Source organism: Saccostrea cucullata, unplaced genomic scaffold (assembly GCF_032062105.1).
Source record: "Saccostrea cucullata isolate Sc308-1 unplaced genomic scaffold, CSIRO_AGI_Scuc_v1 ctg3269, whole genome shotgun sequence".
NCBI lineage: Eukaryota > Metazoa > Mollusca > Bivalvia > Ostreida > Ostreidae > Saccostrea > Saccostrea cuccullata.
This window is the reverse complement of record NW_026933359.1, coordinates 1-56,690: the sequence shown is the minus strand read 5'-3', so window position 1 is coordinate 56,690 and position 56,690 is coordinate 1. Positions and strand designations below refer to the sequence as shown.

The window sequence follows — 56,690 nt, the reverse complement described above, 5'->3', positions numbered from 1 at the left end:
TATTATGAGTATTTTCTTGCATGTATTATCAATTCTTTTTAAGGATTTATCATGATTAAAGAACTTGCAATCATTTTCTTTATGCAGTTTTAATTGCATAAATGTCAAAAACATCTTTAATTCACTCCTCCTATATTATTGAAATGAAGACCAAATTATAATACATAATAGGTTATATGTTTAGTATGCAGATAAAGTTTACTAAAACACAAAAAAATATACGCACTGCACGGCCACTAATGGCACAATACTGTATATTCCGAAGACAGCCGTAAGTTCAGGGTTGGCAAATGAGAACTTTTCTCTGATAATTTGTAAATGCTTGATTTTAGCAGATAGCATTTAAATGTTATTACTTACTTATGCTTAAAAGCATGTGAACGTTGGGTAGGGGCCCAAAGCCACACAAAAAATGATTTAATTAAATATTATGTATATTTTGGGGAAAAAAACTGTGGGTCTGGGCACCCTCTAAATCCACCAGTGCTGTTAAAAGTCGATTTTGAATAGTTAACTTTTTGATGTAAGTTTAGTTCATCTCCCCCTTTAAAACCAAAGGGGTTTGACGACCATATCACTTTAAGGAATGGGAATTAGTTAACGTGAAATCTTTGGAAAGGTTTAGAGTTGATTAAGTTAGCGCTTCAATCTGATTAAAATACAGATCTCTACATAGCGCAAAGAGGTCTGTATTTTAATCAGATTGTTAGCGCTTCTGTCCCCTGTCAGAGTACATAGAGTAAGAAGCTGCGAAATACATGCAATATGTAACGTCAAAAGGAAGGCTAAGATTTTACCCGAGTAATTCTTGTGATTTTTTTTATACAAATTTTACAAATACTGCGTTACGGGGCAAAATTGCACAAAAAACTCTTCCATTTGACAAATTTATAAAGGGATAATGGGCACTTTTGTCATAAAGAGTTATCTCTATCATGGATTTAGCTTACTTTGTGAAAGTGCTAGGATATATGTCAATGAAACTTGTCTCAAAGTTTGTAGTTTTGATAATTTACAGATAAAAGAGACTTTGAAACATTAATATTTTAGTATATTTCATGCAGTGTAAAATGCCATAGCAACATATAAATCGTGATATTATTTAAACAATTTTAGAAAATCAGATCTACAAATCTGTGTACCAGCTCTTTTAACTTTTTATTGCTGTAATTGTTCAATGCCAGCCCCTCCCTTATCCACACTTTTTGTTCGAGTATAGTCATGTACTTAACAAAATGAATTTGTTTTTCGAAAAAAAAAATCAAAATATTCCCTTCTCATCCACAGCATAAGATTTTGATCACTGTCCTTTTTCCTAATCTAAAATTGTTCAGGTAAGCTGCCACCCCCCTTCCCCAGAAGAATAGAAAAATCTGTAATAGTTAAGAAAAAATTACACTTTACTGTTTATTCTGTGACATTAATGAAGCCAAAGAGATGACATTTCAGGCTTTCTGGAAAGCCAAACTTGTCCTCTGTTATATTTGTCCAGTTCAGTGGCCAGTAATTACTAAATATAGTATGGTGACGTAGGCGGAGACTTGCCAAAGTTTTTGAGTCCCGGGCAACAGGAAAGATAACTCCAAAGAGGAACTTTGATACCAAAGATTTTGAAAATGTTTTTTCTACATCAGTGCATTTAATTTTAATTCAATTTTTTTATGTAATCTAATTCATTAATGTTTCTTCTCCACAAAAGGAGTCCTTATTGATTTTTCTCGAAATGTATTTCAGAGAAAATGAGTTTTGTGTACTTTTTATAAATAAGATAAATTTCTGTAAAAAATATGTTGATGTATAAAAATAAATTTTTATGGTTATTCTGTGAGCTTAAAAATATACGAAAGGATAAGACAAAGTTTGTTGTGCTAGGTATGAAAATGCTCTGGGAATAATTTCTTATAAATTGTGAAATAATTATTTTAAAAAATCAGTATAAATTACATTTTAATCCCTGGGTAGTTTTTAAAGGTTGATATGCTTGTTAAAAGTAATGCTTTATAATATGACAGCATAACCTGTGGGTGTGAGGAGGACCCTTAATTTTTGAAACTCAAATGGGACAGCCATGCTAACAATATGTACACACAATGCTAACCATCCAGGTAATCAAACACCAGAATACATTGGAATGGTTGTAATGTGCATGTGCAATTTCCATTTAGAAATGCGATTATTAAATAAGACTTACCAGTGCAAGGGCCACTGCTGATAAAAATATCATCAAGTATCGCGAAATTCTTAGTATAATTGTAAAACTGAGATTGGAAAACAATCTAAAACAAAGAATAAGTATAATTCATTGCAAAAAGCTCTATTTTTCAAAATTACATGGGTATGTAACAAAAATTAATTTTTTAAATGAAATTATACCTATAACATAGATTCTTAATTGTTACCTTATGATTCAACTTAATTGGGAGATCGATCGAGGTCTTTTGGAGGTAGTTTTGTATCGAATGCTTCTTCCTGAGGATCACATCCTCATTCCCCGAGTATGCATTCAGTAATTTATGTACATGTATATGACTCTGTTTGGGCACATACGCCACCGTTAATGTTGTCACACCAATCAGCATGTAGGAATAATGAAGACATTGAATTGTTTCTGACAGGGGCAAAGCTCCAATCAGCAGGTAAAACGGCTGCTCTATATGCTTGTGTTTATAATAAAAAGGAAGATCGGCCATATTTGAAGCTGATATAAGTGATGTGCTCTTCAGGAGGAGATCTAAAATTTGAGAAGAGAGCGCCTAAAGAAAGCACATCTTTTTTAATGCATTCATCAGGGGTCCAATACCCCCCCACCCCCACCCCCCCCCCCCCCCCCCCCCCCCCCACCCCCCCCCCCCAAAAAAAACCGAAATAAATAAATAATAATAAAAAATCGATTAACTAATTTTTCAAATTTCTATTGTTAATAACATTTTTGGTCTTGGTGAAAAGTCCTTTTGTAAAACGGGCCCTAGAATTCAATAAATAACAAATATTACAGCCAAAGTTTTGCAAGCTTCAATTTTCGATTTACATGTATTTTAACTGTGGGATTTACCTTCTTTGTCTATAAAACGCTTTCCTTCTTTAGGATTCATTCTGGTCCATGGAGTGTTTATAGTCGAATCAATCTTTAAATGACGAAGCAACAGTTGACAACTTTCCAATGGATTGTACCTTACCAAGCATACAAACAATTCGATATTCAATACATCGTACGATGGTTTGTATATTTCCCAACTGCAGTAGTTGTTTTCGAAGTCACAATTAGCTGTGGAATCAAAATATTCTACAGGTAAAGGTCACAGCGAGATAAGAAAATAATGCAATAAAGGGTCTGAATTTTATATTAAAAAATACCCCAGAGTGTAATTCATTGAATTAAAAAAAATCAACCATTTATTAATTTTGTAATTTTCGTTCTTATGAATTGTGAAATAAATGGACAAATATTTAACATAAAGATGCAAATATTTTCTTGCACACAAGAATCAACTGAGGCATAGGCAAAGCTAAAACTTTTTAAAGAGGTTTTAAAACAGAAAAAAATATTGCAATTCGTAAACTTTCATCGACATCACAACACGTCCCTGAAACTTGGGAATTTGTTGCGTTATTTTTAAGCTTTAGAGTCTCTCGAACACTTCCACTTATACGGTATAAAAATGAAAATGATTGAAATACCTGGATGTTTGTCAATTCCATACACAATAGCGTATTGCTGAAATAGGACCAACACCCACGATGTACTCGTCATTTTGATTAAATACTTCATGATCCGTTTAAAGTCTGAAAGCATCAAATGTTATTATGGTGTTATATTGTGGAATTTTTGACACATTGCTGCAGAAAGGACATGGAATTTTATGTAGGGTAGACTTGTTGTAGCTCAGTTAGGAATATGTTTACATTAAAACTTTGTAATTAGACATTTCAAGTAACTTGGATAACGATTTTCCCCTTAAATCTGTGTAGCTGTATATCTGAAACATTGGGCTAAGTTCTGTGCAGGACTTGTGAAAAATTGCCAATATCGTAGAATATCATTTTAAGCGCACACGTTTTTCTTAGTTTTACAAATGTAGGCAAATTGCCATGCATAAAATGGCCTAGGACTTATATCAATTAATTTACTTTCACCCTCTTTTCTTTTTCATATATCAAAATGAAGTAGACATTATATGGTTAAATTTCCTAGAATAAAATTTCTTTTTGAGAATCCAGATAGCGGAAAACAGGCTTCGAGAAATTGCAATGTTCTAGAAATTTGCAGAAAACATGCGTATATGACTACGTTAAGCAAAGAAGAAGAATATGAGCACAGCCCACGTACTAAAAAAACAACATGTTTTTGATCTACAGAAACAGATTTTTCATTATCTTTCATTATTAATATGCATATTACGCATTACGCTTTTTATGACGTCATAATGCCTTGACTAGAGGGAAAATTAAATCATGATTAAAAGATACATGGCCACCAACACACCAAGTGATAATTACTGCATTTGTAATTTTAACTGAGCGGTGTCGATTTTTTTTTTTAGATATTTGCAGGGCCAAATAAAGCTCAAAGTGGCTCTTGCTCTTTTTAATAATTTTTAAACTTCCAAAGTTCAATAATTAAAAAAGTGCTCAAAAATGGATAGCAATACTGTTATGAATTTATGAAGCTACTACAAAGAAAAGTGTTGATGATAATCAACGCCTTATGATAACTGCAAACCACTAAATTTCATGAATAAAACACACTTTTAATAATATCTTTTACATGACAACAAATATAAATCCACATACCTTTTTTCATTTACCACCGTACACCAATGAAAGAAAAACGTTGGTATGTTCTCTGTATATTATGTTTGTCTCCACAGGTTGTCATTTGATCAAGCCGAGGAAATTAAGACTCCCGAATAGCTAACGGCATTTTATCTTAAAGTTCACTACCAATATTAATGTGTTTAGATATTCAACAGACACGATAGAAAACGTTGATGAACTTTTTAATGATTTCGAATTTGTTTTTGCAATTTCCAGATAGAATATTTCAAAAGGTACTTCTAAATTTAAAGTGAGATATATCACGTTTATATCTCACTTTAAATTTAGAAGTACCTTTTGAAATATTCTATCTGGAAATTGCAAAAACAAATTCGAAATCATTAAAAAGTTCATCAACGTTTTTTATCGTGTCTGTTGAATATCTAAACACATTAATATTGGTAGTGAACTTTAAGATAAAATGCCGTTAGCTATTCGGGAGTCTTAATTTCCTCGGCTTGATCAAATGACAACCTGTGGAGACAAACATAATATACAGAGAACATACCAACGTTTTTCTTTCATTGGTGTACGGTGGTAAATGAAAAAAGGTATGTGGATTTATATTTGTTGTCATGTAAAAGATATTATTAAAAGTGTGTTTTATTCATGAAATTTAGTGGTTTGCAGTTATCATAAGGCGTTGATTATCATCAACACTTTTCTTTGTAGTAGCTTCATAAATTCATAACAGTATTGCTATCCATTTTTGAGCACTTTTTTAATTATTGAACTTTGGAAGTTTAAAAATTATTAAAAAGAGCAAGAGCCACTTTGAGCTTTATTTGGCCCTGCAAATATCTAAAAAAAAAATCGACACCGCTCAGTTAAAATTACAAATGCAGTAATTATCACTTGGTGTGTTGGTGGCCATGTATCTTTTAATCATGATTTAATTTTCCCTCTAGTCAAGGCATTATGACGTCATAAAAAGCGTAATGCGTAATATGCATATTAATAATGAAAGATAATGAAAAATCTGTTTCTGTAGATCAAAAACATGTTGTTTTTTTAGTACGTGGGCTGTGCTCATATTCTTCTTCTTTGCTTAACGTAGTCATATACGCATGTTTTCTGCAAATTTCTAGAACATTGCAATTTCTCGAAGCCTGTTTTCCGCTATCTGGATTCTCAAAAAGAAATTTTATTCTAGGAAATTTAACCATATAATGTCTACTTCATTTTGATATATGAAAAAGAAAAGAGGGTGAAAGTAAATTAATTGATATAAGTCCTAGGCCATTTTATGCATGGCAATTTGCCTACATTTGTAAAACTAAGAAAAACGTGTGCGCTTAAAATGATATTCTACGATATTGGCAATTTTTCACAAGTCCTGCACAGAACTTAGCCCAATGTTTCAGATATACAGCTACACAGATTTAAGGGGAAAATCGTTATCCAAGTTACTTGAAATGTCTAATTACAAAGTTTTAATGTAAACATATTCCTAACTGAGCTACAACAAGTCTACCCTACATAAAATTCCATGTCCTTTCTGCAGCAATGTGTCAAAAATTCCACAATATAACACCATAATAACATTTGATGCTTTCAGACTTTAAACGGATCATGAAGTATTTAATCAAAATGACGAGTACATCGTGGGTGTTGGTCCTATTTCAGCAATACGCTATTGTGTATGGAATTGACAAACATCCAGGTATTTCAATCATTTTCATTTTTATACCGTATAAGTGGAAGTGTTCGAGAGACTCTAAAGCTTAAAAATAACGCAACAAATTCCCAAGTTTCAGGGACGTGTTGTGATGTCGATGAAAGTTTACGAATTGCAATATTTTTTTCTGTTTTAAAACCTCTTTAAAAAGTTTTAGCTTTGCCTATGCCTCAGTTGATTCTTGTGTGCAAGAAAATATTTGCATCTTTATGTTAAATATTTGTCCATTTATTTCACAATTCATAAGAACGAAAATTACAAAATTAATAAATGGTTGATTTTTTTTTTATTCAATGAATTACACTCTGGGGTATTTTTTAATATAAAATTCAGACCCTTTATTGCATTATTTTCTTATCTCGCTGTGACCTTTACCTGTAGAATATTTTGATTCCACAGCTAATTGTGACTTCGAAAACAACTACTGCAGTTGGGAAATATACAAACCATCGTACGATGTATTGAATATCGAATTGTTTGTATGCTTGGTAAGGTACAATCCATTAGAAAGTTGTCAACTGTTGCTTCGTCATTTAAAGATTGATTCGACTATAAACACTCCATGGACCAGAATGAATCCTAAAGAAGGAAAGCGTTTTATAGACAAAGAAGGTAAATCCCACAGTTAAAATACATGTAAATCGAAAATTGAAGCTTGCAAAACTTTGGCTGTAATATTTCTTATTTATTGAATTCTAGGGCCCGTTTTACAAAAGGACTTTTCACCAAGACCAAAAATGTTATTAACAATAGAAATTTGAAAAATTAGTTAATCGATTTTTTATTATTATTTATTTATTTCGGTTTTTTTTGGGGGGGGGGGGGGTGGGGGGGGGGGGGGGGGGGGGGGGGGGGGGGGGGGGGGGGGTGGGGGGGGTATTGGACCCCTGATGAATGCATTAAAAAAGATGTGCTTTCTTTAGGCGCTCTCTTCTCAAATTTTAGATCTCCTCCTGAAGAGCACATCACTTATATCAGCTTCAAATATGGCCGATCTTCCTTTTTATTATAAACACAAGCATATAGAGCAGCCGTTTTACCTGCTGATTGGAGCTTTGCCCCTGTCAGAAACAATTCAATGTCTTCATTATTCCTACATGCTGATTGGTGTGACAACATTAACGGTGGCGTATGTGCCCAAACAGAGTCATATACATGTACATAAATTACTGAATGCATACTCGGGGAATGAGGATGTGATCCTCAGGAAGAAGCATTCGATACAAAACTACCTCCAAAAGACCTCGATTGATCTCCCAATTAAGTTGAATCATAAGGTAACAATTAAGAACCTATGTTATAGGTATAATTTCATTTAAAAAATTAATTTTTGTTACATACCAATGTAATTTTGAAAAATAGAGCTTTTTGCAATGAATTATACTTAATATTCTTTGTTTTAGATTGTTTTCCAATCTCAGTTTTACAATTATACTAAGAATTTCGCGATACTTGATGATATTTTTATCAGCAGTGGCCCTTGCACTGGTAAGTCTTATTTTATAATCGCATTTCTAAATGGAAATTGCACATGCACATTACAACCATTCCAATGTATTCTGGTGTTTGATTACCTGGATGGTTAGCATTGTGTGTACATATTGTTAGCATGGCTGTTCCATTTGAGTTTCAAAAATTAAGGGTCCTCCTCACACCCACAGGTTATGCTGTCATATTATAAAGCATTACTTTTAACAAGCATATCAACCTTTAAAAACTACCCAGGGATTAAAATGTAATTTATACTGATTTTTTAAAATAATTATTTCACAATTTATAAGAAATTATTCCCAGAGCATTTTCATACCTAGCACAACAAACTTTGTCTTATCCTTTCGTATATTTTTAAGCTCACAGAATAACCATAAAAATTTATTTTTATACATCAACATATTTTTTACAGAAATTTATCTTATTTATAAAAAGTACACAAAACTCATTTTCTCTGAAATACATTTCGAGAAAAATCAATAAGGACTCCTTTTGTGGAGAAGAAACATTAATGAATTAGATTACATAAAAAAATTGAATTAAAATTAAATGCACTGATGTAGAAAAAACATTTTCAAAATCTTTGGTATCAAAGTTCCTCTTTGGAGTTATCTTTCCTGTTGCCCGGGACTCAAAAACTTTGGCAAGTCTCCGCCTACGTCACCATACTATATTTAGTAATTACTGGCCACTGAACTGGACAAATATAACAGAGGACAAGTTTGGCTTTCCAGAAAGCCTGAAATGTCATCTCTTTGGCTTCATTAATGTCACAGAATAAACAGTAAAGTGTAATTTTTTCTTAACTATTACAGATTTTTCTATTCTTCTGGGGAAGGGGAGTGGTAGCTTACCTGAACAATTTTAGATTAGGAAAAAGGACAGTGATCAAAATCTTATGCTGTGGATGAGAAGGGAATATTTTGATTTTTTTTTTCGAAAAACAAATTCATTTTGTTAAGTACATGACTATACTCGAACAAAAAGTGTGGATAAGGGAGGGGCTGGCATTGAACAATTACAGCAATAAAAAGTTAAAAGAGCTGGTACACAGATTTGTAGATCTGATTTTCTAAAATTGTTTAAATAATATCACGATTTATATGTTGCTATGGCATTTTACACTGCATGAAATATACTAAAATATTAATGTTTCAAAGTCTCTTTTATCTGTAAATTATCAAAACTACAAACTTTGAGACAAGTTTCATTGACATATATCCTAGCACTTTCACAAAGTAAGCTAAATCCATGATAGAGATAACTCTTTATGACAAAAGTGCCCATTATCCCTTTATAAATTTGTCAAATGGAAGAGTTTTTTGTGCAATTTTGCCCCGTAACGCAGTATTTGTAAAATTTGTATAAAAAAAATCACAAGAATTACTCGGGTAAAATCTTAGCCTTCCTTTTGACGTTACATATTGCATGTATTTCGCAGCTTCTTACTCTATGTACTCTGACAGGGGACAGAAGCGCTAACAATCTGATTAAAATACAGACCTCTTTGCGCTATGTAGAGATCTGTATTTTAATCAGATTGAAGCGCTAACTTAATCAACTCCAAACCTCCAAAGATTTCACGTTAACTAAGTTCCCATTCCTTAAAGTGATATGGTCGTCAAACCCCTTTGGTTTTAAAGGGGGAGATGAACTAAACTTACATCAAAAAGTTAACTATTCAAAATCGACTTTTAACAGCACTGGTGGATTTAGAGGGTGCCCAGACTCACAGTTTTTTTCCCCAAAATATACATAATATTTAATTAAATCATTTTTTGTGTGGCTTTGGGCCCCTACCCAACGTTCACATGCTTTTAAGCATAAGTAAGTAATAACATTTAAATGCTATCTGCTAAAATCAAGCATTTACAAATTATCAGAGAAAAGTTCTCATTTGCCAACCCTGAACTTACGGCTGTCTTCGGAATATACAGTATTGTGCCATTAGTGGCCGTGCAGTGCGTATATTTTTTTGTGTTTTAGTAAACTTTATCTGCATACTAAACATATAACCTATTATGTATTATAATTTGGTCTTCATTTCAATAATATAGGAGGAGTGAATTAAAGATGTTTTTGACATTTATGCAATTAAAACTGCATAAAGAAAATGATTGCAAGTTCTTTAATCATGATAAATCCTTAAAAAGAATTGATAATACATGCAAGAAAATACTCATAATAATTCTTTGTGATCTTTCATTCAATGTCTGTAGTTTTTTTTATAGACATTAATGTATCCGCTTATAAGTTGTGCTTTTAATTTCTCAATGCATTTGATTCTATAATCAGACTTGTATTACTTTTTTAAAAAAATGACACCGCGTTATAGAATGACTAATGTACCAAAAAAGTGAAGTTTTCACCATCAATTCCTATTAGTCAGTAATGCAATTACTTATGTGAATGTTTTTATTTGATGTTGTTTTTCTGTGAATTCTTGGATCCACGCCTCGGCTGCAGAGGATCTTTACACACGCGCTGACCTAGTTAGAAGATTCTATCGAGTTCTGGTCATCATTTAGGTAATAGCCAAGAAGACTTTCATATAAGAACATACAGTGTATATTTTGAAAAACTCCATTATTTAGGCGATTGTGTGTGTTGTTCTCTGTATGATTTCTTTGCAGCTTGTTTTCTTTATCAATAATAAGGCAGATCGCTCGTTGTTTACATCTCTATATTTAGAAAATCGCATCATCGCGTCAAACTGAGCAGTCGGTGATTTTCGGGTGGCCTCGCACTTTTTGAATGTAGCGTAGTGGAGTCAGCCGAGGATTGCAGACTGAAAAATAGCTGCTTACACTGGGACTTCACATCAGGAAATCAAACGTAATGTGTCATCTCTCGTGAGAGATGACAATAAGCATCGTACTGCTTTTCTAAATTTTCCTTGGCTTTCAAATAGGCCTAAACCGAAAGTAGATATCACACTTCTAAGCTAGTTCTTCTAAAAGAAAACCAGTTTACAGGCTACTTGGAACTCCTTGTGTAGATTCTCACTTGAGATATTGTAAAACATCGAGGATTCCCGAAGAATTAATGGAGGCTTACACTAGGACTTCACTTCCGGCATACAATCTTAATGTGTCATCTCCCGAGGGAGATGACAAAAACTAGAAACACACACTATTTTATTAATATTTATAAACAAAAATGAGATAATGTATTATTGAAACGCACAAATTAGTAGCCGAAATTTCAACTATCAAAACAGACTCGGTTGATTAGCCTGAAAGGATAAATAACCTTAACGTTTTTCGTCATTTCCACCGGTACCTGTAGTTTACGGATTATTATGTAACATAATCCAAGACGTCTGTTGTTCTTTTATTTAACAAAAACCGCACGTCCTTTTCCATCGGTCACTCCGTGATCATGCCATGTGTTCATTGTTTACAAACGGTGTTGGGTTAAATCGTTCTTACAGACACTCGATCGAACCGGAAGTAAAAGTATTTTTCCCTCTATATACGTCACAAGTCACATGGTGTGGAGGACCCTTAAGTTAAGGTTTGAATGTTAATCCTTGTTCTAGCTACATGTACACATAAAATTCCACTGAAGAATTCTAGGACGATATTGATTTCATCGTATTTCATCGTTTCAGTATTAGCCAAAAGCTCAAATATCAAACCCTTATCAAATATTTACTTTGTCCTTGAGACAGTTGGCAGATATTGCCTGGTAACGAGAATTGAAACAAAGATATTGGAAAGGCTTATTCCTTTTCAAAGGGTACATGTATGATGACTTGCAAAAGTGTACATTCTTCCAAAGTAAAAAAAAAAGTATATAGTGAATAAGCTTTTTCTTATATTATTTAAATAAGAAATAGGAATTTTGTTCATTGTATTAAGAGATAGATCCACGTCTCAGCAAGATACATTTTATTGCAAAAGATTATCAAACTGTTATCAGATCAATATACACATAAATTTCAGTGACTGAGCCATGTCCGAACGAAAAATTCCGTTGTCTTAGAAGTAAAGACTGTATACCAAGAACACGGTTTTGTGACAGGAAAATGGACTGTTTTGATGGAAGTGACGAAGAAAATTGTAATTATACACATCTTATGATATTTATTTATCCATATCTGTACTTTTTGATGGTTTAAAAAGTTCATGCCCATCTATATGTTTGAATAAATTCCTGTGATAAAATCATACACACATCACACCCTATTACCGGCAACTGGGACGACAGATGCAACTGTGACAACAGACACGAAAGTTGTAGATCGCATCACAGGTTGGTGATTTGTAACTAAATTTGTGGCAATTTGAAACATCCATTTAATCAATACTTAATATATTTAATATGTATTAAGCCAAATAAATAAGCAAATTTAAAGAACTTAGTTTTAGTATTCCTTTAGTAAGGAGACCTATCAGCCCGCATTCGATAGTCAACATTTTTTGTGATGAGAACACCGAAAACTGACTGAAAACCAAGTTGTTACCAATTGCCATTATCCATATGATTATCTGTCGTCAGTGTTTGCCATAGAAATCATCCATCTGTTGTACACGATAGCCCAAAAATGTTAATCCACCAAAATCAAACGTTTGCAGCACGCTTCTTAAACAAGTAAGACTATTCACATTTTGTACTTTGATCGTAAAGAGCCTTAATTTTTTATATACAAAAAGAAATCTGACATTGAAGTAACAGTTTAAATGAATTAAGCTCCGTTTGACCAAATTTCGGTGGACGACGGTTAATTTTTAATTTTCCTCTTTTCTTTTTCCATTTCAATGAGTAAATTATGGTTTTGTATTCTAAGAAGAAGAAGTTAATGGTTTGACCAAATCAGTAAATGGATGTTTTAAATTGCCACAAATTTAGTTACAAATCACCAACCTGTGATGCGATCTACAACTTTCGTGTCTGTTGTCGCAGTTGCATCTGTCGTCCCAGTTGCCGGTCATAGGGTGTGACATTATTTTCCTCATCAATGAAGAATCCAATCCCTTTGTCTTTCCAGGTGACTTCAAATCTATACATAAAATTCCATCAAAGCGTAACCAAACTTCAAAAGTCATTAAATGCAAAACCTTCACAGATGAACACAATGTCTTGAAAAGCACCATAGATGGAGAAAATCAAACGGAAACTGACTGTATACCGTTCTTACACAGCAATATATCGGATGTTGATTTTTACAAATCGAACCAATCCTCTGACAGCTTTTACGATTTGAAGGCATTACAAAAACGCAGTGGATTGCTTAACCAGTCAAAAAATAGTTTGTCTGGTAAATGTGTGTTATCTTCGGGTTTATGGAAATGTGTTCAAGAATGTCCATTGTCTTGTACATCTTCAAAACCAAAAATGAAATGTTTTAGCTACAATGCGCACATTTTTCCATTTTTGGAATGGGAAAATCTTATCTGTGGCAAAGTTTCTGTCTCAAATCGTTTCGCCTTTCCTGCTTATTCCTTAGATATAATGCAATCAGATATTGATTTTCTGTTATTAGATCAATCGAACGCTAGTACATTTCAGCATGTTAAGTTATTCAATAGTTCCATTAATAATCTTACAATTTATCAAAGTTATAAACCTTCAAAACAATTACAAATGCTACAATTTTTTAATTGTTCAGTTAAATATTTACGAATATATTCTTCTACTACAACATCACGTTTTTCCCTTGAAATAGACTCAAATAGACCCAATCAAATGCCTAGAGCTAAAGATCTTTTTGCTTCTTTTTCATTTCATGAAAACTATCTCGACATTAAAATTAAAACCTCTAAGAACACTCGTATAAAAATATCCTTTAAAACATCTTGGTACAATAACGCCATAAAAGACTACGTTACTGTTTTTAATGTAAAAGAAATGGATGCTTCGGTCTCCATCAGAGAAAAATATCCTGTAGTATATAGAAAACTCTATACAAGCTACAATGATATGATAACCCAGAAGCACATTTCCTTCCACAGGGGGTATTATTTTAGTTTGCAGAATAGTGCAATAAGAAACATATTTAAGTCTATTATTTTTCCGACCGAAATAAAACAGATTGATCTCTCCTTTAATGAAATACTAAACGTACAAAACAAAGATTTAAGATTTAAATTAAATTTAGAAATACTTAAGCTACAAGGGAATCAAATTCAGGAAGTTGAACAAAATGCTTTTGAAGATTTAATATCTCTATGCCTCTTAGATCTTTCAAATAATTCGCTAAAGATAATTACGAATAATCACTTCAAACCATTAAAACAGCTCATTTTTCTTTATCTTAACTCCAATAGGATCGATGTAATATATGAAAAGGCCTTCTACAATTTGAAAAATTTAGTAACTTTAGATATATCCAACAATAAAATCGCATATTTCGGTACAGAATTGTTTATAAACTTGGAAAATCTAGAAAATCTCTATATACAGAATAATAGAATTACACCTGTTAAAGAAATGTTCCTTGGATTATTTCATCTTAAATTGCTAAAAGTGGATTTATTTTCAATATGTTGCGCAAAACCACGAAGTATCTATGATGTTCAGTGCATTGCTCCTAGAAATGAAATATCCTCTTGTGAACAATTGATAAGTGTCCCTATCTTAAATGTTCTGATCTGGTATATAGCGCTACTTGCAACATTTGGCAATGCTATCTCTTTTGTTTGCAGTTTTACCATGTTCAAAAAAGGTCATCCTTTTCATACTTTATTTTATGTATAAATCTTGGTATCGCTGATTTTCTGATGGGGATATATTTATTCATCATTGCCATCATGAATTTAATTTATACTGGGTATTATGGATTTATGGATTATAAATGGCGACATAGTGACCTTTGTACTTTTGCTGGTATTTTGGCTACATTGTCAAGTGAGGCGTCTGCCCTGTTTGTTCTCTTGATAACAGTTGACAGAGTTGTCGCAACCAAAAACCCCTTTTCAAAAAGAAAGAAATCTTGGATTTTAGGATTTTCAATATTTTGCTGGTCTATCGCCATTGGTCTCTCGATTTTACCCATTTTACCTACTGGACTGGAAATGTTTGACGGCTTTTATGCCCAGTCTTCCATTTGCATATCCTTACCATTATCCGTTCATAGACAAAAGGGTTGGCAATATTCCATGATAATTTTCATTGGCTTTAATTTCATGATTTTCCTCGGTATCACTGTTGGGCAGTTGTTGATATTTTATGAGGTCATTAAATCTGGAAGAATTTGGAATGATTCAAACGTACACCGGAGAGAGGTGACTCTTGCGAAATCAGTGATTGCTGTTGTTCTGAGCGACCTATTCTGTTGGATACCGATAGGAATCATTGGTAAGTGTGTATTAATGAAATGTAATATTGTCAATTGAATAATCATCGGTCGTTGATATATCTAAATGTTGAGCTGATGGCCACAAAAAGACCTCGTAGCGGCCGAGGTCAGGGCAGGTCATCGAGTGGGACAGGTCGAGGGTCCTTATTTCACCATGTTGAACTCACAAGGGGTAATTAATTGTTTTATTATACCGATATATATTGAAAAGTATGAATTTCTAACCGTTATCAATTCTTTCTTTGATCGGGATCGGGATTCGCTACAGACCGGATAGCGAAGTTGTTTACATTGACGTCTGCAAGTCGTGTAAGTTTTTGCATCATGATTTACTGATTAAAACAATATTTAGTTACATATTATAGCTACATACATTGTTATAGCTAACGATTACTTTTCCTCTACACAAGCAAAATCTAACACAGAAATTCAAATCTTTAAAGAGCCGCCTCTACATTCTATTGAACTGAATTGTAACGATATATTCGTAATAATTATTGTAACGATAAAATTTTACCGTATTCTGTATGGTAATGCAAAACAGACCATGTACAATTTTAAAAACATGTTTTTTTCGAATAATTATTATTTTATGCATTACCTTTATTCAAAAACGAATTTTTGATTAAGCGGTCATTTTTAGCGGTTATTAAAAATAATGACCGGGTCATTATATCCCACGTGCAATGATTCCTAGGTCAGTATTGCTTTAAACAGTACCATTTGGAGTCATTGTTGTGTTTTAAAGTTTTCTTACCAGCCAATCAAATTCGAGTATTATCAATAGAGGTATAATAATTTGAAAGAATAAATTATTCTTTACATGTATACATAAATAGGTCTTAGTTCATAGTGACTAATAATGATAATAGAAATTCAATGAGAAGCATTGCAATTTGCCGCTGATTAGTTGACTCGCCATGAAAGAACTACCAAACAGTCAATAATTATGCAAATAATTCTGTTTTCACACAGGAATGTTGACGTTTTCCGGTATAGATGTTACACAAGAAGTTTATGCCTGGATAATTGTTCTGGTTTTGCCCGTGAACTCTGCACTCAACCCAATATTTTACACGTTATCAGCTATCATACGGGAAAGAGGCCAAATTATAAAGGTTAACTATAACATATATTTATTGCTATTTAACATTTTTGGCTAGTTTATTTATTTTATTTAATTAAAAAAAGCAAAAATTATATTTTCACGAAAATAAAATGAAATAAGTTACGGGGCATATTAAGTGTTTCAGAGCAATTCCCCCCCCCCTCTCTCTCTCTCTCTCTCTCTCTCTCTCTCTCTCTCTCTCTCTCTCTCTCTCTCTCTCTCTCTCTTGTGGTTACGGTATTATTTTTATCTTTTTCGAAGGTTAAAGAGAACCATTTGCGTAAGGAAAAGGAGTTACGCACCTTGTCTTCGCAAGAAAATGCTCATCTGAAACATCGGTTGTTGACTTTAACGGTAAGATAACATTTAATATTATGTATTTATTGAGAGTATATTTAATTTGCTCTTCTTCCTAGATTTTGCTTTTGGATTTCAGCTGATATCTCGATTAGTCTGCAGAAATTCTATTACATTTTCTCTTGACTTTTGGGTACATCGGTATAAAACTATACAATGTAAAAGTATATTTATTTGTATTGTAAAATATATAGATTTTGATCAATCTGTGCTTCTTGAATTGGTCATAATTTGTTACATAATTTAGCAGAGTTTTATATAATCATCATACATGTATATCATTCATATATTATTCAAACAATCAATAATATGAAATTATGAAGGAAATGTTTCATACTGGTGTGCTTGAAGTTGGAGAACTCGAAACTACTGAAATTGATTGTATATAGGACTGGGTTTTGGCTAGAGATTTGCAATATTTAAACTGTAATTTGAAACATGTTTTAAAGGAAAATTGGAATCGCATTGTTTAGTTGTATTTCCTTCTATTTCATTCAGAATGTACATGGCAAATTAATAATAAAGATATATTCCTGCGTTACGCGTTGACATTAATCTATACAACAGCTTTTGATTTAATGTTTGGCATGATTACAAAAGTTACAAAACAGACCATAATATCGGTGTTATTGCTTATAACCCCTTTTATATTGAATAAGCACAGCATTCCTCCATTTTTTTATTTAAAATTTCAATGCATTTTGCATAATGTTTTTTGAAACGTTGATTATTTTACATTAAAGAAAAAACTTAAACAATACGCCCTGAATGTAAAAAAGTCTGCTTTCTTTATAACCATTGTACACAAGACTATCACATATTTATGTACGCCATGTTGTTTATATTATTACGTTTTCATATCCGACATTTGTGAATCACATTTTGAGTTCCTTATGAAATCATACATGGAACAAATTTCTGTATCTAATTTAAAGGTGAGTGAAAGCAATTTACAGAGAGAAAAGGAGCTATTTGTACAGGAAATAAATAGACTAAAAAGTCGATTAAATTCTTTAACAGTAAGTAGAAATTTTCTTTACCTAAGGCTTGTGTCTGTTGCTGCAAAATGCATGCCCACTTCATTTGATTTTGAACATAAATTGAACTTCATTTGATTTTGAACATAAATTCTGCGCATTATAATTTTAATGAGAGAGATGACATTACATTGCAAATCTCCGAAACTAACTTAAGGACATACGCAAGGAACCTAACCTACTGATAATTATTCAAGATGGTCTAAATTAAAAATTATGGCACCTTCACATGATCATAGACAAAACATCAACATGCAATTCCAGGGGTTCAGAACAGATATCAAATAATGAAAAATCTTGCAGTTTTTAAAGAAAAATATACAAAATTTACTAAACACCAATGCATATTTTTTTAAACAAAATTTTATCTCGATCTATGTTCGGATAAAACATCGTGATTGAGACCATGAAATGTCTTTCAAATTCTTTTTCTATTTAATCCGTTAAAATAAAATTAAACTTTCATGTTGCTAAAGTCACAGAATATCACAAAGCATACAATCTAGTCTCAATAAACTGTATGCGTGTACGTTTATAATATCTGCATGTACAGACGTAAACTGTAGGTGTATTCAACTCAAAATGGAAAAGATTTATTTTTATCTTGTTTATTTATTATTTATTTCTCCTTGACCGTGATGATAACTTCATTTATTTATTGATTGTTTTTGTGCTTTTAGTTAAATATAGAAGATTTTTATATGCATGAATATAATACTGTAAATATGGTATATTTGGCGTGTATGATATTTGGCGGAAATTCATTTTTCAGCAAGTCAGTGTAGATTTGATTTAGCTCTATCTGAATGTACTAGATATGAATGCATGATAAACAAGACATTTGGCTATGTACTAGATTCAGCGGCCTCTGCTTTCCGCTAAAATCGCAAAATAGAATACACCGTTAAATGTAATACGTTTACGTCGCACAATAGTTTTGGACTTAGAAAAATAATATTTTTCTCATTACTATCATTAAAAAATGATAAGGTGATTGAGATGTCTAGCTTTTCTCATATAATGAATTAGTGATTAATGTCTAAACTTTATCCTTAACTGATAAAAATGATACACTCAGGGCCTTAAAAGTAGTTTTTTTATTTATATTAATTACCACGAAAGCTTTGAACCATACTTTTCAATAGATATTATTTGTAACACTAACTCTTGTTTTTTCTGATTTTAGTCAACAGGAGACACATCAGAAAGTGGAATATCCCTAGAAGCCGAAAGACTGTGAATGAACAATGTGTTTTTGGACCTTATATTCTTTCAGTTAGGGATTTCTTTTGGTTGGACATTTGATATCAATATGTATCACAGTGACGAGGGCAAGGATTTTATTATATGTTGAAAAAATGAAAATTACATTCTATTCTTAAATTACTAAAAAGAAAGAATGGACTTGGAATGAAATGGAAAGAGCAGTAGACGTTTAGAATTAATACAAACAATCATACCTTCTAAACTTAATAAATTTTATGTATCTTTGTTTAGATACCATCGAGTTTGACACTTCTGTATCTTATCATATCAAGATATTTTATTAGAAAAAGATGGAAAAATAACCAAACAACAAAACTTCGTGATAAACGTGGTGACGTTATTTTTTCAATTGTCAACTTATTTGTTTAGCTATCAATCTGATTAAAATACAGTTTTCTACATAGCGCAAAGCGCAGAGAGCGTCATCATTTTGTAAGCTCAATGGGCGATATAATGACTTTGTCATCAAATACAATTTATCATTGAGTCAAATGCTGACTGACGTTTTTCATACTAATTGTTAGTCTATTATTTATACACTGAATTGACGATGGATATTTACGTTATTTCTTGATCATGACAAGAAGCACATGGCAGGTGTGACCGGTCAGCAGGGGATGCTCACTCCTCCATGGCAACTGATCTCATCTCTGATGTTTTGGAGGTCCGTGTTTTCTCTGCTCCAATTTTGTATTGTTTTTTGGACTTTGAGATTGAATACTGTTCGTTATCTCCATATCCTTCATGCAAAACTTTCAATTAACATGAATTAAACAAATAAGGGAAAAGTGAGTTTAAATGCATTCAAAAATAGCTTAAAATTCATCAATATTTAAAAAAAAAACGGCTTATACAATTCTGTCTAGCAAACACATAATGAACTTTACCTCCCATGTGGTGCGAATGCCTGATAAGTAAAAATAATCTGCTTAATTAATTAGCTCAGTAATAAGTTTGTTGTTCTAAATGTAAAAGAAATGATTGTTGTACAATGTTAGGAAATATTTATAAATACATGTATGAATACTTTAGGATTGTGTAAACTTCAAAACTTTATAACTTCAATGCACTCATTTTCTTCATCTTAATTTCAGCAAGATATTTAAAACTAAATAAATTTCATTTAGTATTATTTTTTTTACATAAATTACTTACAGCTTTCATAGAAATCTCATAAAAGATATTCACTCTCTCATACTGCCTTACATTCAAACATTTACACAAAGTAGGTAAAGAAGAAAAAAATAAAGAAATTGCATGTGTAAACCTAAATTAAACCCTAACCCCATAATAGCATATCACTTAATCCAGATATAGTCATTTTAATAAAACTTGAATCAGCTCAACAACTTCACATTATATCTCAAAACACTCTCCAAAGCAGCAACAAGGATGTTTGGGTAAGAAAACCAGAATACAATAAAATTCCCTCCTAAAAATCATGTGACCACCAGTCCAAAATGATTACTCACTAAGAACATCTACATGTATAAATAGTTACAGATCTACAGGTAAACTCTAAAGATAGATAACTGATACCTTACCTGTCAGACTGTAAATAATAAAATAACAGAACGCATACATTTATAGTGTAAATAAAATAAAACCTCATTTAAATCTTTATTTACTTATTTCAAGTTAAGCTCTGAAAATAATGCATTTTTTAATTAGTCAAAGAGAATTCCTGAAAATATTTTTCTAAAAGCATAAAATTTCACGCTATTGCAGACTCCCCGTGCTGGAAAATGATGTCTCGGCATTTGACATCTGATCTGTTATTAAAACAAGATACTTACTTATTTAGAAGATAAAATTTCGAGAATGGTACGGAAAGTTTCTTTCTGAATAGAAAACACATAAGTATTAGAAACTAAAGAAGTAATGCATGAAGCTTTTTTCCCAATCTTCTTTTTGAGTAGGTGGTACATGTACTCCAGATCAGATTTATTTAATACGTAATCTCCTGTTTGGTAACGGACAAGTAACTTCCATTCACCAGTAGATCTTCTCAAAGCAATTCCTGTTTCTTGAGATGTCATGCACTGCCTCTGGAATACGCTCTTGAGCGATCTCTCCTTCTTTACCTGCGCTCGCTCCGTGATCGGGAGGTCGTGAGTTCGTATCTCGGCCGCGACTGACCTTGTCGTTAACATGGGTAGCAACTGTTCCTTCGCCATGCGCTCGGCACTTTGAAGTGAAAGTTGCGGGTCCTTCGGATGAGACCTTAAAAACCGAGGCCCCGTGTCAGCGGCAGGCGTTGGCACGATAAAGATCCCTCACTGCTCAATGGCCCTGAGTGCCGAGTAAAGGTCAAAATTTGAAGCCCTTCACCGGCATACGGTGACGTCTCCATATGAGTGAAAAATTCTCGAGAGGGACGTTAAACAATATACAATCAATCAATCAATCAATCTTTTCCTGCGCTAGTTAACAAATAGTCAATATAATTAGTCCAATGAGCTACAAAAGTTCCTCAGCAGTCACTGGACCACTTTTCCCTGGCCCGTCCTCACCTTATTGCTACCCTTCATTCAATCTCATCCATGGAATCACCCTGGGTTCGAATTCGTCTTGACTGGTTTTACTCTGTTGCTCGCAGATCGTCTGCAACTCTTTTTATTACAGACTTAGCCTTAACTTTTCTTGGAGCTGGTTTTGTTGGTGCTGGTGCATCGTTCAAAACACCGACTGGCAATAGTGGTTTCGGTGCAGTGTAAGATTGTGGTCTTCATTATTTTCCTTTATGACAGAGAAAACGGGGATGTATATCCATTTGACTGACGTCGACCAATAACAATACAGGGTCCCTGCTCCCGTCTGTTGTAACGTTATAAAAATTAGAGAATTGCCATTAGTTATTCAAAAAGTGCATTAAAATAAAAAGAAAATTAAAATATAATATCATGAGAGAAAATGTCCCACTATCAGCTTATACCTTTGTTGTACACATTTTGTACCCTAAATATGACTGAAATTAAGCATTTTCGTTCAATTTACTAAAGGATTAAACGTTCTTTTAGAAAAATTTATAGATGTGTAAATTCTTGACATTTCAAAAATTAAATAAAAGTTCGAAGCTGTGTTTATATTTTTAAAAATTAATTTTATACCGTATGCGGGACCCCTCACTGGAATTTGCCGAACCTGTAGTAATACATCATATGGAAAATAATTTCTAAGTGCTTAAACGCTCACAGAAATTTAATAATCAAACACTAACAAAAACATAATTAACCTTAACTGTATAATATATGCAATAAACAAGTTATTCACTAATTGTCGTATGATACTGTTTACAGCGCTAGTTAAAGTGAAAGTGGTGGTGTCTGCATGAAGACACAGCGTGCTCCAAATCCGACAAATTATGCCTAGGTCACATTTCCCGGCCGGTAACCGGTGGTAATCGTTGATAATCCCTGTTGTTAACGATGCCCTGACATCGGTCCACATCGGCCTAGTAGTTTTACAGAATCAGTCACATTATCCAGCGATGGGTATTCGATGGGCAACCAATGCCTTTTAAGAAAAAAATGCCGTGGTTTCCGGTCGGAATTTCAAAGGCCCAGCGAAGCATTGCTAATCATAAAACGATGTTCCAGGATAATCGGCCGATGTATATTACATCGCTTATACATTGGTGAACATTGTTCGAACATCGATTGACTACGGGTTAGACATCACTCAACCCCCCCCCCCCTCCCCCAATGACCTCAGATTCAACGGATATTGGACGATGCTCGGCCATACATCGGCCGATCCGTGAAAGATGTGTTAATGATGGGTTGCCGATAAGGAGCGATGTGAGGCATCGCTGAATTTTAACTACGAATTATGTCCTACCGATGCCCAAACGATTCGCAAAATGACCTCAGTCACCTTCCGAACACAAGTGGTGCCTGGCCGGCAACCACGCCATTTTCATCAAAAAACGCATCGATTTCTCATCGTATACCCCATCGCTGGATAATGTGACTGATACTTTAATGGATTCCCTGCTTATTTGAGACTGATTGTTGACTGTGTTTAAGTGGACGTAATCAGACTTAAAGGTAAGACTTTTTTCATGTTTGGGTTTTTTTTTTTTTTTTGCTTGCAACATTACGAAGAACAAAAGTGAAGACATGCTTCTGTACTGTGCTCGAGCGACAGAATTACGGTTTCAGTGATTCTTCGAGCAAGGACGTAGCACCCGGGGGGCCAGGTGGGGGGAGAGGGGGGGTGGCTGGCCTCCGACTTTTTCCCCAACATTGCCTTTACTATAGAAAATGTTTATTGAAAGCATGGTTGACCCCTCCCCCACCCACTTTTTACCATAGTATAGTGATGTCAAGGAATTGTAGGAAAATGAAAGAAAAAAATTGGAAGTGAAAGGAAATTGGCTTTGAAAATAATTTAGCCACTAAATGAACATTTTGAATAGCAAAAGGTATGTTTGGAAAAAGAGTGGGGGATCCCCCTGTCCCCTTACCCTTTTGCGATGTTCGATTTGCAAATATCTGGCATAAATATGACATATTTCTTGGGCTCAACTGAGGTGATTGCACAATCTTTACCATACTGAAAAAGGATTCGGATTATTCTCCACGTAAAGCATGTCTTGCACATTCATTAAAGAGTGACACAGCTGCTGGATCAATCTTTTCGAGGGATTTTACAGAATATATTGATGTTCCCAAGGCGTACATTCTCTTGTCCTGGGCCTTCTCGCACTTGCCATCTTCATCACCTTTGTAGTTCTTCTGATGCGTTTCATGGTTTATAGATACAGTTAGCTGGTGACGAAACTCGCGGCCCCTGCTTACAAACAAAATGAATTGTTAGTAAATAACAGATGCGAAATCTGAGGGCAACAGGGTTATATATACTGGTTGAATTTTGCAAGACCTTCTTTTGGTATGATAGGACGATGCTAGGTTGATCTCTTGACAGGCTTTGACGCGAATTAAATTTGATTTTAAAACAAAACAGCGCTCTAGCAGTTTTGAACCTTTTTTTACTACGTCAATTTCTCTTTTGTCTTTAAAGTGCCTATTTATTGCAGCTCGTGCGTTTTTCATTGAGTTTTTGTGATATTCTTGTGCTTGTTCATCGCCTTTTTGTTTTTGATAGTTTTATGAAATTTTTTGGCTTGGCTTCTGCGTAAAACTTCCTTAAGCCTTCAATAAGGGTGCTTGCTTCAACAACCTGTAGGTCATGTGTTTCGATATTTTTATATTATTTGGATACATTTATACATCAATTTACAAGTACAATACACAGTTTAAGCATTTGTTATTTTGTTATTGGTGTATGTTTGTTTAAAAATATCACAACTTTATTTGATATCTATTTTATATTCTCACATATTTTAAATATACACTTTTATACAGGTTTTTATTAGTTTTGTTTTATTTTTAAAATCTCTTTACATGTTGTTGATTCGTTCTATAATCATATCCTATATTTGGCATGATCATGTTTTGATTGTTACTCAAAATGTTAAAAATGACCATTGCTGTGTATAGATATGTGATATAGCTGCTGAATGAACACAACAGCATCAAAGTTAGAATTATCAACACTGAAGCCAATTTTCCATTTTGTTTTCCTTATGTTGGCATCTGAGTACTGGTTTTTCTCTATTTTTTGTAAATCTTTTTTATCTGAAAGTCATTTTTAAATCTATAATTTTCTTCATTTGGGGCATCTTTATATGAAACAGGATTTTTGAATGGGTTCTGGTTCTGTCATTGTGACATTTGATTCACAGTGCTCCTCTGCCTCGTTCTTCTGCTGTAATGCCTACAGCAGCATATCATCAAAAACCTCTACATTTTCTTATAGGGCCTTCAGAAGTGATAAAGCGTCCGAGTCACCAAGTATTCCCCTTACCAAACTGATATGTTTGCTGCAGGCCTGCAGCAAGTCTGCTGCAAGCTTGCAGCAAACAAAAATTGTTCGCAGGGAGAAAATTTTCTTGTGTGCAGATGATTGCCGCTAGCTGCGATCTTGCGGCAAACATTGCAGCAATTGCTTCAGGCTTGCAGCAAATTTGCAGGATCCCAACATGTTTGCAGGAACATTGCAAGAAACATACACGTCAATTTAATGTTTGCAGCAAGTTCACAGGAAACATTTCATTATTCGAATGTTTGCAGGAAGTTCGCAAGAACATTAAACAAGTCAAATCAGCCAATGAAATGCAGATGGTACAGGGGTCAACATATAACTGGCAATTTTGAGATGTTTGAATTGAAGTTGTACACGTTTCGGCATTTTGTTAGATAAATACAGGTTTTGAATGATTAAAAGTGCCAAACTCTGGATGTAAATGTTCATTGACATCCATGATATCTAACTGGTAAGAAATGATTTTGATTTATTTTGATATTTGAAAGAATATTTCTTAACATAGGTCGCGGGCTTGCTGACGTCAATAAAACTGGGTACGCAATTTATATGATTTGGGCGACTTTCTTGTGCACATCTGATTATGACGTCACGGTGAGAAAGGGAAAAATTCAGTACATTATCTAGCTATAACTTTTGTTGAAATTGGTAATTTAGTATAACAGTACACATAGAACATGCTGAAGTTATAAAAATAATGAAGGCTCATTTTGATTCGAATGACCATCACTGAAAGGGTTAGAAAGCGTTTCATTATGTGTTATCAATCGTATCTTCTCGGGTTTATTCTGAGAGCACATGTACTTGTTTCGGAAATGAATTTTAACCCTTGTATCATGTATGATTTATAAATATTAAATACATGTATTAAATGTGTATAATTATAAAACAGATTATCTAACTCCGAATTACACTCGATACCCCTCCTCAGAAACGCACTCATTTTAGTGTACACTTTCAGTGGAAATGCAATATAACAAACTGTTTATTACCATTGTCTTCTACGATGATTCATTTACATAACCATATATGGCATCATTTGCATGCATGTCTTTGTTTTCATTTATCTCCGTAAACAGCGTCAAAACTCTGCTCACCGACGGAAAGTCAAACTCAATGACGCTTGATTTCTATCGGTGGTTAACTGTGCGTTTGAATCCTACCGTGAACGATGGCGTCGCGCTACATCACTTGGACGGTACCTCAATTAAAAAAGGAATTGATGCACAGGGATGCAGCTACGCACGGGAGAAAAACTGATCTGATTAAAAGGTATACGCTTGAGATCAATATTTTCACTCAAAAATTAATTAGTTCATAGAAAATTTCCTATAGAAATACAAAACAGTGTTCGTCCAGTTTATGTTGACCTACGTAACAAATTCAACCTTGTCATCAGTTAGACATCACTTAGTTTTCCTATACATATATGATTGAATTCGATTGCAATGGTATTTGTATACATGTATAGTTTTGTTTTATAAAGTAAAACACTTGATCATAGCTCATCTATGGTATTTATCTGCAGTCGAACCGATTTTATAAAGTGTAGATAGGCATCAGCATTCAACCAAGAATGTGGTTTTCGGCATGTGATAATCTAGTGGGGACCATCCGACCGGTTTCATTCATTTTTTAAAATTGTATTCACATTATAAGGTTACCCAGATAAACACATATATATCTTAGAACCCCCTACCCTCCCCATGTTGAAGGTTGAAAAATACAATTTATCACCATATTAGGCCTATACAGTCAAATTATAAATGTTTCAAAATTAAAGAGCAATGAATCAGATTATACTACAACTTAGAAATTTGGACAGTTTTACTTTATAAACTGAAAGTTAAAAAAAGAATGAAAATTGAGGTCAATTTTATGCTCTAGGCCTATTTTTCAAGAATTTAGAAAAAAAATGTCTCCGTTATTATTCCATACGTCAGCTTGCCGTAGGCCGGTTCACCTGCTTCCTGTGTAATAATCCAATATATTGGTATTTTTCCCTATTTTTATAGACATATATATATATATATATATACAGTTTTTTAGTTTGTTCTAACTTATGATATAATCTGAAGGCCATTTTCATCCAAATATTTGTATTATGATTAATTCTAAATTCCAACAATAATTTATATCCAGGCTTGAGTCCTATGATAAGAACAAGAACTTTTTACCACTGCCTGTTCTTCTGTCAGAACCTCTGGATGTGAACTGGCCATCCACTGGATTTCAATAATTGAAGCCAGATCACCAGGGACTTTTACCTAGTGTAACAAGGGACCAAACAGAAGCCTACTTTCTTCACCGCCTTGCAGGTTTCATAACTTTGAATATATAATATACATGTACTAAATTCAGAGTAGTATGATCCTATGTTGAAAAAATATGTTTTTTTTATCTATCATCTCTCATTATACATGTACCCCCACTCCTAAGGAAAGAGGGGTAATACATGTACTTATACTGTGATATAATCCTTGTGTGTCTGTCTGAGTGTCAGTTGTGTCTGTCCTTAACAAATTTTTCTCAGCACAACTACTTTGTTAAATTGCAGAATTGATGATAGAAATTTTAGTACTCTTTGCTAGGCATGCCATATAGTGGCACTGGATTTATTTTTGTATGCATTTGAAATACAAGAAGGGCAATGTTTGAAACTCCCTGTAAAATTACCCAGACAGTAGACATGCAGGGCTGATTGCTAGTGAAAGTTGTCAGACCTGTCGAAAATGTACTAGCCCCCCAAAAATGAGCCTTTTCTGAGTTCATTTAAGCAATAATGTGAATGGGGCCAGCTCCCTATAAATTTGATCCCATACCTATACGCTGATGAATTCTACCCATTTTCTTGCTACTCTTTGTATGGAAATATTTAGTTGATTTGAGAGACTTAATTTATCAAATATCTGAATTTTAATTTATGGAAAAATTTTACACATCTAGTCGGGCGTCAATACCTGCAAATCTTTTTGCCCCTTACAAAATTTGTGCGTCCCGGTCGGTCAGGCGCACAGTTATTTCAAACAATTAACACAGAAGAGATGGTAAATTAACATTAGAGCAGGGATATCATGAGTGAGCATTAATGGTTTCCTCAAAGACTTCTTGTTTTTAATGCAATGAACTTTAGTAATGAAATTAATATGTATTTATTTTTGTAGGTGATAATTACTCGGCAAGAAACATAAAGGCCATTAAGAATGGTGAATTGCTGTACGATTCCAAGAGAATCCTTGCATGTTCTGTGCTCATTCAGGCCGACATATTTTTTACAGGAATAGTCAGTGCAGCAATGAAAAATAAGGTCAGTTGAACATTTACTTAGACTCAGCAAGAAATTTAATCTATACCTGTTTTTTTTTTTTTTCAAATGTCTATACTTATCATTTTATTCCAGATAGAAAGTCCATTTTGTAATTTGTAATACATGATTCTTTGTATTTTTATGAATTGGGCAAATACCATGTATGTATTTTTATCAATCAGGTGACATACAACTACAAGCTTCGACTAGAAAAGCAATCTGGAGATATTTTAAGTTCCCACTGTGAATGTCCTGCTGGTAAGGGCCCAAACGGAACATGTAAGCAACTAGCAGCAGTGATGGTGATGCTGGAGAAGTTCACTGGGTTAGGAGAACTGACTGGCATTGAGAAAACATGCACAGAGAACCTAATGATTGTGACTTCCCATAAAGGTTTACATTTATATATTGATTTATAGTTATTTTTTGAGTTATTATACCCCTGGTAATCTTCAATATGCTTTTTGATAAATTATTACAAGATTTGATATTTAACATGAAGTGGTCACGCATCCAAGGGTTTAACAGGCTCAACATTTCTAAACTTGCCTGAAATAGAGGGATAGTTTACTGCATCACTAGAGAGCTAGCTTACTACATTGTAGCAAGGCAGTATAAGTTCCCTATATACTTTCTGCTACAATATTTAGCTTTAGTCTGGGTGTACCTATAACATAAATAACACAGAATATGAATTTGAAGAATGTATTGTGGTTTTACCTATCATTTAAAAAATTTCAACTTGACATTTTTTTTAAAGGATCACCAGTAAAGGTAGAGCATCTTTCACGAAAACGTAAGTCAGAGTCAATATTAGATGATCCCCGTCCAGAGAAGAGGAGGAATATGGAAGGTTTTGAGGACAGGGTGAGGAACATACTCATCAATTATACCGCAAAATCGTCGGCAGATATTGCCTATCGCTACTTATTCAAAGGAGCTGATTTGAAGGTAAATGTAATAAAACTAGAGGTACTGTGAGCAATTAGCTCACTAAATAATACCCCCTGCCTCCCATATGAATATAGTGGAAGTATCCATGATTTGGTCTGGAAAATCTAAAATATATGTCAGATCAAAATGTAATATAGGAGATGCACAATGGCAATCTGTAATAAAGATTCTGACAAAGTTTTATTAAATTTCCTTTAGTGGTATGAGAGGAGTTGCGTATAAGAGATGGGTACCCCTAAAGTGTAACAGATGGACGGACGTACAGACGGATGAACATACCGATTTCTATATACCCTCCCACTTTTCAAGCGGGGGGTATAATGAAAACACCTTTGGTCCCACGTTCATTTGTGTGAAGCGGTATCAAATCTATAAACAGGTTGATCACAAAACTGCTACTTATTTAAGGCACTACCGGGGTAATACTAAATAATGAAACAAAATCTAAATTAAATACATTTTTTCAGCGGCATTGACCTCTTGTAAATAACCACAGGCACGTAGGAGATGACCCCCTTCCTCCTTTCCATTTTTGCTCACCTGAGCCGAAGGCTCAAGTGAGCTTTTCTGATCAAAATTTGTCCGTCGTCTGTCGTTGTCGTTGTTGGCATTGTCGGCGTTGTCGTTGTAAACTTTTCACATTTTCATCTTCTTCTCAAGAACCACTGGGCCAATTTCAACCAAACTTGGCACAAAGTATCCCTGGGTGAAAGGGATTCAAGCAGGTTCAAATGAAGGGCCACGCCCTCTTCCAAGGGGAGATAATTATGAATTAGTGAAAAATTAATAGCATTTTTGAAAAAAAAATCTTCTTCTCAAGAACCACTGGGCCAGGAAAAATGAAACTCATGTGGAATCATCCTCAGGTAGTGTAGATTCAAGTTTGTTCAAATCATGACCCCCGGGGCTAGGGTGGGGCCAAAATGGCCGACCAAAGTTTTACATAGGAATATATAGGAAAAATCTTTAAAAATCTTCTTCTTAAGAACCACTGGGCCAGGAAAGATGAAACTCGATGTTTAGCAGAAAGTGAGCTTTTCTGATCACATTTTGTCCGTCGTCCGTCCGTCTGTCCGTCCGTCCGTCTGTCTGTCCGTCTGTAAACTTTTCACATTTTCGACTTCTTCTCAAAAACCACTGGGCCAATTTTGACCAAACTTGGTACAAAGCATCCTTGGGTGAAGGGAAATTTAAATTGTTAAAATGAAGGGACATATCCCCTCGCAAAGGGAGATAATCAAGAAAAGGCAAAAATAGGGTTGGGTCATTAAAAAATCTTCTTCTCAAAGACCACTGAACCAGTAAAGCTGAAACTTATGTGGAAGCATCTTGGGGTAGTGTAGATTCTAAATTGTTCAAATCATGACCCCCGGGGGAAGGTCGGGGCCACAATGGGGAATCAAAATTTTTTATAGAAATATATAGGAAAAATCTTTGAAAATCTTTTTCTCAAGAACCACTGGGCCAGAAAAGCTGAAACTTATGTGGAAGCATCCTGGTATAGTGTAGATTCTAAATTGTTCAAATCATGACCCCCAGGGGAAGGGCGGGGCCACAATGGGGATCAAAGTTTTATATAGAAATATTTAAAAAAAAATCTTTGAAAATCTTTTTCTCAAGAACCACTGGGCCAGAAAAGCTGAAACTTATGTGGAAGCATCCTGGTATAATGTTGATTCTAAATTCTTCAAATAATGACCCCCTGGGAAAGGGCGGGGCCACAATGGGGAATCAAAGTTTTACATAGAAATATATAGGAAAAATCTTTGAAAATCTTCTTCTCAAGAACCACTGGGCCAGAAAAAGTGAAGCTTATGTGGAAGCATTCTGGGGTAGTGTAAATTCCAAATTGTAGGAATCATGACCCCCAGGGGAAGGGCGGGCCATTATAGGGAATCAAAGTTTTACATAAAAATAAATAAAGAAATAAAAATCTTTGAAAATCTTCTTCTCAGGAACCACTGGGCCAAAAAAGCTGAAACATGTGTGCCCATGGAAGGATCATGGGGTAGTGTAGATTTCAAAATGTCTAAATTATGATCAGTGGGGTAGGGTGGGGATGCATTATGTATAACAAGGGGAAAATCTGGTAAAGAACAGAATGGTCAACGCTTCTCAGGTGAGCGATGTGGCCCATGGGCCTCTTGTTTTTTCTATCCTTATACGTATAAGCATAAAATAAAATCAAGTTAAGATTTATTTTAGTTATTCGCTGCCTCTTTGTAAACTTAAACAAAAACATTTTCAATATAAACACGGAATGCATTAATACTAGTCTTATGCTCGAGTGGATAATTGGCGGAAATTGATTCATAAGAAGTTATTGTTGATTTGATAGCCTTGCTGAATTTTCTAAAGAAAAAGGATATATACAAAGCGTAAAAAACATATTTCGGGGTTGGGGATTGGGGATGTTAGTAGTCCTTGACTTCTAAATTATCTTCATACCTACGACTTTTCAAACCAACTGAAACTGAGATCACAGATCTGCGATGTCAACGGGGATGGGGAGTCTGTCTTTTCCAGAAGGGAATACAAGGTCACTTTTATTTTGCAAATCCGCGCATGAATAAAAAAGAAAGAAACGGTAAGAAATAAACAGATAAAGAAAAAAAAATAAAGGACTGATTGTTGGTTTACGCCTTTTACATGCATTTTCACTAGCTTAAAGGGAAAATTAATGTCTAATAATTATTTAATGTCTAATAATTATTTTATTGAATTATCATGATACAGGTCGTTTGAAAGCAGATATACGTGAATTTCATTTTTCTTAAAATCCGTTTAATTTTTTTTTTTGCTCTGTATACCGTATCGATATTCACGACGTCAAGCGTGGCGTCGCGATATTTTATGACATTGTTCCTAAAAATGCCACATTTTTTATTTAAAAGCAATTATCTACAATTAAATTACGAAAAATTGAACCCGAAGACATCTTAATTTTTTCACATAGATTTATTTCAAATCAGTTCTATTTTTAAATACCAAAGGATAAACAAATTCGTCTGCACGATTTAAAAGTTACTGATATTTTTCTAATCAAAACTTTGCCTGAAAACAAGCTAAAAACGACGTTTTTCCTATACAATTCAATAGAATACCGTTGAAAATGTATCTACAACAATGACATCTTTGGAATTCAATTACACAAAAACGGTGCAGACAAATTTTATAAAATTTTCAGAGAATGAAAATCAAAGGTAGAGAAATCATATAGGTATTTTCATGGTATGTTTTCGAACACTTTTAAAAGCCCTGTAAACCCGCGACCTACGTGAAAGCACGTTTGCGTAGCTTATGTAAACGCTAGGTCAAATCTAAATCTGTTTATTATATGAATTTCATTCCTCTTTTTAATATCACATATGAATACTTTTTAAATGTATTAATGGACCCAAATCAGTTAAATGTTTTCAAATTAATTAGTAACTGTATAATCAAGGTAATATTCAATTTAAAATTATATGTGAACTTCTTAAAGTTATATTCATATACTAGTAAAAAGATATCATGCACATTGATTTTAAAAATGTATGAAAACTGTATATAGGAACATAAAGAGAGCCTATCAAATCTTCATAAAATTGCATCATTTTAGAAACATGTGGTGGATTTTCTCTAAAATTAACAGATTTAGGTCAGGACAAAAGCTTTCTGCGAACTGGCTGCTTGTACACAGGAATGTGCAAAACCATAAAGAAATCGTTTTCTGCAAGTTAGCAGCAATGTTTGCAGCAAGGTTTCTATGTTTGGAAAATCCAGTGCTTGCTGCAGACTTGCAGCAAACCTCATTTGCATGGTAAAATGTTTGCAGCAAGCTTGCTGCAGACTTGCCGCTAACTGCCGCAAACACCAAGGTTTTGTATAGACTGTCATGCTTTCTTTGGTTACAATGATGCAATGTGTACTGCAAGCTTGCAGCAATGTTTGCTGCAGACTTGCAGCAAATAATTGCAGGAAGGCAATATCATGCACTTTGATTTTAAAAATGTATGAAAACTTTGTATAGGAACATAAAGAGAGCCTATCAAATCTTCATAAAATTGCATCATTTCAGAAACATGTGGTGGATTTTCTCTAAAATTAACAGATTTAGGTCAGGACAAAAGCTTTCTGCGAACTGGCTGCTTGTACACAGGAATGTGCAAAACCATAAGGAAATCGTTTTCTGAAAGTTAGCAACAATGTTTGCAGCAAGGTTTCCATATTTGGAAAATCTAATGTTTGCAGACTTGCAGCAAACCTCATTTGCGTGGTAAAATGTTTGCAGCAAGCTTGCTGTAGACTTGCCGCTAACTGCCGCAAACACCAAGGTTTTGTATAGACTGTCATGCTTTCTTTGGCTACAATGAAGCAATATCTACTGCAAGCTTGCAGCAATGTTTGCTGCAGACTTGCAGCAAATATTTGCAGGAAGGCAATATTTTCGGTAAGTGTTCCCGTTGTATAAAAAATTGAAAGTTTTTCAGAAGCCTTTCAAATGTTACTTCACTATTTGAAGATTCCATATGCAAAGCTTTAGATTCTAAATCTACTAGCTGCCAGTGCCAAAGCCTACCCTTCCCCCTTCATGGGTATTCCAAGCGGATATATATCAACTGGTATATACCAGTAATATTTACAGATATGTTAGATTTAACTTCTGGTATCCATAATCAGAGCAGATACAAATTTTGTATTTAAAATTGTGATATTAAAAAAAAACAACCTGTAAAATTCCATTATTACCAACAATGAATTTTTCACAACAATTTACCATAACATATTGTCGGCCATATTGTAAACATTAAATATGGGTCAAAAAAGTAGTTCCTGCTTTCAATATTTTTATCGAAGTGTAAAAATTTATGCGCGTAGCTTATAAATAAATCAGAAGTCTCGATTATCGAATATAAATATAATGAGATTGGAATTATAACATAATAATTCGGTACATGATATAATTCTATGGAACTTGTGTTTTTGCTGCCGAAATATTAGACCAGGCGAAAACTGAATGCTAACATAATCTCCATTTTAGAGATATGGCGCCATCCCGTGAGACGCAGAAACCGCGTACATCGAGTGACACATCATCGAAGTTGGAGCCCAAATGACTGAACTTTTCAAATATACCGATTAACAAGGCTCTAGGGAAACTAAATTATAGTGCAATACTTCATTATAATTCAAGGTATTTGCCTAATTACCTTACTTTATTTTTTTTAAGATAAAAATCTACTGAAGGTTATAATTTTCGTACAGAATTTTAGCTGTAACAGTTTAGGTCTAAATTCGAAAACTTTGATAACCCGGCCAAAAGTAAGCTGAGATGTTTGAGAAATGGGAGCAACATTACGTGTTGTTCCTAAATTTTGGAAATTGCCTGATAGCATCTGTATAATTATCAAATCAAAAACTATTAAGAATAATATTCTACATCTATTTCAGTATGTGTAAATTAGTTTAAATTAATGTTACTGTTCTTAAAACAAAAGAGTCTTTAATTAACTTTTCTAGTAAAGGCAATTACCTTGTTGTGTTTATATATTGATCTATTTATAATCAAAAATTCCACAGATTATTTTAGGACATCTATAAATAGATCACACCTGCAAATAAAACCATATATGCGCATTTCTAAATTATGATGCAATTTATTTCAACGCTAAAGGTCTTAAAAGGTAGACAAGGTAGGTTAAAATCTTCCTTATATAAATACATTAACGATAAAACGTATCATTATTTAAAATTTAAACGTGTAAAGTAAAAATAATGCATTCAAATTCCAAAAATAATACATTCCAGTTTGCATCAATCAATCATGTCATTGTCAATTAAAAGTTAACACAGACCTGCATCCATACTTACTTTGCTGGTTATATATTTGTTTATCAATGCTTGTTCTGATTAGTTTACAAACTAGATACGATCTCGTTGCGAGCAACGAGTGGGTCTTCCGTCCGATTCTTGATAAGATGAGATAAGATTTTGATTGAGATTTTCATTCTAAAATAATGATTTTTCCTAATCTCTAAAAGGACATTGAACATTAAAGACGTTTAAAAAATCGACTTTTGGCCCCTCAGGGCCCCAAACATTAGGGATCAACCCTTTTTTCTTCATATCATCTGTAAGCTATCATGATTTTGATGACTTTTTGTTCAACAACTATTCAGAGATTCTTTTTCGTTTTTGAGTTATTCGCATAAGAAATATTTAGGGGCCAAGCCTTCAACTCCTTAATGGGGACGTTTAGCGAAAAATAAAAGGATTCATATTGTTCAGAATATGATTTTGAACATCATTTGTTTAATATTACTTGTCAATATATTTCTCATTTTCGAGATATAAAGCGTCAAAGATTTAGCATTCTGGCCCCTTTTTGGCCCCTAAATACTTGTATGTAATATACGACATTAAAATCATAATATACAGTTGCAGATTGTTGAGATAAACACTTTTGCTTCAGTAATGTATAACAAAATATTGACTGTTTAAGAGTTATCGAAAAAAGACTTTTAGCCCCTTTTGGCCCCTAATTTGAGTTCACAGCCCCTTTTTCTGGATTTCATCTTGAAGCTCTTAGGATTTTGAACACTTTTTGTTCAACAACTATTCAGAGATTCTTTTTCGTTTTTGAGTTATTCGTAAAAGAGATATTTAGGGGCCAACCCTTCAACTCCCTAATGGGGACGTTTAGCGAAAAATGAAAGGTTTCATATTGTTCAAAACATGATTTTGAACATCTTTTCTTCAATATTACTTGTCAAAATATTTCTCACTTTCGAGATATAAAGCGTCAAAAATTTAGCATTTTGGCCCCTTGTGGCCCCTAATTATGTAATATACGAATCATAATATACAGTTGCAGATTGTTGAGATAAACATTTTTGCTTCAGTAATGTATAACAAAAAACTGATTGCTAAACAGTTATTGAATGAATACTTTTGGCCCCTTTTTCTCCTTAATGTGATGAGTCAGCACTTTTTTTTTGGTATCGTATTAAAGATCTTCGCATTCCCCACAAATATTGTTCAGTATGTCTTAACAAAATAATAATACTTCAAAAGATATGACACAAAATGTCTCCAAAATTCACTCATGATTCTTTTTCGTTTTCGACTTCCATATTGGACCTTTCTGAAAAATTTTGAATCAATTGTGCAATTCAGCAATGTGTCGTCTATCATCGCTGACAATTTCAAGTCTGTAGCTAATGTCGTTTTTGAGCTTACTCATGGACAAGGAGACCCTCTGAAAATCACTGAAAGGGCGATAACTTCCGACCGGAAGTGAATTTCCAAAAAATGAAAAAAGCGTATAAGGTTTAGATAAAGATACATCATCTCTGAAATTTTCACTAAATCGGTCAAGCCATCTATCTTCTGCACAAAAATTGTAAAGAAAAAGGAAGAAGAATAATAATAAAGCTCGTTGCAAAGCAAAAATTTAGCATTTTGGTTTTGACCGGAAGTGCCAGAAGTGACGTGAACAAAAGAAAGCAATGAGCTAATCATAATTTTATAATTTCAATTTTGTATTAAAGCCTTCAAAATAAGCTATTTTTGGCTGTTTGACCGGAAGTGACGTAAACACATATGTTTGCCAAGAACAGCAAAAATTGCAATATTTGACTACTTCCGGTTTGACCGGAAGTGACGTCGCCGGACGTATTTTGACGACAAGATTAAAACAACTTTGCTTCTTTGACGTATTACAAATTCGCAATACTTTTTGAGATATAAAGGAAAAACTTTCGGCCCCTTTTGGCCCTTGATCATGGGGGCCAGCCCTTTGTCCTTGATATTTTTCAAAAGATCGTGACATTCTCTACAACTTTTGTTCTATATGTCTTTTCAAATTGTTAACATATAAAAAGATATTGCACAAAAGGTCTCAAAAATTTCTAAATACTCGATAGGACTTTTTTCGAGCCATAGCGAGCGCCGACGTGCGGCACTTCCTGAAAAATTTTGAGTGGTGTGTGACAAAAGAGCACACGTTGTCTCTATCATCGCTGAAAATCTCAACTTTCTGTCCTAAGTAATTTTCGAGAAAAATGATGGACAATGAGACCCCCTGAAAATCACTAAATCGCGAAATCTCAAAACCGGAAGTGACGTCATCAAAAAAAAAAAAATATATCAGCTTTGTTTGATGTTCTATCAGTCCTGAAAGTTTCATGAAAATTTATCCAGCTGTTTTCGAGAAATCGCGTGCACAAAATCGGTAAGAAAAAAAAACAATAATAATAATAATAATAAAAATAGTGGAAAAGAAACCTAAGAATAATAATAATAAAAGTGAAAAAAAAACAATAGAATAATAGAAGGGTCTTCCGTTGGAGACGGAAGACCCTAAATATGTGCAGTGCATTTATTGAGTTTGCATTTCAAGCATTTGAATTTTAATGTCCCTGATACCTTTCATATATTTACGACATAGGGTAACATTTTTAAATACTATTGGGATACAAATACGGGTTGGTCATGAGATCAAATCTTGAAAGAGCCTGATCATAATCTTTGATCCCTGTTTGTTTTATTTTTCGAACCCAGTGGCACTTGTTTGATTCAATTGAATGCAAGTCAACCTTGCATTTTTGCACGTAACCTGTTGCAACTATGATATTATTGGTGATGAAAGAACAAGCTTAACTAAGAGGGTTTTTTCCAGCCCTTTGAATTGCTGAAAAAGGTTCTTTTTAGCATGAAATAAATTAATTTTCACTAGCATCCTTAAAGACTTCATATCTCTACATTAAATGACTCCTACTTCACCCAAGTCCATGTATTTTGATGTCTGAAGTGCATGACATTCTTCAAATTCTTACTTTTTTTCAAAAATGACCAACATTTTAAGCTGTTTTTCGATACTCTGCATAGACGTCACAACCTCTGATCCAAAATGTATAAGTACAAAATAAAAGAACTGTTTCAAAATAGTATAAATTTTGTGTATTTTTGGATAGAGAGTTGGAATCATTTTTTTTATGAACCTACCCACTCAAATTCATTCACACAAATTTTCTTCAAAATTTAGGAAATCTGCATTCAAAGTGAATAAAACATCAGTACCTTCACCATGAACAATACATGCGATGAGTTCTTTAGTTTTTGTTTTATGTTTTGTTTCTAATTTCGTTCATCAGTATGTATTGATTAAACTAAGATAAATTTATACATATTAGCTTAAGCAACATTGAAATTACTGTAGAAATTGCTCAAGATTACTATTTTTTCTTTCATGCAATTAAGAATATAAAAAAATTCTAAAGCCATTTTTAATTTTTTTTTCTACCAAGTACCTAATTTTGCAGGATAAGATGCCTTCTTTAAAGAGAAAAGTAGATGAGGTAAACAACCTTAAAAAATGATTCTTTAAAATCATTATTCTCACTGTTTGCTATTTATTATATTTAGATAATTCCGTGACAGTAATACTTTATTTTTAGGGTAGGTTGCCACCCTTCAAAAGGCATAAGAAGGAGGAGTCTTTTGCGGCAGAAAAAGAAAATTTTTGCAGAATATGTGCCATAAAAACATACATCGTAGGAATTCAACATTATGAAGGAAAAGTACTGTAGATTCTTATTATACCAGAATTTATTATCGAGAAATGACTCCTTTCGAGACGTCAAATCGCTAGAATAAAAATATTGAATTGCGTTTTTCAGATTTAGAGTTTTAATATACAGTACATTGTAGCAATATTAAAATAAAAACTAGAGATTTTATTTAACGAAATGTTTTATATTACGTTAAACTTTATATTTTTAAGGTATTTATAGTAATTTATGGATTAAATAAATGAAAAGTACATTTTTAAACCCTGATTTCTGGCATATAAAAAATAAAATGATCTTTTATTCATTTTTTTCTTTGTCAGAACTCTGTTACAACAGGAAGCAAGATCTGGCTAAGAAGAAATCCTAAAAATACCTCCGATCCTAACGCTATAGAATGTTGGCCGAGCCCTACATCATGTACTCTCCAGCAGATTGTTGGACACATCTGTAAAGAACTAGCTGTTCCACTGGCCAGGCTGTTAGATAACAATTTGGTTTCCGTAGAAGGGTATGCTATTGATTATATTTCTTTCATCATTTTGATTCTATAGAAGGAAAAACGACTTTTGTTCACAAATGTCTAAGTGCATGTTTAATAAACATCATTTTTTAAATTTTTATATAAAGCACAAATTACAGTTAGTTTTCAATAAATGAATTATATACATAGTTGACAAAAATATTGAAGACATAAGATTTCAAAATGTTTGAAAGAATCTCTTGCTTTTTAGGTCACCTGAGTAAACTCAGGTGACCTATTGGTATCTCTTTTCGTCCATCGTCGTCAGTTGTACGTCGATCGTAAACTTTTGAACATTTTCAGCTTCTTCTCTGCAACCACTGAACCAATTTCAACCAAAATTGGTACAAAGCATTTATGGGTAAAGGGAAACAAAAATTGTGAATTTCATGACCCCTGCCCCCCTGGGGCCTGAGGGGTGGTGCCAAAACCACTAAAATTAATGCAATCTTTAAAAATCTTCTTCTTTACTCATGGACATCAAGCAGTCAAACTCTTTGATGATTGTAATCAGCATTAAGTCCTCTAACAAAATTGTGAAATTCAGGGCCCCAGGGTCAGGGGTTCTAGTGCTAGGGTGGGGATAAATCGAGTGAAAATACATGAATTCTTTGAAAATCTTCTCTGCTCCAGTGGAAGAAAGTGTAGAAGTGTAAGAAGTACTGAAAGTGAATTGTTTGAAATCTGCTAGTTTGTATTAATCAAATATTTTTATAAGCAAGGGTGCCTTTTCAACAATTGTGCAATGTGTTGACCTAGGGTCAGGCGTTCATGTGTGGTAGGGGCACAACTGATTATTGCTGAATATTACTGATTAGTTGAAATGCATTTTTTGTTGCCTCTTTCAAAATTGTGAATGCCATAGCATAGTTAAAATATGAACCAAATTCAATTACTGTGAAGTTGTTGCATGATACTCAGGTGACCTATAAGGCTCATGGGCCTCTTGTTTGTGAGAAAACATTGAAGGATTAAATACTGTTTTTGAAGATTTACTGTCTACCGTAAGGACTTTACTACCGTATTCATTTACAGAATTTAGTGTAAACAGTTTTCTCTATCTCATTTCAGAGCTAAATTATTGTTAAAGATGATGATTACTTTTTAGCTCACCTGAGCCGAAGGCTCAAGTGAGCTTTTCTGATCAAAATTTGTGCGTTGCCTGTCGTCGTTGTAGTCGTTGTCGTCGTCGTCGTCGTAAACTTTTCACATTTTCGACTTCTTCTCAAGAACCGCTGGGCCAATTTCAATCAAACTTGGCACAAAGTATCCTTGGGTGAAGGGGATTCAAGTTTGTTCAAATAAAGGGCTACGCCCATTTCCAAGGGGGAATATTATGAATTAGAGAAAAATTAATGGCATTTTTAAAAAATCTTCTTCTTAAGAACCACTGAGCCAGAAAAGATGGAACTCAGGTGTAATCATCCTCAGATAGTGTAGATTCAAGTTTGTTCAAATCATGAACCCTGGGGCTAGGGTGGGGCCAAAATGGCCGACGGAAGTTTAACATAGGAATATATAGGAAAAATCTTTTAAAATTTTCTTCTCCAGAACCATTGGGCCAGGAAAGATAAAACTCATGTGGAATCATCCTCAGGTAGTGTAGATTCAAATTTGTTCAAATCATGACCCCTGGGGCTAAGGTGGGGCCAAAATGGCCGACCAAAGTTTTACATAGGAATATATAGGGAAAATCTTTAAAAATCTTCTTCTCCAGAACCACTGGGCCAGGAAAGATGAAACTCATGTGGAATCATCCTCAGGTAGTGTAGATTCAAGTTTGTTCAAATCATGACCCCTGGGGCTAAGGTGGGGCCAAAATGGCCGACCAAAGTTTTACATAGGAATATATAGGGAAAATCTTTAAAAATCTTCTTCTCCAGAACCACTGGGCCAGGAAAGATGAAACTCATGTGGAATCATCCTCAGGTAGTGTAGATTCAATTTTGTTCAAATCATGACCTCCGGGTCTAGGGTGGGGACAAAATCGCCGACCCAATTTTACATAGTGATATATAGGGAAACCTTTAACGGTTTTCTTTTCAAGTACTTCAAAGCTATGATTAGTGATATTTATATGGAATCATCCTCAGGTAGATTCAAGTTTGTTCAAATGATGAATGCCCAGGGGGAGTGGGGTTAAATTCAAGCCCGATGTGCTCAGGTGAGCGCTGTGGCCCCTGGGCCTCTTGTTTAAACTTCAAACTCTGAAAATATCAATATATCATGAACTCTGATCTGTTAGATACTTTAAAAAAAAACCTTTGTTTTCGATGATCAATGAAAAACATTTTATTTTTATGCGCCCGGATCGATAGATCCGGAGCGTATATTGTTTTTGTCCTGTCTGTTTTGTCTGTCTGTTTATCTGTTTGTCTGTCTGTCTGTTGTCAACTTTAACCTTCGCCAAAACTTTTGAACCATAAGAGATAGAGACTCCATATTTAGTATGCATACTCCACTAATAAAGTTCTTTCAAATGACATCAAGGCCAATGACCTTGTGACCTTGACTGTGACCTATATGCTAAAAATAGTTTTTCCCACTTTTTGCCATAACTTTTGAACTATAGGAGATAGGGACTTCATATTTAGTATTGCATACTTCACTAATAAAGTTCTTTCAAACAACACCAAGTTCAATGACCTTTTGACCTTGACTGTGACCTATATGCTAAAAATAGCTTTTTCCACTTTTTGCCATAACTTTTGAACCATAGGAGATAGGGACTTCATATTTAGTATGCATACTCCACTAATAAAGTTTCAAACAACACCAAAGTCAATGACCTTGTGAGCTTGACTGTGACCTATATACTAAAAATAGCTTTTTCGAACTTTGTTGACGACGGGCGCATAGTGTTTCACAAACACATCTTGTTTTCAAACTACAAATTATATATTAGCTATAAAATACAATATTCAAGAACAAACGTATTAGATATAAGATTTTTAAACTATAGTTTTTTGCTGAAAAATTCTAATTGTCGATAAATTAATTGTCTTGGTTCCACTAAAGCATATTAAACATTGGTTTTCCGAATAAATATGAACATATTAAAAAGGATCCAGATTGTTATCTAACAATAAAAACTTTATTCCAAGTCATTTCCTATGTTTGCCTATCCAGTAATATTGTTTCCAGAAGACCAGAAACATGCAATTAGAGCGAGTAAAAAAGTTAGCGTAGGAATTTAAGTAAAGTAGTTTTTGAAGATATATAATAACAGTTACATGTAGATTTACGTAATTGTTCAGAAGACTATGTGAAGGTGTTCATGACTGAATTATTTTTTGTTTTTTTTTTTTTATAAATGTTAGACCATCCTTCACACAATGAATCTCCATTTGACCTTATCAAGGGACCTGATCCGACTTCTGTTGTAATTAGATTTTACTCTGATCCTGATTTCTCTTTTATAAATGCGCTTGCCCGATGGACTTTTCTTTAATATAAATTATCTATTTATTCTCTTTTCAGGAAAATTATTTTCGACAAAGAGGCTCTTAGTGTCGCTGATTACGTGAAACCAATATTAATAAATCTGTCAGCAAATGTCACAAGAAAGAATGAAATAATAAAAGTTTTATAAGAATATCAATACTATAATGTCCATTCCCATGATACGACGGCACCCATGAAAGCGAGATTAGTACATTTTCAGCCAAAGTATATGGCATATGAAATCGTAAGTATGTTATACAGTTATCGACTTTAGTGAAGGTTAATATGTGTTTCAACTGAATAAGTGGAAAGTGCAAAAATGCAACTTTAAAATTTAAGATGCTTTTTGAAAAGCTTTAAAAAATTATAAAGCTTTCTTGCCGCAAGGTTTATGTGAGGCATTTTAAAGAGTGCATTTTATCATTTAACTTGATTAAACTTTCTAAATTACTTTCCCTTGAAAAAAATAATTTAAAAGATATCAGTGTTACTTTATTTATAGGAAATTAGAAAAAATCGTGAATTTCTTGTGCTGCTCAAATCGATAGCATAATATTACAATACTCTATAACCATACCACGTCAATACATATGATGACCTAGACGTTCATGTACTATTCTTAGTATATTGCTTAACGAGGTTGGATCCAACTATCAAAACTCTTAAACTTTTTGTGAAGCACATTTTTAGTTTCTACACGCACAGTTTGATAAAAAAAACATTGCATTTGCATTGTAAAAGCCAGAATTAATGTTGGAACTTTTAAAAATGGTGTGTGGAATTTTAGAAATAAGGGGTAAGACCAAAATCTGCTCAAACGCTCAGAATCAAACCTTCTTCAATATTTTATTAATTTCTTTTGAATTGAGAGTGATATAATAAATTGGTAAAGTTTATAGCTCACCTGAACTGAAAGCTCAAGTGAGCTTTTCTGCACACATTTTGTCCGAAACACGTCTGTCCGTCCGTCTGTCTGTAAACTTTTCACATTTTCGACTTCTTCTCAAGAACCACTGGGCCAATTTTAACCAAACTTGCCACAAAGCATCCTTGGGAAAAGGGAATTCAAGTTTGTTCAAATGAATGGACCAAGTCCTCTTCCAAGGGGAGATAATTATGAATTAATGAAAAATTGATGATATCATTTTAAAATCAGAACCATTGGGTCAGGAAAGATAAAACTCATGTGGAAGCATCCTCAGGTAGTGTAGATTCAAGTTTGTTCAAAATCATGACCCCCGGGGGTAGTGCGAGGTCACAATGGCTGATCAAAGTTTTACAATGGAATATATAGGAAAAATCTTTTAAACATTTTCTTCTCCAGAACCATTGGGCCATGAAAGATAAAACTCATGTGGAAGCATCCTCGGGTAGTGTAGATTCAAGTTTGTTCAAATCATGACTTCTGGGAATAGGGCGGGGCCACAATGGCTGATCAAGTCTTACAAAGGAATATAAAGGGAAAATCTTTTGAAAATCTTCTTCTCCAGAATCATTGGGCCAGGAAAGATAAAACTCATGTGGAAGCATCCACGGGTAGTGTAGATTCAAGTTTGTTCAAATCATGACTCCTGGGAATAGGGCGGGGCCACAATGGCTGATCAAGTCTTACAAAGGAATATAAAGGGAAAATCTTTTAAAAATCTTCTTCTCCAGAACCATTGGGCCAGGAAAGATAAAACTCATGTGGAAGCATCCTCGGGTAGTGTAGATTCACGTTTGTTCAAAATCATGACCCCTGGGGGTAGTGCGAGTTCACAATGGCTGATCAAAGTTTTACAATGGAATATATAGGGAAAATCTTTTGAAAATCTTCTTCTCCAGAATCATTGGGCCAGGAAAGATAAAACTCATGTGGAAGCATCCTCAGGTAGTGTAGATTCAAGTTTGTTCAAATCATGACTCCTGGGAATAGGGCGGGGCCACAATGGCTGATCAAGTCTTACAAAGGAATATAAAGGGAAAATCTTTAGAAAATCTTCTTCTCCAGAACCATTGGGCCAGGAAAGATAAAACTCATGTGGAAGCATCCTCGGGTAGTGTAGATTCAAGTTTGTTCAAATCATGAACCCCGGCGGTAGGGAGGAGCCACAATGGCTGATCAAAAATTTACATAGTAATATAAAGGGAAAATCTTTTAAAAAATCTTCTCCTCCAGAACCATTGGACCAGGAAATATGAAATTCATGTGGTAGTATCCTTAGGTAGTGTAGATTCAAATTTGTTCAAATCATGACCCCAGAGGTTAGGGAGGGGCCACAATGGCTCATTAAAGTTTTAGAAAGGAATACAAAGGGAAAATCCTTTAAAAATCTTCTTCTCTAGATTCATTGGGCCAGGAAAGATGAAACTCATGTGGAAGCATCCTTAGGTAGTGTAGATTCAAGTTTGTGCAAATCATGACCCCTGGGGGTTAGGGTGTGGCCACTTGAGGGAAGTTTTGCAAATATAATATACAGAGAATATATAGAAAAAAATCTTCTCCAGAACAGAAAAGTTTTGTTTAGTCAAATTGACATGTTAGCATAGTGAATATCTAAATTTTTCGAATAATGTCCGGGAGAGGGTGTCTTAGCCAGGGGTTGCAATGGGAGATCGAATAATATGTTGGAAAAATCTCTTTAAAATCTTCTTAGTATTCAAGTATGGTAAAATTATATATGTATGCTTTATTGATATAGTGACATTCTCAAGTAATAGAAAATTTAACCCCCCCCCCTCCCCCTACAAGTAAGCTTTTCAATACTAGGCTGTTTAGTGCTTTTTAACTAGCCTATGTGCTCATGTGAGCGATGTAGCCCATGGTCCTCTTGTTTTTATATATTGGAGCCTGAAATATTTTCACACTTTTATCTAAATAATAAAATGCCTTTCTTTGGTTGTAAATATGGGAATTAACGTCGCAGCTGTTGCAAAACAGAAAAATACATAACCCGCGTAAGACATTTGATTGCTTATTAGCTCACCTGAGCCGAACGCTCAAGTGAGCTTTTCTGATCACATTTTGTCCGTCCTCCGTCCGTCTAGCTGTCCGTCTGTCCGTCCGTCTGTTCGTCTGTAAACTTTTCACATTTTTAACTTCTTCTCAAGAACCACAGGGCCAATTTTGACCAAACTTGGTACAAAGTATCCTTAAGCAAAAGGAAATTCAAATTGTTAAAATGAAGGGCCAAGTCCCCTTACAAGGGGAGATGATCAAGAAAAGACAAAAATAGAGTGGTCATAAAAAAAACTTCTTCTCAAGAACCACTGGGCCAGAAAAGCTGAAAATTAAGTGGAAGTATTCTGGGGTAGTGTAAATTCTAAATTGATAAAATTATGATCTCTGGGGGTAGAGCGGGGCCACAATGGGGAATCAAAGTTTTACATACTAGAAGTATATATGATAAATCTTTAAAAATCTTCTACTTAAGAACCAGTGGGCCAGAAAAGCTGAAACTTACGTGGAAGCATTCTGGGGTAGTGTTGATTCTAAATTGTTCTAAATCATGACCTCCGGGGGCAGGGCGGGCCACAATGGGGAATCAAAGTTTTACATAGAAATATATAGGAAAAATCTTTAAAAATTTTCTTCTCTAGAACCACTGGGCAAAAAAAATGAAACTTATGTGGAAGCATTATGGGGTAGTGTAACTTTTAAATTGTTCAAATAATGACCCCCCAGGAATAGGGCAGGGCCACAATGGGGAATCAAAGTTTTACAATTGGGAATCAAAGCATCCTATGGTAGTGTAGATTTCAAATTGTCTAAATTATGATCAGTGGGTAGGATGGGGTGACAATATGTATTACAAGGGGGAAATATGGTAAAGAAAGGGATGGTCAAAGCTGCTCAGGTGACCGATGTGGCCCATGGGCCTTTTGTATTTTTGTATATATCTGTTTCAAAAAAAACATTCAAAGTAAAATTAGTTATGTTTAATATTGCATTATTGATGAATATGTCATTGGATGCTTAAATGATGTAACAGCCATTGCACTAGAAATCTGTGTACGTGCACGTGGCTTGCTAAGTATTGTTCATGCTCGGATTAATGGCAATGGTCTTCATAAGAAATAAAGGGAAAATATTCATAATCAGTGGATGTAAATATATCGTTATTGTACCTCTGATAGGCTAGAAATAATTTTTAATATTTCAGGAATGTTCAACTAATATACAAGAAAGATGAATTATATTTTGTGTGTGTTTGTATTTTTTATTTTTCATAACTTGTATATTCTAGGAGGAAATCGATACCAATGAAGAAGAGAAATTTGGTAATTTATTTACTTATGCTGCTTAATTATAACTTTGAGAAAAAAATTCTCATGAATATGTTTTGTTTTAATTTTTAACTTACCTGATCTGAAAACTCAAGAGAGATTTTATAATAATATTACATTTTGATCAAATTTGCCGTTAAACATCCTTTTTTCAATGTCCATAGGAAGATACTTCAGAATTCGTGAAAAATTGATATGATCTTTCAAAACATTTCAAAAAAGTTAAAACTTAATTTGTGAAACCTTTATTAGGTTATAGTTTAGAAAAAGGTTGTGCAAAGCATGACTCCGGATGGTAGGATGAGAGCACAATTGGGGGTCCAAGTTTAAAATATGAATATGTTGAAACATTTTTTATTAGGTCACCTGAGTAAACTCAGGTGACCTATTGCTATCTGTTTTCGTCCGTCGTCGTTCGTCGTGCGTCGTGCGTTAACATTTGAACATTTTCAGCTTCTTCTCTGCAACCACTGAACCAATTTCAACCAAATTTGGTACAAAGCATCTATGGGTGAAGGGGAACAAAAATTGTGAATTTTATGATCCCTGCCCCCCTGGGGCCTGAGGGGTGGGGCCAAAACCACTTAAATTAGTGCAATCTTTAAAAATCTTCTTCTTTACTCCTGGACATCAAGCAGTCAAACTGTTTGCATGATTGTAATCAGCAATGAGTCCTCTACCAAAATTGTGAAATTCATGGCCCCAGGGTCAGGGGTTCTAGTGCCAGGGCGGGGCTAAATAAGTAGGTAGTGAAAATGCATTATTTCTTTGAAAATCTTCTTCTCTGCTCCTGGGTATTAAATAAACCAACTAAGTACATAGTTATGATGAGCAAGAGTGCCTCTACCAAAATTGTGAATTTTATGGCCCCAGGGTCAGGGGTTCTGGTGTTAGGGCGGGGCTCTATTGATTATATAGTGAAAATACATTAATTCTTTGAAAATCTTGTTCTCTGCTCCTGGGTATTAAATAAACTAACTAAGTACATAGTTATGATAAGCAAGAGTGCCTCTACCAAAATTGTGGATTTTATGGCCCCAGGGTCAGGGGTTCTTGTTTTAGGGTGGGGCTCTAATGATTATATAGTGAAATGTATGAATTCTTTGAACATCTTATCCTTTGCTCTTGGTTAATATGCTAATGATCTAATTACATATCTAAGGCCAGGATTTATTTTATTTTCAGTTTTACAAACCCTCCGCTCAAGGTTTTGAACTTTTAGAAAAAAAATAAAACAATTTTTTCTTTCCGATGTCAAATTTGAGTCGGGATCGAGATTTCAAATTTACGAACTCGCACTTCCGGTTTTTAGAAGAAACGGCGGGTAAATAAAGCTAGATCCAAGAATTTAGCATGGTTTAGTGTAAAATTCACCGATAAGAGTGCCATTCAAAACGTTTCACCCGTTCAAAGGACAAATAAAATGCTGACGACTTTGTTGCACAATGACATGCTGGTGAGATAATTATGTATTCGTTTCAAAAGTAACTCAGTTACTTTTACTAAACAGTCTGTTTTATGATAGGAATTATAATTTTAGGCATCAAGTAAATTTTAGAACAATGTCTACACATTCACCTAATACATATTAAGAAAATGAAGATGTATTGAAAGACTGTTAAAGAATTGATTTTTTAAAATATATTTTGATCAACATCACAAAATTTATATAACTGGCCCAAACTGGCAGATGATGAAATAAGCAATTAAATGTTCTATTTTCCTATTTGTAAGCATTATGTGTCCAGTGGTAAGGAGCCTATTAGGATAGCATAAAAAAGAATGTACAAATGTTAATAATTGATTTATAAAAAAAAAATTATTTCCTTTTCCTTTGGGACTTTTTTATTCTCATGTTCATAACTAAACCTAAACATAAAAAAAAATGCTGGCCTTATAATGAAGAAAGGGTCCTCTTTCAAAATAGATAATTTCAGGGCTGCTGGGTCAGGGGTACCAAGGGGGTACCTTGACTAAAAATAAATTAATGCTTTGAAATCTGCCCTTTGATAAGCAATGGTGCCTCTTTCAAAATTCGTGAATTTCATGGCTTTTGGCTTAAAACACGAACCAAATACAATCGCTGGAAATTTGTTACATGATACTCAGGTGACCTATAAGGCCCGTGGGCCTCTTGTCTTATTCTAGATTAACAATGTAATAACTAATCTAATAAAAGCATTTCCAGGTAGTGTAATTTCAAATTTGTTCGAATCTTGACCCCTAAGTAAAGAAGAGCATTAATGGTGAATCAAGGTTTTACATAAGAACTATAGAGAAAGCATTTTAGACAATGTCTTCTCGAAAACAACAAGCCAATTGACTTTTTACAGTGATATAGAAGCATCTTTAGGTAGTGTTGGATTCAAATATGTTTAATTTATGACCCCCAAGTTTAGGTGTTCTCAAGAACAGCAAAATCATGCGAATTGTGACTCATATGCCTCTGGTGTCTTTTTAGATTTACAACAGATGGAGTTGAGACATCTTTTAGTTCTGTTTGCACTGTTGTTGACGAACAAAAATCAATTTTGCCTTGAAAACGATGAGTGGGTGGAGCAATTAAAGCGTGTGAATAAAGACTTCAAACTACCTGCAAAGACGGAATACATACTTGGACAAAGACTACTGAGTAAAAAGTTGAACAAATATATCGTTCAGAAAGACAAAAACATAGTCTTTAAATCTACACATATTTTAGGCATAATAATGCAATATTTTTCGGAAAAAGAAAATTATGTGGAATATTTTGTTCAGAATGCAACCTATGAAGGCTTACGTCATTGCTGTATGACGTCTTCCCATAGTGTCATAAGACCTGCAATCATACTTAATGAACATCATCTAGTTATACTTATAAAAAGATTAAAATACAGAATTCTTTTTCATCCCGTGATGAAAGATAACTCAATTCACAAGATAGTGAGTAAATCACGTAAGTATAAAGTTTACATGTATATAGATTATGTAAAGCAACGCTTCAATAATTATAATTATTAATAGACAGTTGTTAATCAAGATTTATTAGTGAGCGAGAAATATCGTCGAATTTTTTGACTTTCTTGATTTCGCATAATTATATAATAACTGCGAACCATTCGTATTGCTTGTATTTGTTGAGAATCTTTTTTCAGTTTTCAAAATTAATCGTCGACTTTGATTTTAAGCTAATTAACGAATAGCGAATAAAATGGACGCGAATAAAACTATACCATGTTCTGAACAATTTCTGAAATCATTTCTTTCTTTATACATTAATGTAGTCAAAATACCAAAAGTTATTTTGAGCTGGGATGAGAAGGGGAGAAAGGCGTTTGTAAAAAGCCTACAAGAAGACAAAGAAGATATCTTCCATGCCAGATGGATGATTCTTGGGTGTGCTGGTGTAGGAAAAACAACGCTTGTGAAGAAAATAAGAGATCTCAGCATGGAAGAGATTTTAAATACTTTACCAACAGAAGGAGTAGAGATGCATAATAGGATTTTTGAGGTTACCGGAAATAGTCTTCAAGGTTAGTTATTTAAAGGAATACAAAGCCTCACAAAGATAATTTATGGACACAGTTATGAAGTATTTTTAGTTATATATTTTAATTTTTTATGACAGATGTGACGAATAAGAATATATCTCCATTTGGGATAACATTGAAGAAGTCGTTTGGAAAACCCATAAAAGTACCCCAAGATGTGCCTCAGAATACCCAATACACAATATCGAAACTTACACCTAAGGTTAATACAACAATGCTGTACACAAGAGACGCACAACAAATACCCAAAACGATGTCCTCGGGCAAAGATAATGCAAAATTGAAAGATTATCTACCGAATTCAGAAGAAGCTACAGAGTCACATTCTTCTTCCCAAGAGAAAAAATACATTAGTTCTTCAAATCCTTCTGATGTATATGGCGATGCCTTCATTAAACTCATTCCATTTCTATGGAATAAAGTAAAGAGCGCAAAGTGTACCATTGACATTGTGGATTTTGCTGGTCAAAGCGATTACTATGCATCACACCAAGTCTTCTTGCGACAAGATGCTGGTTATATACTGGTACTTAACATGGCTGAGAAGTTGGATGATATTCCTTCCACGACAATATCACATAATATGATTTATGAGAACTGGACAAACAGAGGTAAGTGAAACACTATTATCATAATTATCATTACATTTTAACGTAAACTTTAATATTAAAATTACATGTTACAAAAATAACATATTACATGTTTAATTGTTGCCCTTTGACATGCATACTTATATTTTTGATTGATTATTATAAGCATATTATCTTCTAACTTTTAAATATATGTGTTTTTAATGGTAGATTTTGTACAAAACTGGCTAAGATCGATTCACACATTTGCTCCCTTGGCTCCTGTGATATTGGTTGCCACACATGCAGAAGGAAAGTCCTCAAGGGTAATTGTTTATTTTTCTTACTTTTAAAGTAATTCATGGAATCATCAGTCGGATAAATGATTGTTTTTCTCTGCAGGAAATCCAACAATTTTTTGTGGATGTATGGAACGTCCCGAACGTTGAGAAGTTAAAAATCCATCTGGACGAAGACCGAAAATTTTGGGTTACTCTGAGAGAAGACGACAATATTACAGAACTAAAAGACTGTATAGCAAATCAGTCGAAGACTCTTGCAACCTGGGGGAAAGAAATTCCACGAAAATGGGTGCTTTGTGAGAATTTTCTAAAAGAAACAAAGAAAACACGAAAAATAATCACGCTTCATTGTCTATTGGGTTTGATAAAAAGAAAACAGGGATACTTGAAAATGAGCAAAAACGAATTGACGTGGATGCTGAAATTTTTTCACGATATTGGGGAGATCATATATTTTGATGAAAAGGATTTAGAAAAGATTGTGATACTTGACGTTGACTTTTTGCTTGATATATTTAAATGTATCATCCGAACAGACTTGAATGTCCGTGGTAAAATAGCACGTCAATTTGGAAATAGATGGACTGCTTATGAACAGAGAGGATTGTTGGGAGAAAAAATGTGCATGGAAATGCTCAAAGAGTTACTCGATTTAAGGGCTAAAGATCAAATTGCTTTTTTCCAATATTTGACACATATTGGAATAATGATTGACATCACAGAACCTAATGTGAGAGAGAAGTTGTGGTACATACCGTCAATGAACAAATCTTTGTTTCCTTTTGATGCGTATGAATCATACATGAGAACACCCGTGCACTGCTTTGTCGCAGACTTTTTACCAGACATTATATATCATCGTCTTATCTCAAAAGCCATCACCAGTCATTCCATTGGAGAAGTACTCTTGGATGGTAATGAAAAATGCATGTATCAAAGTGTTTGTGCTTTCCTACATGATGAGACGTATATAGTTTTGATTGGAAGATGTGAAACGTCACTCCAAGTACAAATCCTAGCGACGGTTGAGTTAGACAAAAGTGTGTGTAGTGCCTTACTAGGCAAAGTTTCAAATATCATAAATGATGTTGCAAGTACCTTTCATCTCAACATTGAATTTTCTGAGGGTCTATTATGTGATCAGTCCCAAATAACTGATCAATTTCGTACATCTGGTATGTTAATGTGTGACATACAACAAGCCTGTGAGAGAAAATCTACATTTCTTTGCAAAACGTGTCCAATTTCTCGAAGGCATTTGATAAATTCAAAGGAGTGGCTATCATTCACAATGGATGTAAGTTGTTTTCTTTTATTTAATAAATCAATATATAAAATGTTTTATTCAATCTGAAAAAGATATCTAAAAAATTCTGATTTTGAATAACTAATTCAAGAGCAGAAGTATTTGCGTATCCCTTTCTATCTTCAGTTGGCATAGCTCTGTCTTGGAAAAGCATGATAGGATATGTTTTATTTATAACTACGTACTTTATCTATGAGTATGTAAGTACATGTATAAGGAACAGGAAGATAATAGCCAATTAAAAAGATTATGAGATTATCTCGACTTACGAATTTATTACGACGTATTTGTGATTTGTTAAATGATATGTTGTTTTATGATAGACTGATGAACCTGAGGAGGAAGATGAAGAGAAGGAGGATTTAGTCGAGGAAAAAAGAGGTATTTTAACTGTGTAATTATATTCGACAATTAAATAGAAGTCTGTTCGTGACTTAATTGCTGATTTCCTAGCAATGACATTGAAATTTACACTTGTCTTCATTGTTTTGCTTGTAAACTCACTTCGTTTTTCTTTCCAGACATGTATCTTCTTTTTGACTTTGTTGCAACGAAGATCGGGTCAATATTTGAAGCCAGGAGTCTTTGTTTCGAGTTACTTGGTGACGAGTTTGTCTTGGAGAATGATAAAAAGCACAATCCACGAAGAGTTCTATTTGATGCCTTAGTGACATGGATCGAAAGAAATCCTACCAGTGAACATTTGGAAATTCTTACTCGGGCACTCCAAAAAATCAGTAGATGTGATATTGTACAGAACATTCACTGCATTGAGCATAGGGACTACACGGAACATTATGTGCCTCATCCAGATTTGGACATAAAGCAGTCGGACATTAAAGCAGTTGTAAAAGACGCAGCCGTTAACTATCTCGAGATTGGACTATTTCTCGGATTATCACCACAGAAACTAAAACAAATTGAATTGGACTATCCTTCTGATGTACGTGGAAAAATGCATCAGGTCTTATCACAATTGCCTGTAAGTCGTCAGATGATTATTAACAGTTTGAAGTATGTTGAAAGAATAGACCTGATTGCTAAACTTACGGCTCGGTGGAACTGAAGTTTATCAAATATCAAGCTAAACGAGACATATTGTGTTCATTTATGTTGAATTTCATTTCCTTTTGTTTGTATGCTACTTATAGTCTGTAAATTTTGTTAAACGTATATGGTGTACACTTTGTTTTAATTAAATGGTAATTAAAGCTTTCTTTTATATCAAGCCTCATACCTGTTTAAATGATACACAACGAGCGCGTTTCTATATCTGAACTAAGAAGCAGCGGAAATACTACCCCGTGGAAAAAAGTACGTTTACAGTTCAGTAATTCAAATAGTGAGAAGATACATTGTACATCGATTTCTTAATTATTACAAGTCTGGGGAGTGTAATATATATCACACTTTTGATGATGTACATTATTGCATTTTTTTGCATTTGGACGAAATTACACTAGCCTTATTTATATGAAACATATGGTTGCTAAACCTGCATATTTTAACACAGGTGATTTTTTTTGTCCTTTTATTTTTCAATAAGAATCTTCTTTTTCAATAAGAAATGATGATATATAAAGTTTAAATACCCGGTATGTATCATATGAATGACAAAAAATGCTTTGCTTTATAAACAGTGTTTTTAAACATGGAGCTATAGAATTTATTTGAATATTTTTCATTTTTATGCCACCGTAAATGAAGTTTCGATGGTATTTAGTTTTTGCCCTGTCCGTACGTCTGTCCAGCTGTCTGTCCGCAAAAAAACTGTCCGCATCGTCATTTGACTTTGTGACATTGACCTTGAAGTTGACCTGTTCTAACAAAATGATACCTGCACACTTTAACCTTGTCCATAACTTTTGAACAGTTGTACTTACATGTAAGTCTTCACATGTGTACTCATTGTGACAAGACCATTTAGTGAGTACCTGTATAAATATTTTGACCCTGACCTTAGAGTTTGACCTACTTCTGAAAACCTTTAACTTTGACCGAAATTTTGAACAATTAGAACAAGGCCTTTCGTATATATTTCAGGTGTATTCCTTGTAACAAGGCCTTCCTTTGGGTATCGACACTTTTGATCTTGACATATGGAGTCTGACATGCATTTGAATACAGTTCATCCTCGCCATAAGCAGCCATACGGATGCATCAGTCTTTCACAAGCACATGTTTTGTTTTGTTTTTACATTATGTCTCCATAATTTTTGTACTGTCCGTATGTTTGTCTGTTTATCTGTTGGTCCTCGAAACTTTAACCTTTTCCATATAACTTCTAAGTGGGTTGGGCTATGGCTTTATTCCTCGTGAGAAGACCTGTATTTTTGGTACCACCAAATTTGACTTCATGACCTTGAATTTGACTAACTTTTACCAACAATTTCTTAACTTAACCATAGTCATAACTTTTGATTAGTTGGCGTTAGACCTTTAATTCATCCTTTAATTGTGTAATCACTGAGACAAGGCCTTTCATTTGATATTAAATAAATGACCTTCTGACCTTGACCTTACAGTTTGACCCTGTCTTGAACAAATTTCAATCTTCACCATAACTCTTGAACCGTAAATAGTACTACGGCTTTCATATTTCATAGTTTGAAGCATTTAATAAAATTAACCATGACCATAACTTTTTATTCAAAAGTACTAGGTCTATCTATTTCCAAGTTGCATATTTTACATGTACATTAGTGTCAAAAACATGATATATGACCTTGATGTTTGACCTTTTAACAATTTTCAACATTGACAACATTGTTGCCTGAAAAGACGCGTCTTCCATATTTTACATATATTAACAAAATATAACAACACCTATCCGAATGAACTATCATGATTTTTTTACCCCATGACCTTAAGTTGAATATAAGCGGATATTATGTTCGTGAGGAAAAGTGACTTGTAGTCCGAGTTAAAGGCACGGGATAAAACCTGGCATGATGCAGCAAAAGGAGTGAGAATCGAGTTCGTTGGAGGAATGTCGCTGATGACCTACATGTACGTTCCTCGCAGTATCGCAGGCCTTCAGTAAGTTATGTTCGTCTACGTACATGCATCTAGTCAGAAAAAGCTGAAGTTTTCCAGGGTTTATTTACGATTTTGGAAATTTCGCCCTCTCGAACCGGAATTTAATTTAAATACTTGCGAACCGAACTAAATGCCAAAATCAGAATTTATTTATCATGTCGATAGCACAATGCTTCGATCTTACTACTCACTAAGATTGTTTGAAGAAAACATCACTCCATTTCGTTACAGGACTTGCAATTTCGACAATAAAAAATGATAAAAAGCTATCAGCAGATTTTAAGTACTTAAAGTATTGTACTATCGATAACTTGTGCCTTTGGAATTGAATTCGGTTCGCAAGTATCTAAAATAAACTCGAGAATGCCACCTCCGGTTGGAGGCAGCGATTTCCCGGTTTTCGTAAACGCGGTTCTGGCTTTTTCCAGGCACCTAAATTATCGTGTAAAAAAGCCTAGAAAACGTCAGATATTTTGGATTAGTCGATGTATAGGTTGCAAAACGCCTATATAAATTTTAGGCAATTGAGAATTACATATGTGGTTAAAGGGAAAGACACTATACAACTGTTTGTTATAATAAGTGACAGCAACATCCAACAGAAGAGCAAGATAATGTCGTTTTTTTAAAGTCACTGCAAGGCCTCATACTTAGGGGTCAATCCTGCTGATTTTATTATTTCAGTATATATATATGCATGCAAATTAATAGAAATATATAAACCTATACATTATATTATACAGAAGTATGGAGTACTGGACCGAAAAAATAAACAAACTTTACATACAAACCATACCTTTGTAATATTTCTTTCAATTACCTTGCAATTACCTTGTACAAAATGTGCATTTTTTTTTAAGTTGGAAATTGTATCACAATACAGACAATATTTATTAGTTTAAAAGGCTGAAAGCGTTTGCCCTTGTCTCTTTTTTAGATTTATGAAATAATTAAA

General features: G+C 33.9%; 1 protein-coding gene, 1 long non-coding RNA gene and 1 pseudogene across 2 annotated transcripts; all 3 read left to right on the top strand.

Moving 5' to 3' along the window:
* The first annotated feature begins 16,257 nt into the window (after positions 1–16,257).
* On the top strand, positions 16,258–17,765 carry LOC134238084 (uncharacterized). The gene is made up of 3 exons (XR_009985931.1): positions 16,258–16,405; positions 16,657–16,749; positions 17,688–17,765. It is a non-coding gene; the product is annotated as an uncharacterized LOC134238084 (long non-coding RNA).
* An 8,295-nt stretch (positions 17,766–26,060) lies between these two features.
* Positions 26,061–28,670, top strand: LOC134238083 (uncharacterized; annotated as a pseudogene).
* A 9,807-nt stretch (positions 28,671–38,477) lies between these two features.
* Positions 38,478–54,204, top strand: LOC134238082 (uncharacterized). The gene is made up of 12 exons (XM_062720208.1): positions 38,478–38,546; positions 38,646–38,768; positions 39,080–39,267; positions 42,760–42,967; positions 46,950–46,983; positions 49,451–49,924; positions 50,253–50,501; positions 50,597–51,130; positions 51,320–51,414; positions 51,491–52,687; positions 53,020–53,077; positions 53,218–54,204. The coding sequence occupies exons 4-12, from the start codon at positions 42,917–42,919 to the stop codon at positions 53,760–53,762; spliced, it is 3,237 nt and encodes a 1,078-aa protein (XP_062576192.1). The 5' UTR covers positions 38,478–38,546; positions 38,646–38,768; positions 39,080–39,267; positions 42,760–42,916; the 3' UTR covers positions 53,763–54,204.
* Positions 54,205–56,690: the final 2,486 nt, after the last annotated feature.

Excerpts from the sequence above, each read along its gene's own strand:
- LOC134238082 (XM_062720208.1), top strand. The coding sequence starts at position 42,917 with ATGAAAGCGAGATTAGTACATTTTCAGCCAAAGTATATGGCATATGAA. Across the intron at positions 49,925-50,252 it reads CAAGATAGTGAGTAAATCAC|TCAAAATACCAAAAGTTATT; the intron begins GTAAGTATAAAG and ends ACATTAATGTAG. Across the intron at positions 53,078-53,217 it reads TTTAGTCGAGGAAAAAAGAG|ACATGTATCTTCTTTTTGAC; the intron begins GTATTTTAACTG and ends TTTTCTTTCCAG.